The 61667-nt window shown below is 35.7% G+C and overlaps 1 protein-coding gene and 1 pseudogene across 4 annotated transcripts; one reads left to right on the top strand and one right to left on the bottom strand.

Moving 5' to 3' along the window:
- Positions 1 to 12875: 12875 nt before the first annotated feature.
- On the bottom strand, positions 12876 to 38637 carry LOC308648739 (uncharacterized protein). Of its 3 annotated transcripts, none has more exons than XM_081293724.1 (4): positions 38557 to 38637; positions 37556 to 37637; positions 19228 to 19354; positions 12876 to 14319 (listed from the first exon to the last, which is right to left on the bottom strand). In XM_081293724.1, the coding sequence occupies exons 2-4, from the start codon at positions 37616 to 37618 to the stop codon at positions 13277 to 13279; spliced, it is 1233 nt and encodes a 410-aa protein (XP_081149850.1). In that variant the 5' UTR covers positions 37619 to 37637; positions 38557 to 38637; the 3' UTR covers positions 12876 to 13276. The 3 variants fall into 3 exon arrangements, with proteins under 3 accessions (XP_081149850.1, XP_081149852.1, XP_081149851.1); XM_081293726.1 differs by lacking the exons at positions 37556 to 37637; positions 38557 to 38637 and adding exons at positions 30145 to 30228; positions 30860 to 30895; XM_081293725.1 differs by lacking the exon at positions 37556 to 37637 and having other exon boundaries at positions 38557 to 38631.
- Positions 34888 to 35498, top strand: LOC308649776 (B-cell CLL/lymphoma 7 protein family member A-like; annotated as a pseudogene). The gene has a single exon. The product of its transcript is annotated as a B-cell CLL/lymphoma 7 protein family member A-like (transcript).
- Positions 38638 to 61667: the final 23030 nt, after the last annotated feature.

Here is a 61667-nt window from a genome sequence, read left to right as displayed (position 1 = left end):
TTATCCCCCCTTCCTTGAATTCTACCTGCTTACTCTCATTCTCTTTAGTGACTTCTTCCCTTCCCTTCTAATACCTTTCATCCCAAGCATCAAATAAATTTATAGGAGTAAACAGTAACTCAGAAGTCAAACAGAACAAGAAGTAACATGAGCAGCTTCACAAAGCAAGGAAGAAAAGGAGTACAAACAATGCAGGACAGCCTAAATATTCAGGAGGACCTAGAGTCATCAGAAAAATGGTCATATAAAGAACTCAAGGAACACCTTAGACAGATGGAATGGAACCTTAAAGAGGATACAAGACAGCAAATCCAAGCAGTGAAAGAACACATTGAGAATAAATTACATAAACAGATAAAAGAAGAAGTTAAGCATCTTTATCAGGAGATAGAGATTATAAAAAATAATCAAACAATAATTCTATAAATGAAGGAAACGATAAACCAAATTAAAAACTCAATTGAGAGTATCACTAACAGAGTGGAGCAAGTAGAAGCCAGAACGTCAGATAATGAAGACAAAATATATCATCTTGAAAACAGTCTAGCCAACTCAGAAAGGCTGGTAAAAAATCACGAGAAAAACATCCAAGAGTTATGGGATAACATAAAAAAACCAAACTTACGAGTCATCGGGATAGAAGAAGGTACAGAGATTCAAACCAAGGGAATGAGTAACCTGCTGAATGAAATAATTACAGAAAACTTTCCAGAAATAAAAAAGGAAACAGATATACAAATTGAAGATGCATACAGGACACCGAGCACACAAAATCACAGTAGACCAACGCCAAGATACATTGTTATGAAGATATCCAATATACAGAACAAAGAGAAAATATTAAAAGCTACAAGAGAAAGGAGACAGATTACATTCGGGGGTAAACCAAGAAGGTTAACCACGGATTTTTTATCACAGACACTGAAAGCAAGAAGGTCATGGAACAATGTATTTCAAACACTGAAAGACAATAGATGCCAACCAAGAATTCTGTATCCAGCAAAATTAAGCTTCAGGTATGACAACGAAATAAAAATCTTTCATGATAAACAAAAGTTAAAAGAATTTGCAGCCAGAAAACCAGCATTGCAAAGCATTTTGAGCAAAACACTATACGAGGAAGAAATGAAAAACAATAACCAAAACCATCAGTGGGAAGTGCCTCAGTAAAGATAGAGGTCGAGGGGAAAGATAATCATGGAGAAACAAACTAATTTTTTTTAAAAAAAGGATAAACAATCAAACATGGATGGAAGTACAAACCATATATCAATAGTAACTCTGAATGTTAATGGCTTAAACTCTCCAATAAAGCGACATAGGCTGGTAACATGGATTGAAAAAACAAATCCAACAATATGCTGCCTCCAGGAGACACATCTGATTGGAAAAGACATACACAGGCTGAAGGTGAAAGGATGGGAAAAAATATACCACGCACACGGTCCTCGTAAGCAAGCAGGTGTGGCCATCCTCATATCGAATAAAATCGACTTCAAGACTAAGTTAATCAAAAGGGATAAAGAAGGTCATTATATACTGTTAAAAGGAACCATTCACCAACAAGACATAACAATTATCAATATTTATGCACCAAATAATGGTGCTGCGACATTCATAAAATAAATTCTCCTCAAGTTCAAGAATCAAATAGACCACAACACAATAATTATGGGTGACTTCAACACACCTCTCTCACCATTGGACAGATCCTCCAAACAAAAGTTGAATAAAGAAACTATAGAACTCAATATCACAATCAATAACCTAGACTTAACTGACATATATAGAATATATCAACCATCATCAAATGGATATACTTTTTTCTCAGCAGCACATGGATCCTTCTCAAAAATAGACCATATATTATGCCATAGGGCAACCCTCAGTAAATATAAAGGGGTGGAGATAATACCATGCATTTTATCTGATCATAATGGAATGAAACTGGAAATCAATGATAAAAGAAGGAAGGAAAAATACTACATCACATGGAAAATGAACAATATGTTACTGAATGATCAATGGGATACAGAAGACATAAAGGAGGAAATCAAAAAATTCTTAGAGATAAATGAAAATACAGACACAACATATCAGAATCTATGGGACACAATGAAAGCAGTTTTAAGAGGAAAATTCATCGCCTGGTGGTCATTCCTCAAAAAAAGAAAAAACCAACAAATAAATGAGCTCACACTTCATCTCAAAGCCCTAGAAAAGGAAGAGCAAAACAACAGCAAATGTAGCAGAAGGCAAGAAATAATTAAAATCAGAGTGGAAATCAATGAAATTGAAACAAAAGAAACTATTGAAAAAATTAACAAAATTAAAGTTGGTTCTTCGAAAAAATAAATAAGATCGACAGACCTTTAGCCATGCTAACAAAGAGAAGAAGAGAGAGAACTCAAATTACTAACATACGGGATGAAAAAGGCAATATCACAACAGATGCTACAGAAATGCAGAAGACAATTAGAAATTATTTTGAAAACCTATATTCCATTAAAATAGAAGATAGTGAAGACATCGATAAATTTCTTAAGTCATATGATTTGCCCAGACTGAGTCAGGAGGATACACACAATTTGAACAGACCAATATCAATGGATGAAATTGAAGAAGCCATCAAAAGACTACCAACCAAGAAAAGCCCAGGACCGGATGGGAATACAGCGGAGTTTTACAAAACCTTTAAAGAAGAATTAATACCAATACTTTTCAAGTTATTTCAGGAAATAGAAAAAGAGGGAGCTCTTCCAAATTCATTCTATGAGGCCAACATCACCCTGATTCCGAAACCAGACAAAGACACCTCAAAGAAAGAAAACTACAGACCAATATCTCTAATGAACCTAGATGCAAAAATCCTCAATAAAATTCTGGCGAATCGAATACAAAAACACATCAAAAAAATTGTGCACCACGATCAAGTAGGATTCATCCCTGGGATGCAAGGATGGTTCAATATATGGAAATCAATAAATGTTATTCACCACATCAATAGACTTAAAGATAAGAACCATATGATCATCTCGTTAGATGCAGAGAAAGCATTCGACAAAGTACAGCATCCCTTTATGTTCAAAACATTAGAAAAACTAGGGATAACAGGAACTTACCTTGACATTGTAAAAGCTATCTATGCTAAGCCTCAGGCTAGCATCATTCTGAATGGACAAAAGTTGAAGGCATTCCCTCTAAAATCTGGAACAAGACAGGGATGCCCTCTATCACCACTTCTATTCAATATAGTTCTTGAAACACTGGCCAGAGCAATTAGACAGACGAAAGAAATTAAAGGCATAAAAATTGGAAAAGAAGAACTTAAATTATCACTATTTGCAGATGACATGATTCTATACCTAGAAGACCCAAACGGGTCTACAAAGAAACTACTAGAACTAATAAATGAATTCAGCAAATTGGCAGGATATAAAATCAACACGCATAAATCAAAGGCATTTCTGTATATCAGTGACAAAACTTCTGAAACAGAAATGAGGAAAAACACTCCATTCACAATATCCTCAAAAAAAAAAATAAAATACTTGGGAATCAACCTAACAAAAGAGGTGAAAGATTTATATAATGAAAACTACAGAACCCTAAAGAGAGAAGTAGAAGAAGATCTTAGAAGATGGAAAAATATACCCTGTTCATGGATAGGCAGAACTAACATCATCAAAATGGCGATATTACCAAAAGTTCTATATAGGTTTAATGCAATGCCAATCAGAATCCCAATGGCATTTCTTGTAGAAATAGATAAAGCAATCATGAAATTCAGATGGAAAAATAAAAGACCCAGAATAGCAAAAGCAATTCTAAGCAGGAAGTGTGAATCAGGCGGTATAGCGATACCAGATTTCAAACTATATTACAGAGCAATAGTGACAAAAACAGCATGGTACTGGTACCAAAACAGGCGGGTGGACCAATGGTATAGAATAGAGGACACAGAGACTAATCCACAAAGTTACAACTATCTTATATTTGATAAAGGGGCTAAAAGCTTGCAATGGAGGAAGGATAGCATCTTCAACAAATGGTGTTGGGAAAACTGGAAATCCATATGCAACAAAATGAAACTGAATCCCTTTCTCTCGCCATGCACAAAAGTTAACTCAAAATGGATCAAGGAGCTTGATATCAAATCAGAGACTCTGCGTCTGATAGAAGAAAAAGTTGGCTTCGATCTACATATTGTGGGGTCGGGCTCCAAATTCCTTAATAGGACACCCATAGCACAAGAGTTAATAACAAGAATCAACAAATGGGACTTAATTAAACTTAAAAGTTTTTTCTCAGCAAGAGAAACAATAAGAAATGTAAATAGGGAGCCTACATCCTGGGAACAAATTTTTACTCCTCACACTTCAGATAGATCCCTAATATCCAGAGTATACAAAGAACTCAAAAAATTAGACAATAAGATAACAAATAACCCAATCAACAAATAGACCAAGGACCTGAACAGACACTTCTCAGAGGAGGACATACAATCAATCAACAAGTACATGAAAAAATGCTCACCATCTCTAGCAGTCAGAGAAATGCAAATCAAAACCACCCTAAGATACCATCTCACTCCAGTAAGATTGGCAGCCACTATGAAGTCAAACAACAACAAGTGCTGGCGAGGATGTGGAGAAAAGGGTACACTTGTACATTGCTGGTGGGACTGCAAATTGGTGCGGCCAATTTGGAAAGCAGTTTGGAGATTCCTGGGAAAGATGGGAATGAAACCACCATTTGACCCTGCTATTGCCCTTCTCGGACTATTCCCTGAAGACCTTAAAAGAGCATGCTACAGGGATACTGCCACATCGATGTTCATAGCAGCACAATTCACAATAGCTAGACTGTGGAACCAACCCAGATGCCCTTCATTAGATGAATGGATAAAAAAATGTGGCATCTATACACAATGGAGTACTATGCAGCAATAAAAAATGACAAAATCATAGAATTTGCAGGGAAATGGATGGCACTAGAGCAGATTATGCTTAGTGAAGCTAGCCAATCCCTAAAAAAACAAATACCAAATGTCTTCTTTGATATAATGAGAGCAACTATGAACAGAGCAGGGAGGAAGAGTAGGAGGAAAAGAGTAACATTAAACAGAGACATGAGATGGGAGGGAAAAGGAGAGAAAAGGGAAATTGCATGGAAATGAAGGGAGACCCTCATTGCTATACAAAATTACATACAAGAGGTTGTGAGGGAATGGGAAAATAAACAAGGAGAGAAATGAATTACAGTAGATGGGGTAGAGAGAGAAGTTGGGAGGGGAGGGGAGGGGGGATAGTAGGGGATAGAAAAGGTAGCAGAATACAACAATTACTAATAGGGCATTATGTAAAATTGTGGATGTGTAACCGACGTGATTCTGCAATCTGCATTTGGGGTAAAATTGGGGGTTCATAACCCACTTCAATCGAATGTATGAAATATGATATGTCAAGAGCTTTGTAAGGTTGTGAACAACCAATAAAAAATAAAAAAGAAAAAAGAAAATGTGGCAAATATATACAATGGAATATTATTCAAACATAAAAAAAAGAAAAACAGGAAAAAATCAAAAAAAAAAGAGGTCCACTTGTCAATTTATTATGAGAGAATGATGAAAAGAATGATGCTGTCACAAGAACCTAGAGATAGACCTCTCCTCCTAGCTGGCTGGATATTTGGAAGAAGCATTGGATAGATAAAATGCAGTGACTGGAAACCACTATGGTACTCAGTCCTCATTCGTCCTGTGCATCATCCAAGGCTGGATAAAAACAACTAGTAAAGTCAAGTTGTCAACTTGGTTGTCTTGTACAATGTCCATGATGTTTGTGCTTTGCTATTTGATAGCATGAAGTCCCATAATATTTACACTGCATTGTTTCTCTCAGAGATCCATCATGCTTACTGTACCACCAAATTTTATAGTCTTCAAAAGTTCCTTCTAGACCCTTGACAAGTCTTGATTTCTTCCTATTTGTTTATGTACCTTCTTACCTGAGGTAACTTCTTTTTCCACGTGTAATTAAGGATGAAGTGTGCTGCCAAGTATTCCGCTCTTTGGAAAGAGCTTTTTTCATTTTTTTTTTTCAAGGCTAACCCTGAAAGATACTCTACAACGGTGCTATTTTATTTCCATTTACTTTTAAATGAAGCTAACTCATATTTATTTCTAGTAACATTTTGATACAGGTTGGCCAATTTCCCCTTCTATCTGATTCACAAAGGGACCTTTTCCCAAAGAAGGAAATGAATAGGTGTTGTATCAGTTCTTTGCTCTGAAATTGATTGGGGTTTTCTGAGAAAGAGTGAAACTTCGTGACTATCTTCTTGGTTAGTTATTTGCTTAGTTATTGGTCATACTCTACATGTGTGATTTCAGGTGAAATGCCAAGGAAGATAGAGAGTAAAATAAGTAGAAGCTATCAATTGATTATACTTTTGTAACTGAAGTAAGGTTTTTGAAGTACTATATGACTTGCATATCTCTCTGCCTTCCATTTAAAATCAAAATATAAAATTCATCTATATTTTTATGTATCACAAACTTCTAAAAATAAAATTTACACCTATTTTTTATAATCCTGTTCATGATTTCTCTATTTTCTTGATTATATGAATTTTTTATAACTGATACTAACTTGATAATCTGTGTCATTTCCTGGTTTACAAACACTTATTGATTTTTGTCTCTTTTTAGTTATAGTTGGCCTCCAGTGACTAAGGGAAAGACCCCTTCCTGTCTGCTCCTCCCAGCCCTGCTCCAGACTCTCAGCTTCCCAGACCCTCATGCAGTTGGTTATAAATTTTTCCAGAAGCTATTTAACTGTCTACTTTTCAGGACTAAAAACAATTTAAAAACTAAAAAAAAAAAAAAAAAAAAAACTTTAAAAGCAAAATGTTCAGCACTTTTTTTTTAATTAGGCTTTTTAAATTTTTTTTTAAACATTTGTCTGTTTTTAATATGGGTCAGTCACTGATACTTCATCAAAATAACAGTTTCTTTGTCAAGTTCACGTGACCAAGGAATAGCCACACCCTCACAACAAAACAAAACACACACATACAAAAAAAAAACACAGAATTATCTTTAACCTAACTTTTTATATGATGTCTCAGATCCCCGTAACTTTGCACACAAGCTTCTGTGTTCAGTTGAATTGTAACTGCTTTTTGTATTTGGAGAGAGTGTGACTATTGAACTTGAAACTTTTATTCTGGGTGTCTTGGTGGTTTCTGTTGAGATTGAGTGAGAGGGTGAAGGAATGTGGGGAGTTCTTTCCTATTATGACATGAAGTTTCCCCCACAGTCTGCTCTCAGCTGCCAGACCTCAAGTTTTTCTCACAGTGATATACTTTCATTATTCTTACTTCCCCTTTACCCATAATTTTTAACAGCTGTTTATCAAACTGCACTTATTAAGAACAATTTTTAAAATAAAGTTATAGTTCACCTCACCAGTCTGCATTTATTGCTTATGGTTTCACTCACCTGCTATGCCTGTTTTTGGTGTCTTAAAAACAGACATATTATTTTCCATATTTTATACAGTTTCCTACATGTATATACTGGAAAGAAAATAAAATTTTAATATGCTAAATATATCTACAGAATTTCTCAAGTAGCTATGCTTAAAACAAAGAGAATATCCTGAAAAAAAAAAAACAAAAACAAAACTATGGTCAGCTTCAATGAAGCAAGAATAGAACCCAAGTATTTATCATTAATGATGGTTTATAGATGATCCATACAGAATAACTTCAACATTTAAAGGAAAAAATAGTATTCAACCTGGTATTCTAAACTGAAGCAGACTGTCCTTCAATGATAAATAAAAATAGATTTTCATAAATGATAAAATTCAAAAAAGCAATTTTCTCTGCCTCATTTCAAAGAGAGTTACTCAATACAGAAGAAACATAAAACAAAGGGAGCAGAATTTGTGGACAGAAACAGTGGCTCTAACTACAGAGCTCAATAAAGTTCTGCTGATTCTGCAGTAGACCTTGAAAATAGTTGTGTTAGCATAACTCAGTCCTACCTTTAAAATGATGGTTTAATAGTAATATTAGCTAGTAAGTAGTCAAGTGATTGAATGTAGCAAAAGTTAGAAGATTCTAGTGATCTATTTTTCCTACCACAAAAAAATATTAGAAAATACAGGAAAAACAAAGTGATGAAAAAGAAAGTAAAAACCCACTAAACACAAAAAATTAAAAGTCAAGTTCTGCATATAAAACACAGTAAAATGTGTACTTTTTGTAACATTTAATGAGATATAAAAAAGTGGTATTGATTGTTCTTGGTGGTAAGAACATCCCTCCATGAGCAGCATTCATGTTCTGATATTGGATGTCAGAAAGGCTAATAAATTAGAGAAAAAAATCATTCTTACTTCTGGTGTGTGTTTTGCGATGAAAACTATTTTAAAGTCAAATTTGTGAAAATGCTTACTGGTTTTTAACCTTCATAAATTTTCTGTAGACAAAGAATGCAACACATAATTATTTTTAAAAGAGTATTATAACTGATGAAGCATGAACACAGGGACTTGAACTATTAAAAAATAAAGTGAGGTGAGGTGTGGTGGTCTCTACAAATGCTGATACTCAGAAATAATAAAGTGTCCAATGTAGATTAAGCAGGAAATCACAGAACACATATCATTATGATTACATAAATGATAATCAATTAAACATTAAAGCCTATTAATATTTGATTCATTAGGCTTGAAGAGAAAGAAGTGGCCCCATAAGCTAAATTCGTTTTTCTCCCATTGCAATTGGGAAAAAAAATAATGGGAACACCTAATACATTGTGAAGGGTCTTCTATGTACATATTTCAAGATTATGGTCAATATCAGACAACTAGTAGTAGGTATGGCTAAATTTAGTTTCCTTTTAGAACTTTACATAGTTGTCGACAGAGTGGAGGCTGCTGATTTGGGTCTAAATTTTGGAAACTACTGTTTTATATGGTACTGGGGATTGAAACCAGGGGTGCTTTATCACTCATATATATTCACAATTCTTCAATATTCATTTTGAGACCTGGTCTCACTTAGTTACTGAGGCTGGCCTTGAAGTTGTGATTCTTCTGCCTCAGCCTCTATGATTTTTGAAATTACAGGTATGTACCACCACATCAGGCCTGGACACTGCCTTTTGATTTTTTACACACATCTAATAATCAAAAATAATTTAAATATTCCTGCCTTTTTTTGATATAAAATATTCAATACTAACTTTCCAAATTGGTTTTCTTTCTTTTTTATTGGTTGTTCAAAACCTTACAAAGCTCTTGACATATCATATTTCATGCATTAGCTACAAGTGAGTTATGAACTCCCATTTTTACCCCGAATACAGATTGCAGAATCACATCGGTTACATTTTTACATAATGCGATACTAGTAACTGTTGTATTCTGCTACCTTTCCTATCCTCTACTATCCCCCCTCCCCTCCCCTCCCAATCTTCTCTTTCTATCCCATCTACTGTAATTCATTTCTCTCCTTGTTTATTTTCCAATTCCCATCACAACCTCTTATATGTAATTTTGTATAACAGTGAGGGTCTCTCTCCATTTCCATGCAATTACCCTTTTCTCTCCCTTTCCCTCCCACCTCATGTCTCTGCTTAATGTTAATCTTTTCTTCCTGCTCTTCTTCCCTTCTCTATTCTTAGTTGCTCTCATTATATCAAAGAAGACATTTGGTATTTGTTTTTTAGGGATTGGCTAGCTTCACTAAGCATAATCTGCTCTAGTGCAATCCATTTCCCTGCAAATTCCATGATTTTGTCATTTTTTAGTGCTGCATAATACTCCATGGTGTATAGCTGCCACATTTTTTTAATCCATTCATCCATTGAAGGGCATCTGGGTTGGTTCCACAGTCTAGCTATTGTGAATTGTGCTGCTGTGAACATTGATGTGGCAGTATCCCTGTAGCATGCTCTTTTAAGGTCTTCAGGGAATAGTCCGAGAAGGGCAATAGCTGGGTCAAATGGTGGTTCCATTCCCAGCTTTCCCAGGAATCTCCATACTGCTTTCCAAATTGGCCAAACCAATTTGCAGTCCCACCAGCAATGTACAAGAGTCATCTGGATAGAGAAAGGGATAGAGATTCAAGCCAAGGGAATGAGTAACCTACTAAATGAAATAATTACAGAAAACTTTCCAGAAATAAAAAAGGAAACAGATATACAAATTGTAGATGCATACAGGACACCGAGCATACAAAATCACAGTAGACGAACGCCATGACACATTGTTATGAAGATATCCAATATACAGAACAAAGAGAAAATATTAAAAGCTACAAGAGAAAGGAGGCAGATTACATTCAGGGGTAAACCAATAAGGTTAACAACGGATTTTTCATAACAGACGCTGAAAGCGAGAAGATCCTGGAACAACGTATTTCAAACACTGAAAGACAATGGATGCCAACCAAGAATTCTGTATCCAGCAAAATTAAGCTTCAGGTAGGACAACGAAATACAAATATTTCATGATAAACAAGAGCTAAAAGAATTTGCAGCCAGAAAACCAGCATTGCAAAGCATCTTGAGCAAAACACTACACGAGGAAGAAATGAAAAACAATAACCAAAGCCAACAGTGGGAAGTACCTCAGTAAAGACAGATGGAGGGGGGAAAGCTAATCATGGAGAAGCAAACTAAACTAAAAAAAAAGAGATAAATAATCAAACATGGCTGGAAGTACAAACCATATATCAACAGTAACTCTAAACGTTAATGGTTTAAACACTCCAATAAAGCGACATAGGGTGGTAACATGGATTAAAAAAAACAAATCCAACAATATGCTGCCTCCAGGAGACACATCTGACTGGAAAAGACAAACACAGGCTGAAGGTGAAAGGTTGGGAAAAAATATACCACACACACGGTCCTCGCAAGCAAGCAGGGGTGGCCATCCTCATATAGAATAAAATCGACTTCAATACTAAGTTAATCCAAAGGGATAAGGAAGGACATTATATATTGTTAAAAGGAACCATTCAACAACAAGATATAACAATTATCAATATTTATGCACCAAATAATGGTGCTGCAAAGTTCATAAAACAAATTCTCCTCAAGTTCAAGAATCAAATAAACCACAACACAATAATTATGGGTGACTTCAACACACCTCTCTCACCATTGGACAGATCCTCCAAACAAAAGTTGAATAAAGAAACTATAGAACTCAATATCACAATCAATAACCTAGACTTAACTGACATATATAGAATATATCAACCATCATCAAGTGGATATACTTTTTTCTCAGCAGCACATGGATCCTTCTCAAAAATAGACCATATATTATGCCATAGGGCAACTCTCAGTAAATATAAAGGGGTGGAGATAATACCATGCATTTTACCTGATCATAATGGAATGAAACTGGAAATCAATGATAAAAGAAGGAAGGGAAATCCAATATCACATGGAAAATGAACAATATGTTACTGAATGATCAAGGGGTTACAGAAGACATAAAGGAGGAAATCCAAATTGGTTTTCACCGTAATATTCTTTTCTTGAATAGGCCAATCTTCATGTTGAGTAGTCATACTTTTTTTTTAACCATATCAAAATATACTCATTAGATTCTATTCTGAGTTAGCAAGTCTATTTTATATGTTTTAAAAAAAACACATTGCCATATATTGTTCTGGTTATGCTCTTAATGGAAGTACCTTTCTCTGAGTCATCATCAAAAGCAAGATAGGACATTTAGTAAAGTCGAAAGCTAAAATCCAACAGTTGGCCAGTTCCTGTTTCAACCAGATGTTTATGATTCGATTGCTTTTTTAAAATTTCTTCTTCTGATTGCTCTGATGGCCTTTCCTATGATATTTAATAGTCAGCTCCATTTAAAAGCACTAGTTTATGTGAAAAGTGGATATTAAGGAAAATAAATATGTGGAACATACTAATAGTACTCAATGTTCCTCATGATTATATACAGCTTCCTCCCACCATTCTGGGATTGCAAATCATAGAGCTTTCAATGACTTCCATTCCTCACTATATTTCACTAATCAGCTAATGCAGAATTAATTTCTCAACAAATTTGTATTAAATAAGTAGCAATTTAGACAAAACCAGATATAATTTACAACTGTGAAATTAAAACAATATATGTGGCAGTTTGCCAAAGAATACTTGGCATATTCAAAGAAAAAAATGAAGAAGTTTACCAGAATTGTTGCTTTCCTTTATGTGATAGGGGAAAGTTTATTGTCATGTTGTTTCAAAATGACATTGACAGTTTCCTTATGAAAAAAAAAATTGTTATTCTTTAACGTGGATTTTTTTTTACTCATTTTTCTTGCACACTGAGAAGGTATTTGCTATGCTCAAACACAGTGAGATACTGATCAATCAATTGGATTTTCAACTAATGGTGTAAAATGCATCTCTGACACATTTGCAAGTGTTTTCATTTTATATAAAAGCCTCTTGCACATTCAGCAATGAGAAGAGGTTGCTCATTAATTTTGGTACCAATACTGGGTTAGGTACATTGAAAAGATGTTGAGAAAATTACACCTATAATGATAGAATCTCCCAATTCTTCATTTTCATCTTTCCCGTGGTGCTTCTGCTATTCATATTAGTATGTTAACTTTAATTTGCATTGTCCATACAGTTTCTTAAAACACAAGACACTTAGAATTGAGGAAATCACATATAGCATGTTTATTTCATAAACTGATATAAGATTCAATAAAAGACTTCAGCATTATTAATGTATATTTTATTAAAATTCTATTAAATCACAATGTGACAGAGTATTAAAATTTTATATAGCTAAAGATTCTTTAACAATGAATGATGGGCACCCTAAGCAAGTGTGTAGTTTTGACTGAAAGCTTTGCCATATTCTTTACATTTGTAGGGCTTCTCTCCAGTGTGAGTTCTCCTGTGGCACATAAGGCCTACTTTACGACTGAAAGTTTTGTCACAATCTTTACATTTGTAGGGCTTCTCTCCAGTGTGTGTTCTGCTGTGGCAAATAAGGAGTGATTTTAGAATGAAAGCTTTGCCACATTCTTTACATTTGTAGGGCCTCTCTCCAGTATGAGTTCTGCTGTGGCGAATAAGGCCTACTTTTTGACTGAAAGCTTTGCCACATTTTTTACATTTGTAGGGCTTCTCTCCAGTGTGAGTTCCTCTGTGGCGAATAAGGCCTACTTTTTGACTAAAAGCTTTGTCACATTCTTTACATTTGTAGGGCTTCTCTCAAGTGTGAGTTCTGTTGTGGTAAATAAGGCCTACTTTTCGACTGAAAGCTTTGCCACATTCTTTACATTTGTAGGGCTTCTCCCCAGTGTGAGTTCTCCTGTGGCAAATAAGGCCTACTTTTTGACTGAAAGCTTTGCCACATTCTTTACATTTGTAGGGCTTCTCTCCAGTATGAGTTCTGCTGTGGTGAAGAAGGTGTGATTTTACACTGAAAGCTTTGCTACAATCTTTACATTTGTAGGGCTTCTCTCCAGTGTGAGTTCTGCTGTGCCTAAAAAGGTCTGATTTGTGACCAAAAGCTTTGCCACATTCTTTACATTTGTAGGGCCTCTCTCCAGTATGAGTTCTGCTGTGGCCAATAAGGTGTGATTTTACACTGAAAGCTTTGCCACATTCTTTACATTTGTAGGGCTTTTCTCCAGTATGAGTTCTGCTGTGGCGATTAAGGTGTGATTTTACACTGAAAGCTTTGCCACATTCTTTACATTTGTAGGGCTTCTCTCCAGTATGAGTTCTGCTGTGGTGAGTAAGGACTGATTTTTTACTAAAAGCTTTGCCACATTCTTTACATTTGTAGGGCCTCTCTCCAGTATGAGTTCTGCTGTGGCCAATAAGGTATGACTTTAGACTGAAAGCTTTGCCACATTCTTTACATTTGTAGGGCTTTTCTCCAGTGTGAGTTCTGCTGTGGCGATTAAGGTGTGATTTTACACTAAAAGATTTGCCACATTCTTTACATTTGTAGGGCTTCTCTCCAGTGTGAGTTCTACTGTGGCGAATAAGGTCTGTTTTCAGTCTAAAAGCTTTGCCACATTCTTTGCATTTGTAGGGCTTCTCTCCAGTGTGAATTCTCTGGTGGTGAACAAGGCCTGATTTTTTATATGATTTCTGGTGTTCACTCTCACTTGTAGTTTTCCATATTTTCTTTTGTTGTAAATAGTCAAGATCACAACTTTTATATTTCCCACTTATCACTTTGTAAAATATATGTGTTATGCCCTTTTCTGATGAATATTCTTGGGTATCATGAAGAGTCATGGCTGAAATAAACAAAAATTAAAAAAAAATATCTATTAGACAGGGATAAATATATTTTGCATACATAACATGAAATTAAGATAAAATAAGTACATCAGGAGTAAGTCCAAATCATCATAAAGAAAAAAATATATCAGTTTAATAAAAATATATAGACAAAATTACCTTGAGAATATTACCCCAATTCTTGTAGAGACCACAGTATCCAAGATGAGTACATCATTAAGAAAAGTAATATAATAAAGAGAAGGTAAGTATGTTACTTTTATCATCCACAGGCTTTTGTCCTCCATAAGATAGTATTGTGTATTTAGGAGATATCTACCAGCTACCTTCACTCTCAGTAGAATAAGAAAAATGTAAAACATATACAAACATTTGTGGCTTTTTCAAAGAGTGTCCAAAAACTGGTTTTGGTCTACCATGACATACAGACATGAAAATAACTAGTATATTTTAAGTGATAACACCACAAATATTCAACAAGGGTAAAGAGGCTATGGACTCTTAAAAAGAAATATGAACAAAAAATTTACTAAGAAATACACACATATATGTCTATAAAATTTTCCATAAAACATTTTAAAAGAGTATACGGCCTATGGCCATAATACTTGGATGGGGTCAACACATAACAATCAAGTATAATAAATTGATTTTTATATTTCTAAATTTGTGTGATATGATGATTTCTTTCATTGACAAATACACCTTTTTTTATTTCCTAAATATATCATGTATTTTATACTATATGTACAAGGTAAAATGACTAAATAGAATGAATTAATGCACAAAATAAGAATGAATTAACATAATCATTTTTTCATATAATTATCAGTTTTGTTTTTATAAGGTATTGTATTCCTTCTAATACTATTTATAAAGAACATAATACACTCACCATGTGGTAAAACAAAACTCTTGAACCTCTTATGTGCAATAAAATTAAAAAAAAAGGAGACTTTGACTATAATATCAACCCTACACAAAACACAGTACCTGGTGAGCAAAATTTTACTCACTAAATTTCTGATTTCCAGACTTCCACATGTGAATCAAATGCTCCTGCAACTTAATCTCTGCCTACCACATTTCACTTAATGCAAAGTCCTGCATATATTTCTTATAACATTTTAAAAGAAAATATTTTTACAATTGAATAATAATAGTATATAAGTACAATATTTTTACTCATTTGATCATTGATGGGCATATACATTGAGTCCCTAGCTTTAACCTGAAAACAATATGTGCACTAAACACAAAAACAGAGGTATCTCTTCAATTTTCTGATTTAATTGTTCATGGATACATATTTAGCACTGGCATTTCTGGATCTTTAGGTCATCCAACTTTTAATTCTTCATGTGTAGTGCTTGAGATTAACCCCCCAAATTCTACATCACTGAACTACAACACAAGTCTTTTTAAAATTGTTTGAGCCATGCTGTTTCTAAATTTCTATGACTTCCCTAAAACATGAAGTACTTTTGCATGGCCTCCCAATTAGCAAATATTACAAGGATGTAGCACTGTTCTTGCCTATTTTTATTTATTTAAAAGTTTTTTATACCTTTTTCCCATAATGGGCTATATAATCTATGGTTGGCTCCTTTAATGAACAAATAAAAATAATACAGCAAATATAAACAAAGAGAAGCATGGCTTAATCCAAGTGACAAAAAAGAAAAAAAAAACATAAAGAACTGAAAACTAGGATACTGGCAGTTATGAATTACTCAAAGAAAACTAAATAATGGGGCTGGGGATGCAGCTCAAGAGGTAGCACGCTCGCCTGGCATGTGCGGGGCACTGGGTTCGATCCTCAGCATCATAAATAAAATAAAGATGTTGTGTCCACCAAAAACTAAAAAAAAAAAAAATTAAAAAGAACACTAAATAACTATTTAAAGAAAGTTTAGACAGTGATTGAGACCAAAAATATTAATATAAATAAGCACAAATTGTGTATGTGAATAATTCTTTAGGAAAAAATGAGAGGAGCATTCCTAGTGTGCAAAGCTGAAATTCTACCAATATGGGAGAGGCTTACCAAGAAGAACCAAGTTTAAGACAAGTCTAAACAACTTGTGAAATAGTGTAAAAATTAAAAACCTAAAGGATATATAAAGAGAAGTGGGAGATATATATATATATATATATATATATATATATATATGAATGAAAAGAATCTAAGCATGCCACAATAAAAAGCAATGATCCAGAAATTAAATCATTAATCAAAATAGAAAATAATAAGAAATATAGAAAACAACTTACAAAGTATAAGTATAATGAATTTTTCACTTCAAAATATTTATGATTATCAATGCAATATTGCAAAAACACAAAACAAAAGAAAAAAAAAAATTACTAACAGAATTGAATCTAAAGAAAGAAACTGCCAAGTCAGTTCCAGCAGAGAACATGGAAAGAAACCAAGCATGATCTGCTCCTACAGGACCTATTTGTTTAAAGGTGGATAATGCCCCTCCCTTTACATCTCATCCTTTTGCACAATTTTGAATCAATAAGACACAGTTTTAAATCATGAAATTTCTCATAATCCTTTTGGACAAGCTTTTGTTGAGTGAACAAATTGTATCCTAATACTTGCCTTTTAAAACAGAAACAAACAAAGATCTAGCCTCTCTCATTAATATGCATTAAATATTGTTTTATTTACAGTTAATGCGCTCAATATACAACACAAAGTTAAATACTCAAAATTGGTCATCTTCAGTGAATAGACATTTTATTCACAAACATCCATTGCCAAAAAAATTAGGTAATATATAAGACTCCACCTGACCCAGCATGACATGATCCTATGCCTTTGATCACATGGGGAAAAGCATAGAGTGCTACACTTATGCCAACATCTCCTGTTTGGACTCTAGCTTGATGTATGAAATATAGCAATTATAAATGTGCATCAGGGACTTCACAAGCTGATTCCTAAGTTTCATTTAACCCTGGAAGAGAAGAGTCCCTCCAAACAAGAGAATAATCATTCTCCTCAAAAGAGGAGAAACGTTAAAAGATGAACCCAACATACTATAATTTCAGTTACTTGGGGTGATATAAAACCATTAACAACCTCAGCTCAAAAGGTGTTGGCTAAAATGAGGTTAGAATGTGCTCTAGATAACTTTCTTACTGCTCTGATTGGTAAACCCACACAAATCTCTGTAAATGCTTTGGTCTTAGTAACAATGTTGCTCCGTTTTTGTACACCAGCTGTGGGAAATTCAGTACTGTCAGATCCTGGACTTCTACAACCCATTACAACATCTTGACTCACTTGGATGAAATTGTTACATACCTGCAAAAACATCCCATGGTATTCATTGTTGTCTGAGCAGAATAACTGTGTCCTTACCATCCACATAGTATTTAATAGGTCACCATCCTACACAATTTATTCATAAAATGTCTATTCCTCTTGATAAAAACTCTGATGATTCAGTGAATCTTCTCTCTAAGGCAGAATTTGTTGCTTTGACATTCTCCTTAATGGGTTTTCCTGGATTAGCTCAACGGGCTTACAAAACTACTATGAAACTCGCCTATGCTACCATAAAAAGTATTAGTCATGCCTCCATGGCTGTTTAAATGCTTCATGAAGAACAAAAACATTGTCAAGCCATACTTGACAATCATGCTGCAATTGATTGTCTGTTATTGCTACATCATAAAAGATATCAGAAGTTTAATAAAATGTGTTCCTTCAATTTAAGTGATAATAGTAGTTTTATTTAAAAAGAGTTAGATTAACTTAAATATATCATTAGTAAGGTCCAACAAGATGATGGATGTTTAGACTTGTTGGAATGGCTAACTTCATGTTTACTCAATTTCTTCTGGGTCAAAAAATATTCATATGTGAATGTTTACTGATGTTGGCACTTCCTGTTGTTTATGCCTGCCCAAATTTGCCTCCACCAGCATTAAGGAGATAAGTAATATTATTTATTCAAAAGGCCTCAAAAAAGGACGTGGGGCTGTAGGTATTCTTACCTTGGAAATAGATAGGTTGATAGTAACTGGCACCCTGAGTCCCACAATGGTAATGCCCAGCAGTTTCTCCCTGAAGCTATTAAGACAAATATACAAGTGCACTATCTAGTTTCTGTGGCAATGACCTTAGGGAGAAGGGGTTCTATGTTTGTATTAACTGTACCTTATCTTGGTTAGTTAGCACTTGGGGTTAAAATAAGGCTGGGTTACAATGTATTAATGGTAACAGAAGCTATGTGATTTTGGGGTATACTATATGCAGCCAAGAAGAGGAGTGGCCAGTTTTTTCTTTTTTTTATTTCAATGTGTGTGTGTGTGTCTCTCTCTTCTGTTTGCTTCTTTACAGTTTTCCTCACAAGAAAATTTGTAAGAGACCATGCTGGCCCTCACAACAAAAGGTAAGTTTTGGTGGTTAATATGAATAAACTGGGACATCAGTAAAGAAGAAAACAGAGGACTACAAAGGATTTGAAAATGTAATAAATATAGGGCAGTATGTGTTCAATGATTACAATAAAAAGAAATAAACAAAAGCTTCTGAAACTTTTTTCTGCTGAATAACTACTCTGTCTACATTTTTTAGTTTGGTTTTCTCCATTTGAACATCTCAACTGTGTCCCCTGCTATGTCTAGGCTACAATAGTTTACCTCACTAAATTATGTTAGGTACTACTTATCTAAAGTGAAGGATGTATAACACACCAAGAAAGAGAGAGATTAAAGAATAAAATAATATATATTAAAGAGTAAAATATCTGTACGAAAAATGCCCTTTTTCTTTGAAACACAAATCTGAAACTCATTCTTACAGAGAAGTTCCCAGAAGATATAACTGAAGTAAATTAAATAATAATTAGTAATTAAAATATTTAAAAGGAAATTAAACTTACCCAGGAAGGCAAAGTTTCTATAGTTCTCTAACATCACATCTTTATATAAGTTTTTCTGAGCAGGTTGAAGGCATTCCCATTCCTCTTCAGTAAAATCAATGGCTATATCCCTGAATGTTAACAGTACCTGAAATAAGAATAGGTAGATAAATAAACACATTGACCACATGAACATTTGCACATTCTGTAATGTCACTGAAGTTGAAATGAGAGTTAGTAGACTATCATGTAGGTGGTGTTTTGGAACACAAAGATACCATTATCTACTTCTGCAGAAAAAGTGATTTAAGTTCAAAAAAGTATATATACTCCACATTTATGAAACACAATATAAAACTCAGGCATTACCACAAAAATATATATTTTATAATTTTTATATCATGATCTAAATTATGCATACGGTTCAGATAAGAAAATTATGGTAATTAAGAAAGGGAATCCTCAAATTCTAATTGTACAACCACTAATCAGACATTTACTAAAGTGTAAAATCTTATTTGTTATTTCTCTGATAAAGCTGGCTGTTCTTAATATGCAGTGAGATCTCTAATAATTTCAATACCAATGGTATAAGAAAAATTTTGAAATGTAACAAGGTAGACAGACCAGTTAATGGAAATATTTAATAGTGAATTTAAGTTCAAACATTTTATGGTATTTGTGTACGTTATTAATATACAAAATAGCAACAACAATCCTGTTTGGATTTTCCTTTTTATAATTTTAACATTTTTTCACATACCATATATATATATATATATATATATATATATATATATATATATATATATAAACTTTGATTGATGCATATATTGTATGATGTTTATAATAGAATATACATATACTTCTTCAAACAAATATAATTTTTTTATATATTTTATTGGTTCTTTCTAGTTCTGCCTGATAGTAAACTCAATTTTTAGGGTATGAAGCAAGCATGGAATATATCTTATCCTAATTAAAATCCTGTTCTTGTTGGTGGTTATGATGGTAGGATTCACTCAGGTATATATATATCCTTAATATTTTTATCCCTGTCCCTTTTATTTATTTATTTAATCATTATTTATTTATTCATTTATTTTTTTTACCATTGTGCAATCTACTGATCTTCTTTTCTTACCCTTCTTCATTTTATGAACTTTATATTTTACATATCAGCAATAACTTTCAACTTTTGGTTTTAAAGAAATGGTTTGCTTTTTTTAGCATAAAATCTCCAGATTCATCCATTTCCTAGCAAATATCATAAATTAGTTCTTTTTTCTGGCTGATTAATAGTTTATTGTATACATAAGCAACAGTTTTTTATCCTGTCATCATTGAATGGATCCATTCATTATTGAATGGTTGGTTTTATAGCTTAGCTATTGTGAATTGTGCTGCTATAAACATTAATGTGGCTGTGTCAATGTAGTATGCTGATTTTATATCCTTTGGGTATATACAGTGCAGTCAAAAAATTGAGTTAAATTGTGGTTTCATTACTTTAACAATATGCATACAGTTTATTATCTTTCACTTAGATCTTCATACAGCTGCAATAATTGGAATTCATCTAAACCTGAGGTTGAAAATAAAATATACAGAAAAAAATTAGTAAGCCATAAAATGATTAAGAATTTATTATCAAGTCATCTATCCCAATGAAAAGTAAATTTTATAAACTAAAAGTAAATAAAATATTAAGCAAAAGAGCAAAATTAGAAGCTATTGAAGATGAACATAACACAGAGAGGGTTACCAATATCAATGTTGGTGCTTTTAAAAAGCAAATGGGCCAGGTCTAGTGATGGACAACTGTAGTTACAGTGACTGAGGAGGATAAGAGAAAAAGATCATAATTTCTAAGACAATATTATATATAATATTGTCTTAGAATTTATGAGGCACTTAGCAACTCAGTAAGACTCTGTCAATAAATAAACTATATTAAAAAAAAAAAAGACTGAGGATGTGGCTTCATGTTAAGCACCCCTGGGTTCAATCTTCAGTACAAATTTTCAAAAAAAGCAGATACCATTAAAAAAGCACTAGCAAATTTGAAAATTTAACAAATAAAAATTATGTCAATTATATAATACATAATTGCAAATATATACATATATAATTATTTCTCACTTGATGGAAATACACTCTGAAAAATTTATCCAAAGAATATTCTGCGATTTTTCAATTCTCTGAGTGTAATGACAAGAATCTAGATGGTATAGACTAGTACATTGCTAAGACATTTGCTATATCCACTGTTGTACATAAAGTCTACTGCTGACCAAAATACCATGATGCCACATGATTGATGTTATGCAGTTAAATCAATCAGGGTAGACCTCATAATAAAAATAATTGGTGGAATTACAGAAAACAACAACAACAATAAAACTCTTGGTAAGTCTCTTGTTATTTAGGCAGTGATACATAATGAAGATTACAGTGCAGGGAAGAGGAAAAATGGCTTTCATTCCAAAGAAAGATGCTAGGATATTGGGAAAACAGTGTGATAATAAAATGCTATTTTATCCCTTCACTCATAAAACATAACAACTTATTTTGACACATTAAATGCTGAATATAAGTTATTAATAAATAATACTGAAATATATAAGAAAGTACAAAGCTCAAAAGTTTACATACAAAAGATAGGGTGCATATGGTGTTTCACACCTGAAATATCTTCTATTCTGGAGTCTAAGGCATGAAATTCAAAATGTAAGGCCAGCTGAAGAAATTGAGCAAACCCCATCTGGAAATAAAATTTAAAAGAGAGCTGAGGATATGCTCAGCAATAGGACACTTTAGTTGAATCCCTAATATCACAAAAGAAAAAAAAAATAGTTTTTTGTTTTCAAAATTATACAATATAATATGTTTAAACTTATGAATTACAAAATATTAATATACAAAATCTATTCATCAAACTATTACATTAAAAGGTGCAAAAGTGACAAGGTAAAAAAAAACTAATTTCCTCACTTATAAGAAGAAAGAAAAAATAAAACATTGCAAAAGAAAAGCAGAATAACTTCTTGAAGAGCCACTTTAAAAAAGGATATATCTAAGTGTTCAATAATCATTAAAACTCAAAATCTTTAGAAATTAGGTAGCATTGAATAAAATCACATCATATAGATGAATTAAATAGTATTGATGAATATGTGGAATAAATGCATTCACAAAAGAGGAAAATAAAAATTTAAGCTTTTATTATCCATTTGTAGAAACTGTTTTGTAATCAAATGTATATGATACACCCACACAAGAAACAGAGTCTAAAATTACAGCGACTGTACATATGAGAATACAGCCATATTCTTCCAAGGTTGAAACAAAGGGGCATGGTTAAAGAGGAAGAAATAATTATTAAATTTTATAAATAGTAAATTCTAGAAGCTAGAATTTTTTTGATGTATTATATCCAGTTTGACAAACAGTATAAAATACCATGTATGTTTTATGCTGATGTCACATGAATATTGCATTTCATATGCAAGTATATTTAAAAAAGGAATATGCAGTATCAGAGAAAATAAAAATACAGAAAAAGCACATAAAAGACTCAAATATTCAACATATTTACAAAGAAAACTATTATAAAAATGACCATTTTCCCTAATTTAACCTATAATAATAACTGGTCAAAATTTTACCATGATTTATTTTTTGTTAAAGAAGAAATCAAAACAAAAACTTCTAAAATTCTCCTGGAAATTTAAATGTATATAAAATTAGCCAAGAACTCTCTCATATATAAGAGCAAATGTACTAGTGATCGTTACCTGACACTAATACATGTTATAATATTACAACAGTGTAGTAATTTTAAGATAAAGAAATCATAATACAGAAAACTACATAGGGTAATTCATATGTATGCAAATATCATTTTATTATTAAGTCTTGTAAGTATATAAATCAAAACATATCAATAAAAGTATTTAATGTGAATGAATGCTACAATCCAACCTCAAAGTAGAATTTAGAACAAGAGACACAGATCACAAGTAGGGACTTGTGTGCAGAATGTGTGTAACACTGGAATTATACACAAGCATTCACCAAACAGCAGATATAAAGAAAGATGATTTTTAAAAAGATAAAATAAAAATAAAAGCAGAATACAAGCCTCCCTCCATTTATGGATACACCAAATATATACTCCTGTATTGAGTCCTTCTTAAAACTGTAAAGGAATTATAGGCACACACGTTGGAAAACTGAAAAAAAAAAAAAATCTACCAAGAGATGAGTAGAATGCACTTGAGCATCATCCTGATTTGAGCAACATGCCATATTACTAGAACAAAATGCCCAAATCCAGTGTTAATAGGAATAAAGGAAGACTGATTTGGGTTTAAAATACAGCATATTTAACTCTAAATTTCCTATAGTCTAGCACAGTGTTTCCTTCTTCCATATCCATAATTGGAGTACTACTTACTCTTCCACTTTTTCAGAGTAGCCATTCTAACAGCTGTGCTCAAGCTGCAGAAGATCTTATAGTTGGCTGGTGCACTAAAATTCTGATGCAAGCTTTTTAGATTCCAGGTTTGAATGCTAATTTATCTGTACACACAGAGGAAGGAATACGATGTATACGAGTATCAACTCCAGGGGGAAAAATGTAAGTGGTTTTCTAAGGCCATGCAAGATCCATGAGCTTTTTTCCATTAGACCAGAGTGGAAGAGGTGTTAAATCTTAAGGGAACATTTAATCCCTTAGAGGGATTTGCCAACATTCTCTAAAAATGCAAAGAGCTGTTGCTGACAGTTGAATGTTTATCTAGAAGGTACCAAATAATGAACAGGGAAATACAGACCACCACTGAAATCCAAAGTGGCAGTTTAGCACTTCCTGAGCTCTCGCACCCAGCTCACTTCAATAATAACACCAGACCTAACCAATTCTTTCTGTAAGTAATTTGTCCCGATATTAACATTTTACATTCAATGGACTACATCTGAAACCTTAAAGCATTGAAAGCACTGGCAACTGTGCAGGTGCAAATCTTCCTAGATCAAAAAGGAGTGGTTTCACATTGGTGTGCAAACATTGTAATGAGCTAAAATCTCTAAGATTAGTGAAGAAAAATTATTAGAATCACAGATCCCTCTTTATTTCTAAAATAGGTGTACATCATTTTTTTTTTTTTTTTTGCAGTGTGCATAAGGCACCCTGGAATCTAAAAAGCTTGCCTCAGATTTTAGTGCACCAGCCAACTATAAGATCTTCTGCAGCTTGAGCACAGCTGTTAGAATGGCTACTCTGAAAAAGTGGAATAGTAAGTAGTACTCCAATTATATGAATATGGAAGAAACATTGTGCTAGACTATAAAATTAGTGAAGACATTTTAAAAAAATGGAAATTGAGAGTTCTCTCAGTTACTTCTTTGACAAACTAAACCCTCTACATTTATACTGCTCTTGAACAAGAAAAGCCCCAAGTACTGGTCTGGGCTTACAAGAGGCATTAGATGTGCCAGCTGTGGGATCCTCATATTACATAGTTCTGAAACACAGTTCCAGGAAAATACTAGAGTAGGGAATGAGAATGCTCTCATATACATTCCACAAAAGGAAATCAGAGCATAAAAACACTCTGAAAAGTGGTCTGCCCTTGGAGACACAAAGGAAGAATAGAAACTCATGATTTTGCCAAGATCAAGGGATTCTTCTTTACTTTTCCATCATGTAAAATCCTCATAAACAACAACAACAACAAAAATTTTGCTTTTGATTTTTTTTTTCTATGGTACTGGAGATTTGAAACAGGAGCATGTTAATTCTGGGCTACATACCCGGCCATGTTTTAAAATTTTGAGACAGGTTTTTCTAATTGTCTAAGTTACAGATGTTTACCTTGAAATTGCAATCTTACTGGCTTACCCACTTGAGTCTCTATAATTAATATGCATGTATCATTGTACCCAGAGAGAAAAAAAATACTTTAAAAGTCTCATCCAGTTTTGTTATAACAATTGAAAATACCATGTTCATTTGAAATATAATATGGGTAAAGTAACTGATAATACTGCAAAACAGTAACTGATAATACTGGGAAAGGGGGAAGTGGTCATTGAAAAAGAAGTGTATCAAGAACCTAGGAATTAAACCAGAGACTCTGTGTCTAATAGAGTAAAATGAAGGCTTTAATCTTCATCATGTGGAATTAGGCCCCAATTTCCTTAATAAGACACCTATAACACAAGAATTAAAACAGATAATCAATAAATGGGATGGAATCAAACTAAAAAGTTTATTTTCAGCAAAAGAAACAATCTGTGAGGGGAAGAGAGAGCCTACATCCTAGGATGAATTTTTTACCCCTCACACATCAGATAGAGCACTAATCTCTAGGGCACATTAAGAACTCAAAAAGCTAAGCAAATAATAATAATAATAATAATAATAATAATAATAATAACAACAACAACAACAACAACAACAACAACAACAACAACCCAATCAAGAAGTGGGCCAAGGATCTTTACAGAGAATTCTTAGAAGAGAATATACAATCAATCAACATTTTTTCTATATATCTGATTGATTGTGGTGCTCCCTTTACAGGGCCAAGCATAGTTCTGGTTCAGTTTCTAAGGAAGGGAGACACGAGCAAGAAGTATTCTCAATTCTCCTTCATAAATTATCAAATACAATTTTCTATGTCATTTTCTAAACATAGCTGGACATGGGAAATATAGGCTTGGAGCAGAGAACATTTTTTTATTAGAAACACTGTGTAAATGAAAGACAAATATATATATATATATATATATATATATATATATATATATATATATATATATATATATATATTTGCATCACATTGAACCATAAGAGAAATGAAACCTGGAATTCAGAAAAGAAAGATTCAAACTTTTATACTTGGGAATGTGGATGACATGGATGCCTAAAGTGAAAAGGTTATTACAAGCTTTTGAAAGAAAATTCATGTGAGTAGCAGATAATTGTTAACCAATTAGAATCTGCACAGTGGCTCCCAGGGGCTTTGTCAGCTGTGCACCACAGAACATACAGGTATTCATAGCCTCCATGGAGAGCATTATTCATCTGTGCCCTCTAAAATTATTCCCATAGTAGAGATGAAAAAACATGGGTATCTGGATACTAAATGGCAATTCAGCAGCCCACAGAAAACTACCCAGAGACAGAACTGTAGAAATTTCTTCAAAGACCATCAATGTATTGTTAGCTCCTGACACAGGGATGTCAGTCTGGGGAAATATTATTTTCTCTCCATTTTGAAGAGAGTGCCTTGAGAATACATTTCAGGGCAACATAAATACTTTTTTTTTTTTTTCATGTTAAGAAACTTTTCAGAAACAGAGCTCACAAGACAGATTTCTTAGAAGGGTAAATGCCTGGAGATTACAAAATGAAAAAAACACATCAGTGGCCCTGAGTGACTCAGTAAGGAAATAAATCTAAAAGGCTTATTAGAAACTGAAAAGAAAAAAAGTAACTATTTCTAAAAATAAATATGTTCATTAGTTGCTATCTCCACAACATATCATTAAGTAAACAACAAATTATGTATGAATATTTCTAGGATTGGCCATATTGTATTCCATATGATTTTATATTAAACACCAAAATCCAGAAATAGAATTCATAATTCACTGCCAAAAACATTACAGAAAAAAAATTTTTTTAAGGAGTGGATGTTTAGTAAATATGTCATTTAATAATTTTATTACCATATGATTTTAAAGAAATTTATTCATTTTCCTGCAGCCATAGTGTAGAGAAATTTCTTATTTAATTTTCCCATAGTAATTAACAAAGATAAGCCCTAGAATCCACTTTAAATAACCTACCCTTACAAACACACAAGAAATTTATAATAAATGATGAGTAGAAAAAAGTCAATTTAAAAAAATAATTTAAACCTTTTTCTTTTTCTTAAAATCAATCCCTAGCTGCATTTTTGGATCATTTTCTCATCTTTTAAGCCAAAAAGATATAAAGGACAGAAGTTTGAACTGCAAATTTATACATGAAAGATGTTTATTAACTATAAAAATTCAAAATCTTTAGAAATTTAATAAATACAAAATAAACACTCATCATGGGAAAAATTAAGTAATATTGATGGACATTTAAAACAAATTAATAATCATTAACTCAAAAGGAGTTTAAATTAGTATCTATTTGTGGAAACTATTTTGCTATTGAATATACATGATTCTCCCCATCACAGAGACTTACTAAAATTAGAGCATATGGGACCTTGATAACATGTAACTATGCAATGGTAGTCACCCAAACACTTGAAGCCCAAGGGCATGGCACAATACAGTATACATCTTGGAAGAGATAAATAATAATCTGTAGGAAAAATGGTCGCTAGGGCCAGTCTCATTTCATAATATATCCAGTTTAAAAAAGAGCATAAAACACTATGTATAATATTACATAGGTGCCTGATGCAAGTGGTATTTCACATGTGTACATTTTTAGAAACAAAATATGTAGAACTTATGAGAAAATAAAAGTCACAAAAAGCACATAAAACACTGAATTATACATCCCATGTATAGATGATAAAACTAATCATTATAAAGGTGATAATTTTCCTTCAAATTAACCCACAATATATCTCACCAAAATTGCTATGTACAAATATGAATATATCACAGTGAAGTCTACTTTATTTGTATTCTATAAAGCAATAATTAAAATAAAACTATAAATAAATATATGATAGAAGAAGTAGGAGACTAAGGAAAGGGGAACTACTGGATATTGAAGGAGAGCAAATTATATTCCATGTATTATGGTTATGTCAAAATAAACCTGACTATTAAATACAACAATGATGCAATAATAATAAAGAAAAAAAAACAAGCTTTACTTTAAATGAAATAAGAAACCAAAGCATAAATTTTCAAAATTCATCTACAAAGTTATATGTAACTTTAGCCAAAAACCTTTTCAATTATAAGAGCAACAAAAGAACTCATCATGACCTACTACTATTCATATATATTATGAAATTATAATATTACAATAATCATCAAAACATCACAATATAAATAAGATCCCCATATGAATGCATATGTATGTAAAAACAGTATGTTTTATTGTAATAGCAAATTCTAGATAAATCAAACCATAACAAAAATAATCTCAGCAACTTAGATAGGAACTTTCTCAAAATAAATTTATACCTCTTAGGGCTGTTTACTGAATAGTCCTTGCTTCCCCAATGCTGAAGCATAACACCAGAGAAGTGCGCCAAGGCAAGTTTAGAGTGGAAAGTAGAAGCTTTATTAAAGGACAGTAGAAAAGACTTCTCCCCAGAGGAAAAAGGGGACCCAAGAGGTGGAATCCATGAAAGGGATTTTTCTTTTTTTAAGTAAGGTCTTTTTAGCTTTTTTTATAGCTAAGGTCTTCCTTCAGCTGTCCTGCATTCCTGTCACATTGCTGTCCTTTGTTCTGTTATCTTGCAGTGATGGAATGTAGGTGGGAAGGCCCAAAGTGTGGGGGACAGGTGGGTTGAAGGAGTTATCTGGGCAGAAAGGGCTTTTGGATTACCATCTCCATGTTTGCTGTGAGCTGCTTCATTAAAATTTCCTTGGGATGGGCTCAGGGCCTTGGGACATTTTCAATTCCCCTTTTCCTGGACTCCATTCTCAATATGGTGTTCATTCTTGATTTTATTGAATATTAGACCCAATTTACCTAACTACACTAACTACCTATCTGTAAATCTGGCTTCACTACCAAGGATATGGCTAAGTAGTACAGTATCCCTCAGTTCACCTAACTTTAACAAAATAATAACAATGAAGAAAGTAAAAATAAAAGAAAGTCAAAATGAAAATTAGCTGGCTCAAGAGGAAATTAGGTACCCCCAAATGACAGCTCCTCTCCTGCAGGAAATGGCCCTTGGAGATTTGATTTTGTTAATTATTCCACCTGTCAATCTCCAGCATCTGGGCTGCAGGAACACCCCTGCCACATAGTATTTTATGCAGGTGCTGAGGATGCCCTTTGAGCATAAGGAAGGCAGCAAAGAGTCTCTGCCATTAACATGTTCCCCACCTGGTTGGCCAGTAGGACTGAGGACATAGTGGTCCAGTGGAGGACTTAAGCCTGCAGACTCCAGAGACTGCCCAGAGTCCCAATCTGCTAGCTCCTGTTTTCAACACAGCCAGTCTTGTGGTTCCAATAGTCTTTCTGCCCCAGCCTCCCTTGCTAGACCAATGCACACTCACCATTGCCCAGTTCTCAGGAGTAGGGCTACTTGGGATCCTCAGTTCCTGCACAGCAGAACAACCTGTGACTCGGAAGTGTGAGATTCAAATGGAAAAAAATGGAGGACTCCGGAGATAAGAAGTGAAAGCCCACCCTCCTCCTACCTGATGACACACAGGATTGGACAGTTCCCACAAAATGCTCTTGATTGGAAGGAGCTTCAGATCATGAACATTGAATGTGAGAGAAGTGAACCCTTTTTTTGAGTGACAGGGAATATTATCCAATTCAGGAATGAATAAGGGCTAGAATCTCAGGTCATTGAGTGCTGCTTTTTTTTTTGTTTGTTTGTTTTTTGTTTTTTTTAAATCTGAGAAATGTACCCCAGGCTGCTGTTATTTTAAGGCAAGGTTTTTTTCCATAAGTGGGAACTAACCCAACCAACAGAACATTTTCATTTAAACTTACATATAAGGTCATTTCAGTTTATGGATTATATATGCTTATATATTATTCAGGAATTAATATAAATTAATGACAATAACTATCAAATTTTATTTAAATTTTTTTTTTATCTCTGTTCTTTTTAGGTGACAGATTGAACCTTGAACTGGGAAGAAACCCCCTAAAGTAAAAATGCCCAATAAAAACAACACATAAGGGGCTGGATTGTGGCTCAGCAGTAGAGTGCTCACCTCTCATGTGCAAGACCCTGGGTTCAATCCTCAGTACCACATAAAAATAAATAAGTGAAATAAAGGTATTGTGTCCAGCTACAGCTAAAAAAAAAAAAATAAGGTACAAGGTGAGAAACCAACCTCTACCTCAGAGCAAAGACTGTCCAAGGAAGGGGGCATGACTCTTGTCCTTGCAAAGACCCACAGAGCACTCCTAGGCTCATACCCACCCTTCTGTGTTGTTTATCTACAAATAACAGGAGAGATCTGCTGTGCCTGGTGTCCCTGACTCAGTCAGGCTAGGTGGGGACCCATAGCAACCCACTAGCACCCACCAATCAGCATGAGACAGGGAAAATTCCTGGGATTCCAAATGACCCTTCCAGTAGTTTATGGTGGTTGATAACATTTTGGGAAACCATATAGTTCAGCACATACTCCCCTCATTGCCTAAGCCAATCTGTTCAAATGAATCCCCATCTTGTACTAACCAATCACCCTTACCCAACTTGTTCCCAACAGTGAATGTGCTAATCATGTTTTAGAGTTGTTTATGATTTTCCCAAGGTGTGTGATGATTTGCTAAGAGATGTTATGATGTATGTGGGGTACCTGCCTTCCCCAAAGAGTTATAAAACTGCTGCAAACCCCGGGCTCAGGGCCTCTAAGCCACCAGTTCCTGTGTGTATAGAGGACTGAGCTAGCTTGCAATAAAAACCTCTTTGGTACTTACATCAATCTTGGTCTCTGGTGGTCTTTTGGGGGTCCCGTATTTGAGCATAACAGTCTCTCCTGAAACCCATGGGAAAAGAAGACAGCACTCCAGTTCTCTAGGACTGCAGTTTCATAGCACAAAAAGTTGCAAATGCGGGGTGACTTGAGAACTTACATGGATAACAGGGTTTTGACAAGCATAATACAAAGGCATGTAGTAAGTTAATGGTCTAAATGGTTTAGCACTTAGGGAGTAAATTTAGATCACAACATCAGAATGTATGATGCACCACTAAAGTTTCAGAGTGAGTTGTTATTTGGTCAGGGAAAGCCAGAATTTATGAGTCATCACTAAAGTTTCAGGGAGGGTTGTTATCTCATCAGGGAAAACCAGACATGGGTGAGTTCAAGGCACTGGTAGGCATTTCAAGCAAGTTTACAAATCATGGTAATTTATAATGAAGCAGAAATTAACTTTTCATGCCTTTACGATGAGATGGCTTCCAATCTTAAAAGGAAATTAGGCTGTATTTTTCACTTGCTATAGCCATAGCTTTCAAAGTATATGTTTCACACTTTAACAAGTATGAGAATTAAATTATTAATATTAATTACTACTAATTTTCTGCAGCCTATGCAGTACTGTTGGGATGGCTATTATAAAAATCTAAGATTGTCATGTATGGTGGCATATGCCTGAAATTCTAGAAGCTATGAAAAATGACACAGGAGAATTATTAGTTCAAAGGCAGCCTCATTAACATAACAAGGCTACAATCAACTTAATGAGAGCCTGTCTCAAAATATAACATAAAAAAGAATGTGGATGTATCTCAGTGGTATGCACCCCTGGGTTCAATACTGAGCACCAAACCATACAAAACCAAGCAAATATCTCATAATTCATAGGGATTCCCGGGTACACAAATATGTAAAAATGTTGGTGACAATATAAATTTAATAAATATATTTTTATTAAAGTGTTAAGGTTCTTTAAAAGCCCAAAATAAAAATGCCACATAATCCACTAGTCATAATTTGGGGTAGCAGTGCAAGGTCGTATATGCCTGTACTTCCAGTGGCTTAGGAGGATAAGAGGTAGAAAACTAGGGGTTTATTCTCAAGTTAAAGACCAGCCTCAAGAACTTGGCAAGGTCCTAAGAAACTCAGTAAAACCCTCTCTCAAAAATACATAAATAAATAAAAGTGTTGGAGACTGGGTATGTAGCACACTGGTAAAGTGCCCTGGGGTTAATCTCCAGTATTTAAATAAAAAAAAGATATAAAGAATAATTCAATCCAGTAATAATAACTCTGGGTGTAAAAAATTTGGAATCCTTTTGCTAAATATATTGCCACACGTCTATTTTTATTGTACCTTTATTCACAGAATCTAATAAAAGGAAACAAATAAAGTACCTTTTAGATAGAAAGTATATCAGAAAATGCCTTCCAGCTGCAAAGCATCCAATTAGTCCATCCCTTCAGAAGCTGCACACTTAAAATTCAAACTGGTCCCTAGAAGGCAAGACTCAGAGAGTGGTGTTTTCTAAATACTCCAAAAAGTTTGGAATCTCTGGGAACCTTGTTTCAGATATTCTAAAACTCAGAACTAGGTCATATGGGAGGTCAGAATGAGAACAGAAGACATAGTAAATTCTTTAATGGGGAACCTGAATTCAGATACTGTCATAACCAAAAGCAGTGTTGAAGATAAAAAATAGATTCTGTTTCACTGATTTCTGGGTTATGGATTCAAATCAAATATATATTAGAAAAAAAGTGAAGGCTACTGGTTAAAATCTACGTAAAACAGGTATTAAAAATGTACCCGGGGCTGGGTGTGTTGGTGCAAGCCTGTAATCCCAGTTGCTGAAGAGGCTGAGGAAGAAGTATCAAAAGTTCAAAGCCAGCCTTAGCAGAAGCAAGGTGCTAAGAAACTCAGTGACATCCTGTCTCTAAATAAAGTTAAAAAAAAAAATCCTGGGGATGTGTCTTAGTAGTCAAGTGCTAGTAAGTTCAATCTCCAATATCCCCCATAAAAAATGTACCAGGGGGCTGGGACTGGGGCTCACTTGTCTGGCACATGTGAGGCACTGGAATCAATTCTCAGCTCCACATATAAGTAAATAAAATATAAGGTCTATCAACAACTTTATATATATAGTACCAAGATATTGACATGGACTTTGATCTAATTTGCTGTGTACTTTAGCCCTTACGTTTGAAGTTGGCCAGGCATGGTGGTGCATGCCTGTAATATCAGCTGTTTACAAGACTGAGACATAAGGATCATGAATTCAAAACCAGTCTCATCAATGGTGAGGCACTAAGCAACTCAGTGAAACCCTGTCTCTAAGTAAAATACAAAATAGGGGTAGGGATGTGGCTCAGTGGTAGAGTGCCCCTGACTTTAATTGCTGGTCTCCCCCCCCAAAAAAAAATGGGGCTGAGTAAATGGCTCAGCTTGTAGAGTACTTGCCTTCTAAGCATGAGGCCCTGGGGTCAGTCCCCAATACAGAAAGAGAGAGAGAGAGAGAGAGAGAGAGAGAGAGAGAGAGAGAGAGAGAGAGAGAAAGAGATTGAACTTGCATGTAATTTAAATTCAAGTTAGTCCCACTTTTATTTTTTCCTTCCACACCAGAAGAAAAGAATTTCCTGAAATGTTTGGCATGTTTCTGTGGGTTATTTATTTATTTATTATTTACTTATTTTTATGTGGTGCTGAGGATTGAACCCAGGACCCTGCACGTGCTAGGTGAGTGCTCTATCACTGAGCCACAACCCCAGCCCCTTCTGTGGGTTATTTTAATAAAATGGTCTGACCATAAATAAATAAACAAACAAATTAATTAATAAATAAATAAACCCTCAATTGATGACCCATTACAGTTTTTAAAAATCCTTAAATGGGACACATAAACCTCATTTAGGAGAGATTCATTCTTTTTAATGTCACCTAATTTTATTCTGCTTTCTTCTCATGTGAAAATCTCAGAATGAGAAATGAAAATATTTTAAAACTGCCCTCCAGTTCTTGAAGAAAAACATTAAGAATGACACATACATTTGAAATAAAACATGGGGAAATAATGATTAATAATGTTGAAAGTGGAGTTTTGAGATGAACCAAAATTTCTCAGTTTGCCAATTGAATCTGGCTGCTTGTCTCATAAATTTTGAAGAAAAAAAAATCTATTTAAGCAAGAAGAAATACAACGCCCACCATGTGGTATGAGGAATGATATCAGAAAAAAAAATCATTTTTGTGTGCCATCTTAGAAGTTTACTCATGGTTTTGGGCAGAACACCAGTTAGCGGCCAGGTGTGTTTGAGTGAGGCCCATTATCCGCATTACATGGTCATTATACTATCTATTCTATTTTATACTTACTCACTGTGAACCAAGAATCCTAGATTTGGATATGTGAACAGAGAGCTAGAAAACTAGGGGTTTATTCTGAGACCTATGGAGAGCTAAACTGAAGTTCTGGATTTCAGATGTTTGTTCTGGATTTGAGATACTGCTTCCCCTACATTTAAAAATCTCAGGACTCATGAAGAGAATGAGTTAAAAGCCAGCATCATCAAATTTGTGAGGCCCTAAGAAATTCAAAGGGACCCTGTCTCTAAATAAAAAATATTTTGTAAAAAAGGGGTGGGAATGTGAATCAGTGGATGAACACCTCCGAGTTGAATTTCTGGAACCAAAAAGAAAACAACACACACACACACACACACACACACACACAATAAATAAATATATAAACAAACAAACAAACCCTCATGAGTAACAAGCCCTAAAATCAGCAGCCTCTCTCATGCATGAGTACAACAAATGGATTTGGGGTTCTCTTGATGATCATCTCAGTCTTCACTGTGCAATCTGGAGTCATGCTGGACTGCTGGGACCTGGAACCCCATAAAGGGCTTTAGAAAGAAGCTAAAGGCACTGGGCCCCGGCACGTGGTGGCATCAGGCTTTGTGTGTGTGTGTGTGTGTGTGAGAGAGAGAGTGTGTGGTCTGTGTGTGAGTGAGTGAGCGCACTCCCCCAGCCTCTCTCCCCGCCGGAACCATGTCAGGCAGGTCAGTTCCAGCGGAGACCAGGAGCTGGGCCAAAGATGATGTCAAGAGGGTCATGGCAGCTATGGAGAAAGTGCGCAAATGGGAGAAGTGGGTGACTGTGGGTGACAAGTCCCTACGAATCTACAAATGGGTCCCTGTGACGGAGCCAAAAGTTGATGATAAAAACAAGAAGAAAAAAGGCCAAGAGGAGAAGTGTGGCTCCCAGGCCACCACCCCAGAGAACAGCTCCTCCCTGGGATGATGGACATGCATGACGATAACAGCAACCAGAGCTCCCTAGCAGATGCCTCCCCCATCCCACAGGAGAACAGCAGCAACTCCAGCCCGGCACCAGAGCCCAACCCCAGACGCCCAGCGAGGGCTTGGAAGCCAAAGTGGAGAGGGGAAGGAGCACCCTGGGGCCAAAGCCGCTTCTGATGAGCAGAACACAGTCTTGGATGGAAGCTCCAGGAGCAGTTCAGAGAAAGTAGGCTGGCGGCGGAGACGTCCACAATCTCTCAGGACTTGGAAGGAGTGCCACCCTCTAAACAAGTGAAGCTGGAGCCTCTCACCAGAACTCGGAAGAGACCTAGACGCCGAGCTCGCTCCTCCGGCTCACCCTAGAAAGCGCTGTGAGCGCCATTCCTCTTGGGCGCGAACAGGACTCCTAACCTTTCAAGTTTACCAAGTGCAAATCCAAGAAAACCCAGAAGGGCGAACTTCTCAGACACTGAAGAACTCTGGGGTGAAGCGAAACACCCGAACCCCCGAAGCGGCTGTCCTGGGAGGCGGGCTGACCGCTCAGGAGCGTCCACACTGTCTTGGAAGCCAAGGTCACATTGGTGTTGCTGCTGTTTCCCCCCCCACTTCTCTATTTATCCATATCAGCTATTGGAGGGTGGTACCCATCAGGAATTCGCTTTTCTGTCGGGGGCTTTTCACTGTTCTACCAATTCCTTCCACTTTTTTTTTTTTTTTGTGCCTTGTGCCCTTGAGGTGACCTCTGGCATTTCCTGATTGTTTTGCATCTCCCTTTACAAAGTGCACTTTCAGTCCTAGGCAGCGGCCAGCACCTTCCTCGCCCTGCTCCTTCCTGCCCAGGACTGCTGTGGAGTGGGCAGGCTGGAGCTGCAGGACAGTAGACACTCCTCAGCTGGCCCAGTTTTGGAAAGGGGGACTTGGGCCCCCTCTGAGCCCTGGGTGGGGTTGGCACCAGCCTCCAGGACTCCAGGAATTATAGGTGCCAGGGCCCAGTCCTCAAGGGCTGGCCTCCTCGGGGCCTTGGGGGCTGGGTATTTCCAAGTTCCCAGCAGCCCTTAGATTTTTCTGGCATTTCCACCCTCTTACCCCTACTGTCACCACCACCTCCGTCACTGCTTCCTCCTGGACCTCCGAAGACCAAGTGGCTTCTCTGGCTGACTGCGTGTTGGTCTCCTTAAGAGGATAGCAGGGCCAGGAGGTGGGAGCAGGCAGCAGGAGCAGCTGCTGCTGAACTTTCTCACGGGATGTTGCTTGGATTTCAAATCCATAGAAACCTGCTGCCCTCTGACCAGCCCCCACCCCCATCCTTGGCCTCCCCCAGCCCCCAGAGGCAAGATTGCAATCGAGGAAACCCACTCACTTCTGCAAAATGTTCTGACTCCCAGAGCCGACAGTTGGATGGAATCTCATTCCCAGGACATTTATGCCACCAGGGATCAGGCCTTGATGGTTGGGCCTTAAAGGCCAGAATCAAGGCGCCAAGGAATTGGAAAGATTTGCACACCCTCCAGAAAGGAGCGACTGAATTCCCCTCCCTGTGACCGGCCTGCGCTGGGATGGTCCTCTCAAAGCAGAGATGCCCCCTTGGATGAACTGCCTAGCTATTGAGTTTTGAGGCCTGGTTTGCTCTTAATTAACATACGGACTCCTCAGACCATAAACCTTTTCCTCAGCTTTCTTTACTGCACTGGAGTTCTGACTCCCTTTGAGTTGTGTGTTACTGGGGGGTGGGAGGGGGACTTCGGGTTTTTTTGGGGGTTTTTGTTTTTGTTTGTGTTTGGGCTAATTGGTGCATATTCAGGTACCACTTTGACATGTGGATCTTTCTCCCGACCACCATGGGAAGTGTCTGCCAGGTTCCATTTTCTAAGAGTTTCTGAGGGTGAAGCTCCTATTGTTTTTTGTTTTTTTAAGGGAGCGTATATATTTCCTGCACTTCAAGAAGAATCAAAATGTTCCTGAATTTCAAATACCTCATGCAAAATGTCTCCTGAAATAAGGGAAGAAAAAAAAAAAAACAACACTTTGAAAAATCTTAAATGTTGAAGTGAGCAATGCCGAAAGGTTCTGTCTTAAAAAAAAAAAAAAATCATTGTACTTATCACTTTTGCCCCTCAGGCAGTCAGTTCTGCTGAGAACTGTGTTCTGTGCCTCAGCATGGAAGTGACCCCAGGCGCCACCTCTCAGCGTATCTCAAGGCGGCTTTACCTTCAGATCCTGTAGAGTTAGGGTAAGGTTTTTTCTTTGCACAAAGCTCCATTTTGATGAAAGATGAATCTGGATATTTATTTCTGTTTTGGAAAACTGGAGAGGTTACAACCCAGACAGCTGAAGGAGACTCCAACAGCATCCATGGAGACAGGAAGGCAGCCAGGCCTCCTCTGCTCACCTGGACAGGCGAGGGGACCCAGCCGGTGGAGGATGAAAATGTCCACTGTACCAAGGCTGTCATTAGTTTTTCTCTGAAGTGCCTGAAGGTAGGAATGGGCCAGCAGTTGGGACCAGCTGGGCCCTGCCAAGGCCACGCCAGGCAGAGTGCCAGCAGCCCTGCACTCCACGCTGCCCAGAAAGGCCTTCCCTGTGGCATGGTTAGACTGCAGAAACCCAATATGCTTCCTTCCCTGAGGTAGTCTGCTCCTGGGAGCTGCTGCTCCCCCCCCACCCTGCACCCCTCGCCCTAGTCCCCACCATGGAATCTAAGACCTTTTAGCCCACGGAGCCAGGGGTGGGGGATCCTAAGCGATTGCCTTCCATGGACATCAGGCCCCGTGGCCTAATGGGCTCCCAGGGCAAACTTAACTCCCCCACAAAACTTGAAGGTGGGGGAGCTGTGGCTACACATTCCACAAAGTGCTGGCACTTACACCCATAACCCAGAAGGCTGATGAGGGATTCATACGAGTGGTGACTTCCCATCATCAAAGGTGTCATGGTTTGGAATGTTCATGATGGCAGAGGACCTGGTTAGAGGTATAAAGAGCTTTTTTCACCTTTACCTAATTTTCCTCCCTCTTAAATGATTTTCTTCTTTGGTGTGTGGTACAGCAGTACAATTTTTCACTTATTTATTCCATCAGTAGATGGTTTGTACAATGTACAATGGTTCCATTTTAGAAAGTAAAAAAAAAAAAATTCAAATAAAAAGAAAGAAGCTGAAAACACCATACAATAATGAAACAACATGCCCAGGATTTCAACTGCTGATGTAAGCCTCACTAGACTAGTAAGAGGGAGGTGAAGGCTAAGCTGCTACAGAGAGACCCTCTGGCCACATGACTCTGGAGAGGACCAGGAGGAGTCCCTAGCCAGGACTGCCAGTTTCCACCATTGCCACTCCTGTCAGCCTTAAGCCACCTTCCTCCGCAGTCTCAAGATACAAGGCACACTTACCATTTCCTGGCTTTCAGGGTTCTCAGCGGTCTCCCTGTGGTTTGTTTTCAGCTTCTCCATAGCACAGAAACCTGGGCTCCGATCCAGGGCAGAAAGCCTAAAAAATATTGAAAAAATGGCCGGATCCAGACTGGAAGGTTACGGAAGTTCGTGGAAGCCCGCCCCCTCATCACCGGCTGCAGGCGGATTGGACAGTTCTCGCCTAAGAGACTGATTGGCCAAGGCTTCAGGCACTGCCTCCAACCTGAGCCAAGTGGGCTCTTATCAGTGTTAAAGAACGGGAAGCAGGTCCTGGAGATGTGGCTCAAGCGGTAGGGCGCCTGCTTGGCTATGCGTGCGGCCCGGGTTCGATCCTCACCACAACCTATGAATAAAGCTGCTGCTTCTGCAGAAAAACACTGTCTCTCTCTTTTTTTAATCTTTTTTTAAAAGACTACAGATCAGGGCTGAGGATATAGCTTAGTGAGTAGAGTGCTTGTTTTGCTTATATAAGGCCATGGATTCAATGCCCTGCACTACACACATACACTCCCGCCAAAAAAATGAATTAAGTAAAGGATTTGGGGCCTGGGGTTATGATTCAGTGGTAGAGTGCTTCCCTAGCATGCATGAGGTACTGGGTTGAACACGCAGCACCACATTAAAAAGCCAACCAACAGACAAACTACTAATGGTAGTGTGTCTATCTACAACAAAAACTATTCAAGAAACAATAAAGACTGTGTATTGGACTTGTGCACCCTGACTACAGAACCCATAAACACTTTTTATAAATAATATTTGCATATATGTCTTCAGACAGTGTATAAAATTCTCCTGTGATGGCTTTTCAAGTAACTTATATTACAGGTATGCTTCACAACCCTGAAATCCGCCACACCTCACTTATTATTATTATTTGATGGCCTGTTAATTGCATTAAATGCCTCTGTATGTGGTTATTTTAAGGCAAAGTTTTCTTCCAATAATAGTACCTAACCCAGAGAGAATTGCATTAACACTTATAACTGATTATAAGGTTAAAGCAATTTGTGAATAAATATGTATATATTTTATTTATTAAAATGATATCACAATTACTTTGATTTTTTTTAACTTTTCTGTTCTTTGTCTCATAAAAAAAACAAACAAACAAAAAAACCAGTTTGAGCTTTAAACTCATTAGCAATGTCCTTATATCCCTTCCCCCCCTCAAAAAAGTGACTCACAGGTATAATTCAAATTATTGAGACTCATAAATTTTGGATCCTTTATTTTAACTAGTGAAGTCTGAAGATTTTCTTTTTATTTTCATCTTTAAATGAAGCCCAATTTTTATAGCTTTCTTGTTGTGTAACTGACCTTTAATATTCTGCAAATTCCAACCCCGATTCTGATCACTTTGGACTTGACGTTTTGATGGAGGGGATCTCAAAGTGGTCATGCACAAGGTAGGAAATGGATACAGTAAAATATAAGACTAGTGATTGCTGAGTATGTAGATTTTGCTATACAAAATAAGTATTGGTGGATGATATGGGGGTAGGGAGAAAAAGAGCAATAAAAAAAAAGAAGAAAAACTTGAACAGTACACGGGTTCAGATGCTACAAGTCTACAATAATAGCGTGAATATAGAGGGTAGTGTTCTTGGAAGCAGCAATAAAATTTGAGGGGAAAGAAAAAGGTAATTTTTTGCACAGTTCCCAAGTGAGAGAGCCAGGTGAATGGGTTCTGTGTTCAACTCTTCCCACCTAGGAGTGGAATTTATAGTTCACAGGGTATGTCTCAGTAAGTAGAAAAACACCATTTCTATGTACCTTTACACTTTTTCATGGCTACAAGCTGACTTTGACAATTCCAGTCACATTACATCTTTGTACTTGTTAGTTATTAATTCATTCATTCATTCATTCATTACATTATTTATTTGATTTTTATTAATTCACTTTTTCTTTAGTTGTCATTGTTCTTACATTACTCCTGATTACATAATTGCATAAATATTCTGAATGTTAACTTTTTGTTAAATATTGTTTTATGTGTTTATTCATACATTTACTTTTCATTGAAATGTTTTTCCTTAGCCAAGCCTGATTTATATTAGACTTCAATCTTTGTTTATGAAGACTAGATAAAATCACTTTATTCCAAATAACTCAAGGATTTATCATCTTGGCAGAACCCTAATCACCCACTAAAGTTGACCCAGTCTGGGTCAACTAAAAGCTGTGTCAAAACTCCTTTTTTTTCTTATACACACCTTAATAAAGAATTCCTCTCTCACTTTTATAAGTTGGAGACCAGACTAACTTTCCAAAGCAGCAGTTAATAACCTAGATGTGTTTTCCAACTAGCTCACTATTACTTTTAAATTATTTACATCCTTGACACTAAGAGTGTCACTGATTATTTTTTTTTTATGTTTGCAAGATCTCTCACTCTCTCATATTACAAATTGAAATCAGATATGTTTTTTTGCTAAGAAACACTCTCAGTCTTTAATAAAATTTTCTATAAAGAAAAAGGGTTTTGTTGATTTTCTTACAGCCTCACTAAGTTGCTGAGGCTGGCTGACTTTAATGTTTTAGAATATAATGTTATAGAAGTGAGCATTATATATATAATGTTGGACGATATGGGGGTAGGGAGAAAAAGAGCAGTGAAAAAAAAAGAAGAAAAACTTGAACAGTAGATGAGTTCAAATGCTACAAGTCTACAATGGTAGGGTGAATATATATATATATATATATATATATATATATATAATTGTATATAATTATATACATATATATCATTTTTCATTTGTCTGGTTTTATACAAAGTATATTTACACAAATTCACTTCTTTATATATGTACTTTATATAATATACATCATATTCCACCATCATCTATTTTTTAATAAAGTTTTTTTTAAAGAGAGAGCAAGAGAGAGAGAGAGAGAGAGAGAGAGAGAGAATCTTTTTTTGTAGATGGACACAACACAATGCCTTTATTTTTTTGTGATGCTGAGAATTGAACCCAAGTCCCACCCATGCTAAGTGAGCACTCTACCACTAAGCCACAATCCCAGCCCTCCACTATCATTTCTAACCCTATGAGCCCTTCCCTTCCCTCCCAACCCTCAACAGGTCATTTTGACACACACTGAAGTATGCGATGAAGTTATAGAAAAGAGTATATACCTTATAATAACATGAACAGATAAACTTTTGTAATTAATACATAGCATACTACTATTACTACTACTACTAATAATAATAATAATAAACTTTGCATTTAGAAAACAATAAAGTATACATCTGGTACTACTGACATTTCCCCCCCCCAAAAAAATGACATATTTTCCAAAAAAGGGGGGGGGTATTTGTGGGAAAAAATGATATTCTATGCCTTCTTAATATCAAGAATAAATTATTTTCAGAAGTAATATATATTTCAATATAAAAATAAATAGAACAAGGTTCCATGACACACACCTCTAATCCCATTGGATTGGGAGGCTAAAGCAAGATAATCCTGAGTTCAAAACCAGCCTCAGAAATTTAGCAAAGCCCTAAGCATCTATGTGTGACCTGTCTCTGTGTGTCCCTGAATTAAATTTCCAGTAAGAAACAACAATAACCAAAAGAATACAGAGTATTGATGAGGACACAAAACAAATTCTCATGAAGTAAAGATGGAGTAGAAATTGCTGTTATTTTGTCATGAAAACTGTTTATGTATATATGAAGTACTCCTCACCAAGCAGCATAGACCTGTAGAAATTATAGTATGTGTGTACCATAACAGTGTACAGTTACAGGATAGCATAAGGTTAGAGCTATACTTGTCAACACAGTGGAACTCTATGGCCTAGGAGGAAAGAGGAGGTACATTCAAAAACATAAAAAATAAAAATAATAAAGTTTGAGAAAAATTGGTTTCTAGAGCCCAGAAAGATTTTTGGTTTAATTAGAGTACAAAATACCCCATAAGTTTTATATTGAAGTTACATCTGTCAAATACATTACATGTATAATTGCTTTTGAGGAAAATATGTAGAACTTATCAAAAACTAAATAAAAATTTACAAAAACACATAAAATACCATGTGTGTAAATAAAACTAATCATTACAAAGACAACTATTTTAACTATATTTAATATATAATATTTTTCCATCAAAATTTTAGCATGTTTTTCTTTAAATACAAGAAGAGAGCTGGATGTGCTGGTGCACAATTGTAATCCCAGCACCTTGGGAGGCTGAGACAGGTTTATTGTGAGCTCAAAGCCAGCATCAGCAAAAGTGAGGCCCTAAGCAACTCAGTGAGACACTATCTCTAAACGTCATACAAAATAGGTCTGGGGATGTGGTTCAATGGCTATGTTCCCCTGAGTTTAATTCCCAGTACCAAATAAAAGAAAAGGAAAGAAGGGACCAAAAAATCATCTTGGAAATAAAATATGTAAAATACCACAAAACCTTTAATAAAAAATAATATAGTTATTGTTATGTGACACATTTAACTATATTGCAATAATACAGAAGAATAAATCATAAGATGAATCAAATCTGAAACCATATATATGTCAATAGTATTGTTAAGAGTAATAGAAAGGCATATGTAAAACCAACCATATGAAAAATAACATTAGATTGAATGAATGAATCTATCCAACCTAAAGTTAGAATTGGGACCTAGTGGCAAAGTTCATTGTAAGAGTGTGTGTGCAGAATGTGCAAGGTAGTAAGTTCCTACCTTAGCAACACTATAAAAGGCAAATGTTAAGAGGGAATGATGTTGAAAATAAAGCAGAATATTAAAATGAGACACTCTCTCTCCATATATAGATACATTTAAGAAAAAACTACTATATGAGTGTCTCTTTGGCAAAATTATAATGAGTAGAGAGATTTAGATACAGTGGATATTAGTCCTGTCTTGAACAATGTACCACATTTGAGACAAAATACCCAATTACCATCATCACCTCTAGTGAACAGAAATGTGAGAGAGGGGCTGAGGATGTAGCTCAGTTTTTGGAGTGCTTGACTTGTATGCACAAGGCCCTGGGTTCAATCTCTAGCACCACAAAAAAAAAAAAAAAAAAAAAGAAAGAAAGAAAGAAAAAGAAATATGGGAGAAGTGATACAAAACAATTGTGGTGATATCCAGGAGCTATAAAAGCCTTTTCAAGTGTTTCATCAGCAGTGATCAAGCTACATAAATACCCAATTATCAAAGTTGTCAATTTATCTAAAAAAAAAAAAAAAAAACATTTGTCAGCATATTTTACCAACTGCTGATGCTGACAGATGATGTTCACATTAGCTTGTATTTTAGGGGAAATAGGGAGGAATCCAGTAATCTACTTTTCGCTTGAGTGAGATTTTAGCACTTCCTGAATCCTGTCCCAACCCTGACACACTAGGAATAATGCCAGAACTACCAATTGCTCCTAGAAAAAGTTGTGTGTGTATGTGTGTGTATGTGTGTACTGAATGTCTCAACTTTAACATATTGTGTTTACATTACTATGTCCTGAAGTTCCAAGCTCTGGAACAAAAGGTGACTGAGTACCACAGACTGAGCACTTTATAGAGAACAGTAGTTGATTTATCTCAGAGTTCCAGGGGCCAGAAATTCCCAGGTGTGGTATCTGGTGCATCTCTGGCTGCGACACAACATGGCAGATGGCTTCCCAGGCAAGACAGGTACTAGAGAGAACTCACTCCAAGGCTAACCCATTATACCATTAATTCAGGAATGGTTTAATCCACTAATTCAGGAATGGATTAACCCATGCATGAGGGCTCTGTTTCCCAAAGGCCACACCTCTGAACACTATGACAATGGTAAACAAGTTCCCTATACATGAAACTACAGAGCTAAGGTTTGAGAGGAGTCACCAGCTCAGTCTTTCCCTGGAAGTCTGATGACAGCAATACAAATAGCTATTTTTTGTGGAGGACCTGCCACAGGCCAGGTACCCTGTGAAATCCTTGACAGACACATCTCCCTCTCTTTTTTAAAACAATCTCATAATTCATTAAGCAGCTCATTTATTTTTATTGCCCACCTACTGCATGCCAGAAACTTTCCAGGGCTCCAGGCAGACAGTAACAAGTGAAATCAATCCAAGTCTCTGTTGCCATGGGGTTGCATCCTAGTGGGGGAGAGAGATGATAGATGCATATACATGATGTCAGGTATTTATGGGACCTGTGGGTAGAAACCAAGAAGGCCAGGGAAGCAAGAATGGCAGAAAAAAATGTGGGAACTATAGGGTATTCAGAGAGACCTCTGGTGAGGGCAAAGAGCAAGAGACTGAGTCCCAGGTCCAGGCAGAGAGAGCAGCAGATGGCCCCTTCTATGGAGGGATACCCAGCAGCTCCAGTGTCTCTTGTTTAATAACAGGTGATGATCCCACTACATCCCAACATGGCATCTGCTTCCCAGACCAAACAGATATGGGTGGGGGACAGCTGGGACCACATGGGGCCAGCAGCTCTGCTTGCAACCCCACACATTAGGCCAGTCTCTTAATGCCAGTACCCTGCCTGGAGACTGCCCAGGGTGGCTGAGCTCTTCTGCTCTCTGGGGACAATGGAGTAAGAGCCAGAAACACAGACAGGACAGAGAGGACCTTCACAACTTTCGGGTGGTTTCTTTCTCCTTATCCTACCCCAGAGCCTCAGGCCAAAGAGACACTGGAGTGTGATTTTCAGACAGTACTCAAAGAGTGACCAGGGATTCTGCAAAAAGACATAGAGATTTTTGCCATAGGTGACAGGGAGCTCATTGGCTGGAACTCCAGGCGGCTCTCCAGGACACCAGGACCTGTGTCTGCCCCACAAGGACTTTGTAAATGAGATTTCTGGGATTGGCACCATGTTTCACCAAGAGTTAAAGTGGAGGCTCTCCCTGTGAAGAGATATTTGAGGGCAGGGATGTAGTTCAGGTGAGACACTGGTCCAGTATGCCTAAGACCCTGGCTTCTATCCCTAGCACCACTACACAAATTGATAAATAAAGTAATAAAATAGAACTTAGAAACTGGTTGTAAATGTAAAGTTTCTGAAAATGTTCCCAATGGAATTAAAGCCTCCAGGGGCAGCTTGAAAGGTAGATGGTGGGCACAGCATTATTCAGGATGAGGATGCCTCTGTTCCAGGCATTCTAGGCAACCCTGATCCAAGGTTTGCAGGGGCCAAGGGGGCAAGATCACCAGGCAGCCACACCCTTTTCTCTCTACCCTGTGCACTGATGGATATGATGATGGGTGTTATGGTTTGGATGTGAGGTGTCTCCCCAAAGCTCCTGGGTTAATGCAGAAATATTAAGAAGTGAAGTGATTGGACTGTGAGAGCTGGAACCTAATTAGTCCATCCCAGTTGAAATGGACAGGCTGGGTGGTAGCTGTTGGCAGGTGGGATGTGGCTGAAGGAGCTGGGCCTTCCTGCAGCTTCTTCCCCTCCCTCTCGGTCTCTGTGCTTCCTGATCCCACCATAAACTGAGCAGATTTCTTCTCTGGGATCCTTCCCCCATGATATCCTCCAGTCTCACCTCAGGCCTGGAGAAATGAAGTCTGCCATCTATGGACAGGAACTTCTAAAACCATAAGCTCCTGATAAACTTCCCCTCCTTTAAGTTGTTCTCATTGGGTATTTTGGTCACAGTGATGCAAAAGCCCACTAAAACACTGGGTATGGCACAGCACATCCATGAAGGTGTACACATGTACACACACACACATACACACACACACACAGAGGATTTTATGCATGGCATGAAGTTTAGTTATTTTTTAAAAAGGCTTAGTGCTTTACAATCAAAATTGGGTGAGGAAGGATTTCTTCTACTGTGTAGACTTCAGAAAGCATATAATTCTACCCTAACAAAACAAAAAGTCTTATTGATCAAGTGTATAAATAAAAGGAAAAACCTTAAAGAGATGCTAAAAGCCAGAGTTTGGTATATAAACTACAGCTGAGAGGGAGATGATTTCCCCTCCATTTCATGTTGGAGTCTGTTTAAAAGGGTGTCTAGGGCATATCCAGGTTTTCAGGCATCTCTGGCATAGCTCAGGTGGTGCTGGGTTGTGCACCTGTGGTCCCCGAAGAGAAATACTGTGGAGTCTCCCAGCCCTCTCTTAATGGCCCAGGGAGCAGTGAACAGTCACTGATCTCCAGTGAACATTGGCTTTTTCCTCCTTTTGGTGATGACAATTTCCTACTTTGGGGGATCACATGGTTGCCAGTTACAATTGCTTCACACAGCCAACTGAGGCCATGGGACAAGCTGTCACGGTGGGGCAAGCACTGGCAAGAAGTGCTTCTGAGTGGCCTCCTCAGATGTACCTCCCCTCCTTTTCCTCCTGGGAGTGGTGATGTGGGTGAGCAGTGTGAGCCACATGCATGCACTGGCAGGAACCTTGCTAGAGGGCCAGAGAGCAGCAGGGAGCCTACTTTTGGTCTGTTTCAGCTACTTCTCTAGTTGCTATTTTGTTCCTACTTTTTTTTTGTTGTTGTTTAGCAATTTATTTTCTACCCTGATCATAACCTGTTGGGTTGATAAGACACTGAAGTTCAACTTGGACCCAGAATGTTGCAGTTTTGCATCCCTTTGTGCCTTCCTTGAGTGCACAGGCTGATGGTCTGGACTGGGGTCTTCACTGCTGGCTCTGCAGCTCTCAGGCCTCTGATCCACACCACCTACCATCAAGCCTCCAGCTTGACCGTGGCTCTTCTCAGACTGCATATTTATGTGACCAGTGCTTCCTGCTGTCTCTCCTCCCTTCTCACCTCCCCTAGTCCTTCTCCTCCTTTGTTCTCTTCTTTCTCCCCCACCCTCACATCGATTCTGATTCTTTGGGGAATTCTGACTCATGTGTGCACCACCACCACCATGCTCGTACACATACACAAAATCTGCATGATAAGGCCCTAAAGGCTCAGGAAATTTCGCTGTCTCTTGGAATGAAACTAATTTATGCCAAAGCTCTATGGTTTGATGGATGTTTTTGAGTCCCTGTGAAGTCCCATACTAAAACACAGGGCATCTAATGTAATGATTTTGTTGGTAAGACAAGTCAGTTCCAGGACACATGCAAATAGATAGGGAGGAAGAAGGTGCAAGCCCCAAAGCAAGAGACAGCTGGCCCAACATCTGAAGCAGCACGATGTGGGCCACTGATGAAAAGATACACTTTATTCATATAAATATAAAAAATAGATATTAAATATATTAAGATATATTTATGTATAAATGTGTAAATGAAATTATATAATTAGCATCAATATAAAATATATAAATAGATATGTATTTATTATATAGGTCTATATACACACATGCATATACATACATGCACATGCACACATATGTGTATGTGTGTGTGTGTGTGTGTATATATATATATATATATATATATATATATATATATATATATATTCATTAGATCAGGTTTTGCTTGGTTCCAAGGTATTTATTATGATACTAGCTTCCACCTGGGGATTTCTTTCCGGCATTTCTTGGGAAAATGATATAGGTGCATTTTTCTGAATCCCACATTCTAAGAAATTGAGCTTGGGAAGTGAGAGAAATAAGAAAAAGGATTACAGTTTTCCACTGAGAAGAAAAGAGCATCATTCCACACAGAGATGTTGCTCCTCAAAGGGACCCAATTGTGCAAGAAGAAAGAGACAGCAGGGGGAGCCAACAGGCAGAAAGGAAGGTCAGCGTCCTGGTTCCAGCCAGGGCAGGAGAGAAGGGGCCACCATGCTGGCTCTCTTTGGGGTTGTGGGCAGCCATGACCACATGATAAACACATGTCATAGGCCCTGTCTGCTGCTAAAGGTGACATCTTACAAAGTAAGCACATTAGTTAAAAACCACCCAGAAATACCTGCAGGTGTGTGCCTATGTTTGTATATTCAACCCAGGCTACAGCTCTCTGTGAATAGTACCAAACATACATATGTATCGTACTAATTACACAATTTTACTGTCTCTCATAACAAGTTAAGCACACGAAGAGTGTCAGAAGCATTTTAACAGCAATTGGTGATTTAGGTGGGTGTTTAGGGGTGCCAATTCTAGTCTTTTGTTTCTAAATCCCTAACATCAATATCAGTCTGGAATTTGAATACCAATAATCACAGGAAGTAGCATCATTCAGAGAGCAAACAGGGAGATGCAGCGTATCTTTCTCAAGATGGGACATGTCTTTCCCATTCAGTGCAGGAGACTCTAAGTAAGGAAGCCAGGGAAGGCAGGGCAGTTTTGGAAGGGAGGTTGAGACAGAGACACTGTGTGTTTATGTGAGGCAGAGCTGTAAGGAAGGAAGGAAGGAGGGAAGGAAGGACAGAAAGAGTGAAGGAAGAAAGGAAGGAAGGAAGGGAGAAAGAAAGGATGAAGGGAAGGAAAGAAGATTAACTCTCTCCAGGGAGCAAGGAAACCCTTTAGAAATTCAACTTTTTTTTTTTAAACTTTGAGTGTTTAGGATTACATAACTGCTCTAACATAGCTCTCTTTTTTAAAATGTAAGAACATTTCACATTAAATAAAAATTTGCCTTGGAGACTACATTTAAAATTTGCTAGAAAATTAATCTTATGGACAACATTATATTCTTAGTTGGAGATATTACCTACTGGATTACTGTCCTGGAAAAGACAGGAGTATTAACAATTATTACACCATACAAGGCATTTTCCCTGAAATATGACATTGTCATACACTTGTCCATTCAATAAGTATGTGCAGTCTCAAAATGTGAGTTGTGGTTAAATGGTAAGTAATAGGCAAAGTGCCTACTTTCATATGACTATTTTGATGTTTTACCACAGACAAAACTTAAGTAAAAACATTCAGTATAGAACATAGGCTTAAAACATCAGTTTTCAATTGAGAATACACCCTAGAAGATTTTTTTTAGATATAAATCTATAAATGCTAAACTCTTATCTGGTCACTTCATCTTATTTCCTTGAGTATTTCACATAATATTCAAAGAACATACAGTCTTAAACATTATGCTTTCACATTGACCATCTTGAATGTCAAGATAAGATTCAACAGATCTTAACTTTATGAACCATATAAATTTATTCACAATCAACTCTATGAAAACGCTAAGGCTAGACTCTGAAATGAGGACTTCTTTTAGCCACTGTGCATTTTCTATCTTGCATGGTAATTGCTCTCTAATTTAGAAACTGTGTGATTACCAAGATTTTCTAAAACAATATTCTATAATTAGAATGTTACATATAATTTCAAATTACTCATAAAAGCATATATTACATAAGTACATCTGAATAAATGAAGCAAGTGAGATCACAAAACAAAAACATGGACCTAAAACTCCTCACACAGCTATGAAAAGTGCTCTAATTACAAAGCAAAATAATTGTCTTTTAGGTCCAAAGCATATGTTCTTAAAGTCCTGTAGCTAACAAATGTCTATACCTTCTTTATTCCAAATTTATTGCTGTGCATGCATTATTATAATTTTTTTGAAGGATCATGTGTTGATCTAGTGTTTCATTTCAAACAACTCCCTTAAAGTACTAAGAATTTTTCTTGTAAAATCCATCACTAATTGTATTAGTACCATAGTTATATGATGATTTTTGAGCCTACAGGAGAAATTTATTTAGAATTTTAAAATTCTGTGTCACTGAAAAGGAGAAAATATATTAAAGCTGACCTTATTGTGTAGGAAATAGAAATATTCAAAAGAAATTATTTCCAAGTATTTGGTCATTTGAGGTACTGATCTGTGTACAATAAGTAAAATTTAATTGTATTTGCAGATTTATGGAACTATGCTTCAAAATAAATGTGCCTTGAGAGAGAATATTAGTATATTTAGCTTCTACATCTATGTCTAGAAAATTTACATAATATCATAAAATTACATGATTTGTGTAAAAATGCTATTCACTGTATCTTTATAGTATTTTGAGGAGATTCATGGATTTGGTATATTTGCTTCAAATATATTTTGTCAAAAATAAACAGAACTTGGTCATAAAGCTTTTTGCTTTATATTATATCATTAATTTATGGTGACTTTATTATTCTCTTTCAAACATAACTATATATAAAAAATAGTGGGTTTTTTTTTTTTTGGCGCCATGTTATCTTCCAAAATTCCTATCCTTTGTGAAAAACAATGATAACTTTGTAGTGCAGAGTTACAGCCTTATAAAGCCTATTTTATTTTCTCCAATTTTAATCATGGATCTAAATTTATATTAAAATGCATTGAACATTTTTTACTGTGTATTATAAGCCCATAAACTAAACTAACTATTTTACTTAGAGATCTGGAACTTCAAATATGTAAGTCTATTTTACCCACAATGAATTAAAGTAACAGTCAAAGAGAAACATAAAATGAGATAAACACCTACAATGAAAAGAAGAGGTGATCTCCAATGACAAAAGACTTCAAAGAACTTCTGGAAAACAGAAAGTCTGGAAGTAAATGAAGGATGCATTTGAGTTCTAACTAGGGCTCCCCAGGAGGTAGATTAAGACCATGACTAGGCATCTTGGAAGTCTATAAGTGAGTGTGCTTCAGATCTGCACAATGGAAATAAAGGGAAGGAAGCACGTATGGGCACACAGAATCCGGGGTTGCAGTCTAATCTCAAAGGAGGCTTCTGCTTACTCAAACTGCAGTTTTGGAGCGGTCTTGCACTTTCTTTCTTTCTTTTTTGAGAGAGAGAGAGAAATTTTTTAATATTTATTTTTTAGTTCTTGGTGGACACAACATCTTTGTTGGTATGTGGTGCTGAGGATCAAACCAGGGCCGCACGCATTCCAGGCGAGCGCGCTACCGGTTGAGCCACATCCCCAGCCCTGTCTTGTACTTTAATATTTGTTCCTACTTGAGACATGGAGTATGATTTACATGAGTCTCAAACAGTCTTGAGTGTAGGAAGCCTTGAATGGTCATAGCCAGAAAAACTCTCTTCTACTGATGAAAATATTTTGAAAAGACCACTTTCATCAATTGTCTGGAAAATGGATCCTTCAGTCCTAATGGTACCATAAAGCACAGTTCCCTATATTGACACCACAAAAATTCACTTTTCAGTCTAAGTTCTGTACTTAGTTTATGGTCTGGTGAGACTCTATTCCTGAAAAAAAACTTATAAGAAGGGAAAACACTGCAATTAATTACACTTTGACAGCTGTGTAGACTGAATGTCAAATTAATGGTCATCTTGTGTCTCTTCTGCTGTTCATTTAAATCCCCTAAATGTACTTCTTTTGGTCTCTATAATTTAGCTAATTGAGTGAAACTCATACTCATCCCCAAATCATTTGAGCCTCCTCACCATAATTTTCTCAAGACACAACTACTGCACTGGTCCTTTTACAATTCCTGTAGGGCAAGTGAGTACTAAAAAATAGAGAATTGGATCATCTGTTTTCAAATTGAATCATCTGATTTTTATCTCAATTGCAACATTGAATCAATGTCCTTCTGGTAAAAAGAGTGAATTGGCCTAGCTAGGATTGTAATTTCTCCTCATGCTTTATGTTTTCTTAGTACATAGAATTTAGAGTCCTCAGTTGCAGTTTAAATTTTAGTTGGAATCTTGTTAGACATCTTGTTGGAAAAGTGACCTCTTAAATAATTAAGATTTCTAAAACTGGAGGATGCAGAGGCATGGCGTAAGAAAATATAATTGCCAAGTGGGTTAATGGAAGTGATCATGAGTGAAGACTCTTCAAATTTGATACTCTGGTTCCTGGATCTATGTAGTCTATCTCTTGGTAGCAAAACCTGATATAATGATGTGAAATTTAAGAAGTGTTAGCAACACCATCACCTGTTCCAGAATTCTACCAGGCCAGCAGCTTTTTGTTTCTTTTGTAGATGATAATACAGTGGATACCATGGTCATAGACCAATAGTAATATCTTTATTTTTGGTAAGTGTGGTCTGATTCAATTTTAGGCATGATCCATTGGCACTTTATTAGTGGTGCTTGCTTAGCATTTATTGTCTGTAAAAGCAAAATATAAAAAAAAAAGTTTGGGTTTTTCTGGTTAAAATTATTTCTGCATTAAAAGAGGTCCACTTGTTAATTTATTATGAGAGAATGATGAAAAGAATGATGCTGTCACAAGAACCTAGAGATAGACCTCTCCTCCTAGCTGGCTGGATATTTGGAAGAAGCATTGGATAGATAAAATGCAGTGACTGGAAACCACTATGGTACTCAGTCCTCATTCATCCTGTGCATCATCCGAGGCTGGATAAAAACAACTAGTAAAGTCAAGTTGTCAATTTTGTTGTCTTGTACAATGTCCATGATGTTTGTGCTTTGGTATGTGATAGCATGAAGTCCCATAATATTTATACTGCATTGTCTCTCTCAGAGACCAACCTGATTACTGTACCCCCCAAATTTTATACACTTCAAAATTTCCTTCTAGACCCTTGACCAGGTCTTGATCTTCCTATTAGTTTATTTACCTTCTTACCTGAGGAAACTTCTTTTTCCATGTGAATTGAGGAGGAAGTGTGCTGCCAAGTATTCTGCTCTTTGGAAAGAATTTTTTTTTTTAATTTATTTATTTTATCTTTCAAGGTTAACCCTGAAAGATACTGTACAATGGTGTTATTTTATTTCAGTTTACTTCTAAATGAAGCTAACTCATATTTATTTCTAGTAACATTTTGATAAAGGTTGCCCAATTTCCTCTTATGTCTGATTCACAAAAGGGACTTTTTCCAAAAGAAGGAAATGAATAGGTGTTGTATCACTTCTTTGCTCTGAAATTGATTGGTGTTTTCTGAGAAAGAGTGTAACTTCAGTGATTATCTTCTTGGTTAGTTATTTGCTTAGTTATTGGTCACATTCTACAAGTGTGACCTCAGGTGAAATGCCAAGGAAGATAGAGAGTAAAATAAGTAGAAGCTATCAATAGATTATACTTTTGTAACCGAAGTAAGGTTTTTGAAGTACTATATGACTTGCATATCTCTCTGCCTTCCATTTAAAATCAAAATATAAAATTCATCTTTATTTTTTATGTATCACCAATAAACTTCTAAAAATAAAATTTACATCAAGTTTTTTCTAATCTTGTTAATTATTTCTCTATTTTATTCATTATATAATTTTTTTTTATAACTGATTCTAACTTGATAATCTGTGTCATTTCCTGGTTTACAAACATTTATTGATTTTTGATTCTTTTTAGTTATAGTTGGCCTCCAGTGACTAAGGGAAAGACCCCTTCCTGTTTGCTCCTCCCAGCCCTGCTCCAGACTCTCAGCTTCCCAGACCCTCATGCAAGTGGTTGTAAATTCTTCCAGAAGCTGTTTTACTGTCTACTTTTCAGGACTAAAAAAAAAATCAAAAATTAAAAAAAAAATTTAAAAGGCAAAATATTGAGGGAGAAAGCAGCAAGATATTTTTTGATAATTAGGCTTTTAAATTTTTTTTAACATTTGTCTGTTTTTAATTGTGAGTCAGCCACTGATAGTTCATCAAAATAACAGTTTCTTTGCTGAGCTCAGGTGACCAAGGAATAGCCACACCCTCAGAACAAAATAAAACACACACACAGACACACACACAAAAAGCACAGAATTATCTTTAACCTAACTTTTTATATGATGTCTCAGATCCCCGTAACTCTGCACACAAGGTTCTGTGTTCAGTTGAATTGTAACTGCTTTTTGTATTTGGAGAGAGTGTGACTATTGAACTTGAAACTTGAGAGTCTTGGTGGTTTCTTGTGAGGTTAAGTGGGGTGAGAGGGTGAAAGGAAAGTGGGGAGTTCTTTACAATCATAACATGAAGTTTCCCCCATAGTCTGCTCTCAGGTGCCAGACCTCAAGTTTTTCTACAGTGGTATACTTTGATTATTCTTACTTCCCCTTTACCCATAAGTTTTAACAGCATTTTATCAAACTGCACTTATTAAGAACAATTTTAAAAATAAAGTTATAGTTCCTCTTACCAGTCTGCACTTATTGCTTATGGTTTCACTCACCTGCTATGCCTGTTTTTGGTGTCTGAAAAACAGACATATTATTTTCCATATTTTATCCTGTTTCCTACATGTATATGCTGGAAAGAAAATCAGGTCTGGAAATATTCCATTTTGATTGAATGTTATAATCAAGAAAATAATATTTAAATATGATAAATATATATCCAGAATTTCTCAAGTAGCTATGCTTAAAACAAAGAGAATATTCTGAAAGAAAAACCATGGTCAGCTTCAACAAAGCAAGAATAGAACCCAAGTACTTATCATTAATGATGGCTTACAGATGGTAAATAAATAATAACCTCAAGATTTAAAGGAAAAATAGTATTCAACCTGTATTCTAAACTGAAGCAGACTGTCCATCAATGATAAATAAAAATAGATTTTCATAAATGATAAAATTCTAAAAAGCTATTTTCTGTGCCTCATTTGAAAAAGAATTACTCAATATAGAAGAAACATAAAACAAAGGGAACAGAGTTTGTGGACAGAAACAATGGCTCTAACTTGAGAGCTCAATAAAGTTATGCTGATTCTGCAGTAGACCTTGAAAATAGTTGTGTTAGCATATCTCAGTCCTACCTTTAAAATGATGGTTTAATAGTAATATTAGCTAGTGAGTAGTCAAGTGATTGAATGTAGTAAAAGATAGAAGATTCTAGTGATCTATTTTCCTCACCACACACAAAAAAATTGAATATTAGAAAATACAGGAAAAACAAAGTGATGAAAAAGAAAGCAAAAACGCATTAAACACAAATAATGGAAAGTCAAGTTCTGCATATGAAACCCAGTAAAATGTGCACTTTTTGTAACATTTAATGCAATAGAAGAAAGTAGTATTAATTTTTCTTGATGGTAAGAACATCCCTCCATGAGCAGCATTCATGTCCTGATATTGGATGTCAGAAAGGCTAATAAATTAGAGGGAAAAAAATTATTCTTATTTCTGGTGTGTGTTTTGTGATGAAAACTATTTTAAAGTCAAATTTGTGAAAATGCTTACTGGTTCTTAACCTTCATAAATTTTCTGTTGACAAAGAGTGCAACACATAATTATTTTTAAAAGAGAATAACTAACTGATGAAGCATGAATGCAGGGACTTGTAACTATTAAAAAATAGAGTGGGGTGTGGTGGTCTGTACAGATGCTGATACTCAGAAATAATAGTGTCCAATGTAGATTAAGCATGAAATTACAGAACACATATCATTATGATTACATAAATGATAATCAATTAAACACTAAAGCCTTTTAATATTTGATTCATTACGCCTGAAGAGAAAGAAGTGGCCCCATAAGCTATACTGGTTTTCCTGCCTCTCTCATTATAATTGGAAAAAATAATGGGAACACCGAATACATTGTGAAGGGTCTTCTATGTATACATTTCAAGATTATGGTCAATATCAGACAACTAGTAGTAGTTATGGCTAAATTTAGTTGCCTATGAGAACTTTACATTGTTTCAGATAGAGTGGAGGTGGCTGATTTGTGTGTAAATTTTGGAAACTACTGTTTTATATGGTCCTGGGGATTGAACTCAGGGGTGCTTTATCACTCATATATATTCACAGTTCTATGATATTTTATTTTGAGAGCTCTTCTCACTTAGTTACCAAGGCTGGCCTTGAAGTTGTGATCCTTCTGTCTCAGCCTCTATGATTTTTGGGATTACAGGTATGTACCACCGTATCAGGCCTGGACACTACCTTTTTATTTTTTACATGCATCTAATAACAAAATGATTTTAATTATTCCTGCCTTTACTTTTATATAAAATATTTCATATTACCTTTCCAAATTGGTTTTCACCCTCACATTCTTTTCTTCAAAAGGCCAATCTTCATGTTGAGTAGTTATACTATTTTTTTTTACCACAACAAAATATACTCATTAGATTCTATTCTGAGTTAGCAAGTCAATTTTATATATGTTTTAGAAAAACAAATTGCCATAAATTTTTCTGGTCATACTCTTAATAGAAGTACCTTCCTCTTAGTCATCATCAAAAGAAAGATAGGAGGAAATTTAGCAAAGTCAAGAGCTAAGATCCAACAGTTAACCAGTTCTTGTTTCAGCCAGGTGTTTATGATTTGATGGTTTTTCTTTTAAATTTCTTCTTCTGATTACTCAGATGGCCTTTCCTATGATATTTAATAGTTCCATTTAAAAGCACTAGTTTATGTAAAAAGTGGATACTAAGAGAAATAAATATCTGGAACAAATTAATCATACTCAATATGTTTCTCATGATTATATACAGCTTCCTCCCACAATTTTGGGATTGCAATTCATAGAACTTTAAATGACTTTCATTTCTCACTATATTTTAATAATCAGCACATGCAGAAATAATTCCTCAACAAATTTATATTAAATAAGTAACAATTTAGAGAAAAGCAGATATAATTTACACCTGTGAAATTGAAACAATATATTTGGCAGTTTGCCAAAGAATACTTGGCATATTCAAAGAATAAAATAAAGATTTTTACCAGAATTTTTGCTTTCCTTTATGTGATAGGGCAGTTTATTTTCATGTTGTTTTCAAAAGACATTGACAGTTTCCTTATGAAAAAAATAGTTGTTATTCTTTAACATGAATTTTACTTGAATTTTTTTTTTAATTTTTAACCCATTTATTTTGCACACTGAGAGGGTATTTGCTGGGGTCAAACACAGTGAGATACTGATCAATCAAGTTTATTTTCAACTAATGTTGCAAAATGCATCTCTGACACATTTGCAATTGTTTTCATTTTAAATAATAGCATCATGCACATTCAGCATGAGAAGAGGTTGCTCATTAATTTTGGTATCAATAGTGGGTTAGGTACATTAAATAGATGTTGAGAAAATTACATCTATAATGGTGGAATCTCCCAATTCTTTGTTTTCATTTTTCCTGTGGTGCTTCTGCTATTAATATTAGTATGTTAACTTTAATTTGCATTGTCCATACAGTTTCTTAAAACAAAAGACACTTAGAATTGAGTAAATCACACATAGCAAGTTTATTTCATAAACTGATATAAGACTCAATGAAAGACTTCAGCATTATTAATGTATATTTTATCAAAATTCCATTTTATCACAATGTGACATACAGTATTAAAATTTTATATAGCTAAAAGTTTTTTAACAATGAATGATAGGCACCCTAAGCAAGTATGTAGTTCCAATTATTCATTTACTGAGCTTCATTCATTCATAATATAATAGTTGACAAAAACCACACATCAGAGTGTCTGTTTTTGAAAATATTATTTGGTGAATTACTAACAATGCAGCATGCAATTTTTGTATATTATTGTTTCATCATACCCACATCTCACTCACATAGTAAGATTGTTATAATATTCAATAATTTGTAGCTACAATAATGAAATACCACATACCATATTGTATAGATTATATAAATGCTCTTATTATTTCTTCATCCTTTTCACAAATATTTATCAGGAACTTACTATATGCTAATTAGAAATAAGTTCATTATAATTATTTCAGACATTTCAAAAAAAAAAACTGCAAGACCTCATTTGAAAACAGCAATATAGATTTCAGAAGTAACTACTGTTTCTCTAATGAATAATGTGTATAGAAATCTGCTAAGGTCTTGGGCTATGCAAATATATTTGAGATGCATCAGAGAGTACATATGAAAAAACAGTACTATTTATCATGTTATATAAATGAAGTGAAATATCATACCAAAAGGTTAAAAAAATTAACTTTTGGGAAAAAAAGCAAAAGGGTACACTAGTATTTGAAATAAGGTAATAATAATTTTTACTATAATTAGTTGTTTGAGTCTCATTTTACTCTTTACTTTAATTATCTATCCATTTTGTTAAGAACTCCTATAGGTGTTAAACCATATAAGGTACATATATTGTGGTGTGAGGTGTTATTGGAAAATATTGGCATTCAGTGAATAATGCCATCAACTTTCTGTGCCTCAGTCTGGCTGGGCACAAAATCACGAGCCACTCACAGCCTTGTAGATCCAAACAGCAATTCTTTATTCCCGAACTCACACCGGCACTCTACACACATTCTGGGGAAATCCATGTTCTTGGCAAAATTCACGTTCTCCACTGAGCTCTGTATCCCAAAAACTCTCTGAATCCCCCAAGAACTCAACTGGAACTCAACGATCAGGTGTGCCTGAGGCAGCAGGATATGCCCTATTCCCAGTAGAGTACACCTTAAACCTGGAACCGCCCTAAACCCAAGGAGAGCCCTAAACCCTGATCCACCCTGGTCCTTGAGCAAGGTCACCTTACATGCAATGTCACTGCAAATGACCTGGGTCCAATATGGAGAGTCCTTCCTCTAAGCAACATTGGGTAGGCTGACAAAGAAATTGCCATGTGTCATTCCTACTTGGCAATGGCTCTCAGCATCTCCCCCCTTCTGATTAATTAAACAACAAGCAATGTGGCTTAAGGACCGTGCCTGGTAGGTTGTCCAATTCAACATATGGTTCTTGCCCGTCATGGGAAAAACTGACCTCTAGGCGTCAGCCTCCTGTCTTATGATTTGAATATGTCCCCCAAATGCTCATGTGTTTGGAACTTAGTTTCAAAGGGAGAGAGTTGGAAAATAGTGGAATGTTTAAGAATTGAGATCTAGTAAATTGTAGTTAGATCATTGGGGGAGATGCTCTTGGAAAGGGTTAATGGAACATTCATGGGACACAAGATAGTTCTTATTAAAGCCGGTTGTTACAAAAAGAGCAAGTCTTCTTTCTGAATTTCTCTGACTTCATTTCTCATTATGTTCTCTCTACTTCTCAAATGAGCCCTCACCATAATGCCATCTCAAATGTAATGCAGGTGAAGGGGCTGTCACAGGAGCTGAGAAGATTCTGGTACAATGCACTTAAATTTTCAGAACTATGTGCTCAAAAATATTTTTATTTATTTATAAGTTGTAGTTGAACACAATACCTTTATTTTATTTATTTATTCATTTTTATGTGGTGCTGAGAATTGAACCCAACTTCTTGCATGTGACAGGTGAGCACTCTACCACTGAGCCACAATGCCAGCCCCTCAGAAAATATTTTTATGCATTTATATCTCTTTTTATACATTGGCCTGTTTCTGGCATTTTGTATAGCATTATAAAACAGACTAAAAAAGTTCTGTGTCTTATTTCTAAAGAAGACAGGTGAGACTTTGCAATGTATTATCAAAAAATTCTGTAAAAGCTTTAGAATAAGAAGTGTTATGCATTCACTGAGTGATCTTTAGTGAGTGATTAAATATTTTTGAGTTTAAGGCCTCTTACTATGAGAGTGAGTAGAACATCTAAGATTACAATTTAAAAGCTCTGGGATAGTTTAGATGGTAATGGCTTAGCATTTGTGATTCTTATTTTTTTTATGTTTCAAAGGTAATATCTTGTACTTCTTATATTCCTCATGGTGCTTAGGTTAATGTATTGCCATTTACTTTGGGACTCAAATATGTGGAATTTATTTTGTTTAGTAAAGCAAAAGCAAGAGTTGTTCCTTGGAATATAGCAAAGACTCTATGAGAATGTTTTTATTTTTAATGGGAAGAATTGTCTCATTGCTACTGATCAGAGGGAATTTACACCTTGATGACACCCATTAATCAGAAATGGTCTGAACTGACTAGATCAAAACCATTAGAAAACCATGAATAAAGAGGCAGATTAAAAAAATAGGTTCGCCTAGCATCATTTTGAGTCTCCTATTAGAGTACAAATTACAGTAATTTTTACCAGTGAAAGGACTCAAAAGACATGTAGCTGCATTTTAAGCCTCCTGTTATCACACAAGTCACCATCAATCATAATACCATTATAGGAAGAGAAATGTAAATCTTCACAGGCAGAAAAATCAAATACAAAAAGTGCAATTTGCCTTATGCAAAAAAGGACCTCGTTATTTATGTCATACTTCTTTTAGTTCCCAGGTTCCATATCTTTGGGCTCAATATATTCAACCAGAAGAAAGCGGATTTGTTTTATGCTAGATGAGTTAAGAACTGGTATAATTAGATTGTAGAGAAAACATATTTTGACTTGGGGTTCAGTTGTTTTAAGTATGATGGCTTGCTCAGGAAAGCAATGCGGGAGATTTTGTTCTCCACTTCACCCAAATTGTATGGAAAATTTATTATTTTTAAAATTAAAAGTGGAAGCCACAGGCAATCTACGGCAGATATTGAAATGTCATGATGAGACACCAAACTGCAGTTGTTTTTCTCATCTTTTTTGTATCATTGATTGCTGTGGGATTTGATTTGAATGTTTTGAAATATAAAAACTATATTTAAAAATAACCATTAATTTTTTTGTATTTTAATGTAATTTTAAGGCTCATAGCCTAAGGTCATAGTACACAGTATAATTACCTCATATTTTTCTAATGTAATCCCAAGACAAAGGAGTTGGGATATATTTTTCATGAAAAAAAAATTTTTACTAAGTAAAATTATGTTGTTCCATGTATCATACTTTTCTATGCAGTATGTTTAGCCTTCAAATTAAAAGAAGTGAATGCCTTGATGGGGCTGCCAAAAGGTTTATATTATCTTGTCCCGGTGAATATTGTGGCAGAATATATGGAAGATGAACCAGAAGATTTCTGAAATTGTGTATTTTTGTGGCTGGAAACTGTTGAAAGGTGCATCATTGTTATTAATGAAAAAGACTGACTAAAAACAGCAATGTTATTTAAGCTGAACATACGTGAACAAATTCTTTGTTAAGCAAAAAACGCCCTGTGCAGCCAGGGATGGCTGAAATACATTGTACTTAGACTCTGGTAATCTCAGTTCTTTTTTTTTTAACCTCTAATTAGTAAATTTTTCTAGCTCAATAAATCTCTATTTCTTTTCTTGCTTTTAAAACCAGAGGAGCAATACTTGTCTTTTTTAACTTTCTGGATTGTTTCCCAGTTTGACTGGAATAAAATATGCAGAAAACTTTTGGAAAATATTACAAAGCATACAAATGGAAGTGAATAATCTTTGCTTTTTTGTGACTCTTTTCCTCTCAAATGCTGGTCTAGCTCAAAGTGGGTAACTTATATTTCTTCAATTACCTTTAACTGATTATATGTCCATTTTTCCCC

Source organism: Spermophilus citellus, assembly GCF_964194105.1.
Source record: "Spermophilus citellus genome assembly, chromosome: 5".
NCBI classification, from domain to species: Eukaryota; Metazoa; Chordata; class Mammalia; order Rodentia; family Sciuridae; genus Spermophilus; species Spermophilus citellus.
This window is presented reverse-complemented; position numbering and strand designations above follow the sequence as displayed.

Coding starts and splice junctions, on each gene's coding strand:
- LOC308648739 (XM_081293724.1), bottom strand. CDS start 37,618: ATGACAGCCTTGGTACAGTGGACATTTTCATCCTCCACCGGCTGGGTC. Junction 19,355..37,555: donor GGGTCCCCTCGCCTGTCCAG/GTGAGCAGAGGA, acceptor TTCTTATTTCAG/GTACTGTTAACATTCAGGGA. Junction 14,320..19,227: donor TAGAAACTTTGCCTTCCTGG/GTAAGTTTAATT, acceptor TGTTTATTTCAG/CCATGACTCTTCATGATACC.